Raw genomic sequence first — 69,028 nt, forward strand, 5'->3', positions numbered from 1 at the left:
CTCCCAGGACGCGCATGTCCCTGTGTAAGGATGTGCCTGAGAACAGAATGTGTCGCGGGCAGGGGACAAAATAACAGCTGATCTGTCATCTCTGGCTCCTGCTGTCCCCTCCTCCGGCCTCCAGCCCCTGGGACCCCCTTTCCTTCCAGCCTCCCCTGGAGGGAGCCCTCATGCAGGTACTGGGCTGGGCAGGAGGGGCAGGGAGGCGAGGTGGGAGCGCAGGGGAGGCCTGTGGGGAGAGAGCCGTGGTGCAGCCACTCAGTTTGGGCACCAACGGTTACAACCGAGGCCCAGGTGGGTCCTCCTCTGGGCTAAAGGCTCCTGGAAGACACGGGGTGCCTGGGTTCTCCGGGACACCCCCCACCTCTAGCACAGCACTTGGCACGTGGGAGGCATGCTCAAGCCCTGACGACTGACCCTGGTCTTCTGGAACGTTCTGGATGGAGGGAAGAAAGCTTCAAGGACATCCGTCCCTCCAAAGCCGGGCCAGCCTCTGCGCCCTCGCCGTCCCGAGGCCTCTTCCTTTTTAATGCCTTGATGGCTGACGTGGCTTTGTCCCTCCCCCTCACTGGGAAGATGCTTCCAGAAAGAAGGGGGTCAAGACCCGGCAGGCTTCCCTGGCCGGGGGGTCGGGTTAGGGGCAGACTCAGCAGACAGGGACTGGACCCTGTTTCGGGGAGGCTCCCTGCCTGGAGCTCGCTGCACCGCCTTCCTGGGGCTTGGACAGAAGGCTTTCTTCAGAAAGGAGAGTGGAACTCGGGAGAGTTGGCTTGGCGTGTGTCGGGCCTTACACAACTGCATTTCCAGGGCTTTCTGGGAAGGGTAGAGCGAGGCCCCGGGGCACCTGCGGCAGCCGATCTCCCTCCCCACCCCCCGGCCCCAGCGTTGCAGCGCTGGTGAGCGAGCAGGGAAAGCACGGAGCCCTGAGCGTGGTCTAAGCGGACGCCCCAGACCCCAGGGCAGAGGGCAGATGGGGGAGGGGGTAGGTGCAGGGAACACCACTGAGCCAGGGAGGAGGGGTCGGGGCGGGGGGCCGCTGGCTCTTCTGGCCCCTCATCCTGAGGAGGCGGGGGGCCCAACGAGACGAGAGAGGCCGGAGGGCACCACTCCAGACAGACGGATGGACAGACAGGGGCCACACTCAGCACCCCCAGCACTCACGGGGATGTGTCCTCCCATCTCGATGTGACTCCAGATACCTCTGCACCCCTTGCAGGGCAGAGATGGGGTCAGCCACGGGGGCACACGTGTCCCTCAGTGGGAGTCGGGGGCCACGAAAGCGACGGAGGGGTGCCGAGGATGAGCGGCGAAAACAGGTAGGCGGGGCACCAGCCCTCCGGCCCGAGGGCCTCGGGGGGCTCCTGCAAGCAGTCTTGCCCGCCCGTGTGGGCAGTGTCGAGGGGGGCCTTTCTTCAGAGCCAGGATCTTGCTGCCGTGATGACGCCCTATCAGCCTTCACCGCGTGGGAGACCAGTGGTGCAGACCGGGGCGCATCCGGCCCTGCCCCCGGGGACGCCAGAGTGTGGGCCCGGCCGCAGGGACGTGACCCCTCAAACGGCCATCTGGAGGCCGTGCACCGGAGCTCTCACGGAGGGGAACCTGAAACCGGCCCTGGGTGACGTGGACGGGGCACTTTGACCCCATCGTCAGGACTGAGTCCCCCCGGCTCCTAGAAGAGGGCCTACTCTCCATTTCCCTTAAGCCCCTGGGCACCCGGGGGCATCCTGGCCAAGCATAGGCCCCCTGTAGCTCGGGGACCTCCCTGCTGGGATGGGACCTCCTGACGGCCAGCCGGGACTGGGAGCTCGTCCCGCGTCACCGCTGCTCCCCCAGGAGACTTGGAGGCGGTCTGTCTGCCCCTGCAACGCGGGGAGGGTGGCATCCCCGGAGGGGTTCGGTGATTCGCCACCCCAACCGGACACTTGAGAGAGAAGGGGGCTGTGGACCCCGAGACCAGGACCGAAGACAGAGCAGTCTCGGGCGCACGGTCACCGTCTTCACAGCTGTCCCCTGGCCCCACGGCGCCACGGGCCTTCCCTGCTGTGGCTCACGGCTGCTTCCCGGGAGGTGGGGCTGCTTGGGACCCCCCCCTCCCAGACTGGCCGCACCTGCCTCTGCGCTGCCTGGAACCCTTGAGATTAATCACCTCTTTCCAATTAGACTCTTCCTTGATTTCAGAAGTGTGTTTTCTTTAGCGGGGAGTGGAGGTGACTTTTTAAGAGGAAGGGGGAGCTCATCGGGTGTGGATTGCTAAAGCCAGCTGTGCGGTCTGGCCCCGGGTGCAGGGGTGTTCTCGGAGCCAAGTGCAGCCGGGTGCCCAGGCTCTCAGTGCTCAGAGGAGGCGGCTTCCTTCCGGGCCCGCTTGTGTGGGACGGTGTGGGCCGCCCGCGGGTCTGGCCGGAGTGACCCTTCCCACCTGGAGACATCTCCTGGGGGACAGCAGAATGTGGCAGGTGATTGAACACAGAGCAGAGCCACGATCGGGCCTCGTTTGGCCATTTAAGGAGCCCCAGGCTGCCTGGAAAGCCCGGAATTAGAAAGGCATCCAGACCCGTGTGGCAGATAAGCCGCCTTCCTCCGGCGGAAGCTGACCTACACACAGCAGCGAGGGTCCCAGCTCGTGGGGACCCTGTTATCAGCACGCAGACAGTGAGGGCTTGCGGCTTGGTCTGGGCTGTTAGCAGAAAAACCCACACGGTTCTGCTAAATGCCAGGCTTTGCTGGCTCGCCTGGTGGCGGGTGAGCCGGTGTCGGGAAGGCATCGCTCCTCACCTCTTTATAAAGTAGGCGCGGCGGTGACCTCCGGGCGCCACGCAAGTGCTTGCCACATGCATAGCTTCATTGTCATTACAACTCAGAGGCGGGGCTCACGGCTTCCCCAATTTCACAGGAGGGGAAACTGAGTCCAAGAGCCCAGGATCCGTGCTGGGTTCCCATTTGGTGAGGACACAGCAGGGCTTCTGGCTGGACCGGGCTCACGACTGGGAGAGGGCACGTCCGTGGGTGTGGAGGCTTCCCACGTGGCCCTGTCTCTCCCATCACCCCTCGAGCACCCCGTGGCTTCTGTCACCTAGCTCACGTGGCCTGTCCCGTTCTCCTTCCCAGGCAGAAGGGTCACCTGAGTCCACATCCTTGGCCAATCTGGCAGCACGGTCGCTGTCCCCGGGGGCTGCAGGTGCGTCAGGTTCCTGGAGCCCAGAGCCACCAACACCACCTGTACAGCCACACACGCAGCCCAGCTCAGCCCTGCTGGGCTGCAGCCCGCGAGGGAGGCCAGGGAAGGAGGTGCCGGGCCGCGGTCCCCCGCCGGCCTCCCGCTGCAGCTACCTGGGTGGCTGGGCCTCCCTCCCCCGCCGGGGGACCCCTGGGCCTCCCTGGCAGGCCCTGGACAGTCTGCTTACCAGCGTCACATCAGCGTCTTCCAGGAAGTTTTGGCTTCTGGAAAAGGAGCACACTCCCAGAATGACTTGTAAGAACGTGTTTGAAGCTGAGCGTGTGACTCAGGCACCGTGAAAGGCGCACGTCCTGTGTCCCGCTCGTTACGCGTTCACCCGTCTACGCCCGTGAGACCCCACCTCTGTAATGGGATCCACACGGAGCCCCCAGCACCTCTGAGAGCCCCTCGTGCCCCGTGCCCCCTCCCAGTCACTCTCCCAGGGTAACGTCTCCTCTGACCTCTGACCTCCGTCACCTCCATCGTCAGCTCTCCACGTCACGTAAACCGAAACTTCCCTCCCTTGGCGCCAGGAATGTTCACGCCGTGAGCTCCCTCCCAAGGCTCTAGGGGAGTGCCTTCCTGCCCTCTCCAGCCTCTGGGGGCTCCGGGGGCTCCTTGGCTTGTTGATGTGGCCTCGCCGCCATGTTGGAATTTCCCTCTTCTTGGAAGGACTCCGGTCATCAGATCGGGGCCCACCCTGCTCCACCGTGACGGAGACTTAACTTGATTACATCTGCAAAGACCCTATTTCCAAATAGGGTCCCATTGTGAGTTGACATGAGTCTGGGCAGGGGATGGGGACATTGCTCAACCTACTGTCGTATGTGATCCAAGAGTTCAACGAGAAAAGCGACAGGCCTCAAACAGCATGTCAGCTCAGAGTCAAGCAAAATGAAACACTCTTTTTTTAAAAAATTGTTTAATCTTCATTTATTTTTGAGAGAGAGACAGACAGAGAGTGAGAGGGGGAGGGGCAGAGAAAGAGGGAGAGACACAGACTAGGAAGCAGCCTCCAGGTTCTGAGCTGTCAGCACAGTGCCCGTCGCGGGGTTCGAACTCACCAACTGCAAGGTCATGACCTGAGCCAATCGGACGCTTAGCTGACCGCGCCCCCCAGGCGCCCCAGAACACTCTATCTGACACAAGGTGCACTGCGTTTTATACACACGGTAAGTAAGTGTGTGGTGAACGATACCTCAGGAGAGGCTGCGGGGGGACAGGAGGAAGCTGGGGCAGTGGAGGGACAGCGTGCCGGGTGGGGCCTGGGTGGCCTGGCCAGGGTGAGGGGTCTGTGGCTGCACGGCTCCCAGAGTTGCCACCCGCGGGAGCCCGAGTCGACAGCCAAACCCAGAACCGTCGACCCCACGTGACCAGGCTGTCGGCCCAGAGGCCCCCACAGCCACAGGGGTCGGGGTCTGCGGGGGCGTGGGGGTAGGGGTGGGGAGGGGGGCGGGCACCTCTGCTCGGAAGGGCACAGGTGCTCCCTGTCTCCTGCAGGATCACCCCCCCCACCCAGAGCAAGAGCCCGGCAGCAGGTGGAGAGGCTCTGACAGGCTGGTGTGCGGCTTCCCCCTGGGGTCACCTATTTCCTGACGCTCCTGGGGCTCCGGGTTCGGGTGCTGGGGACTCAGACCAGAAAGGGAGCTGCCACCATTTTGAGGTCGTATCTGCTGATCCCGAGCCACCCCTCGCCTTTCTGCAGAGCCCGGCAAGTTGTGTCCTGCCGGGAAGTCCCAGGAGACACCAACGGGGCGAAGTCTGGTTTGCGCGGGCCGGCTTCCAGCGCCGCCGCTTCGGATGTCCGTTTGCTCCGACATCGACCATCCCCTGGGCCGGAGGGGGGTGACCTCGTCTGCGCTGGGGTCAGGAGTCCGCCGTGCCAGCTTCGTGACCGATCACGACGCCAGCTCAGAGTCTCGACCCCTCCTGCCTGAGCGCTCCGCTCTTTGCTCTTGAGGACTGTGGAACAGCCTCAGGGCCGGGCATCTCCCGAGCTGTGCTTCTGGAGGAGAGAGTCCCATGCTTGTCCTGCCCCTGGCGAGACCCGGGCTGTGGGTGCACGTCTCCCCCTGGAGCGGCCTCGCTCGGGCGAGCAGACGCTTGGGTCTCCTGTCCCTTCTCTCTGTCACTGCTGCCTTCCTGTTCTGGCACATTCGGGAAATGGTCCCTGAGAGCCAAGTGGGCAATGTGGTGGGGAGGGGGCGGGTTGGGGCTGACTTCTCAGACCCCGGGGGTTCCTGGGGCATCTTGCACTCGGGAGGGCAGGGACAGTCTGAGTGACGGGGAATGTGAAGACGCAGGGGCTGGCTTCCAGCACCGGCAGAGAGCCCAGCCGCTCGCCGCTCTCCGGAGGACAGAGCTTTGCGGATCAGGGATGCTGAGTCACGGCCGGCAGCGGGGGTGGAGGAGGCAGGACGGGATGGCAGGTGAGGACGCCTCTGGGGGGGGCGGCCGGCCTGCTTGGTCGGCGTGGAGGAGGGGAATGTGAGGGATTGTTACGGGATCCTGGGCCGCGGAAGCGTTGGCTGTGTGGCTCCGGCAGCCGCTCTACCAGAATGTGCTGGAACAGAAGCAGAGGGGTGATGCCACGTTGGACGGAGGATGGAAACGAGAAATACAAGGGCCCCAAGCCAGACTGAGGCTCCAGCAGCGAGCACGAAGGGGCCAGGCTGGCCCAGACGATGCTGCCCATCTCACTGGTCCCGGGGTCCATCTTGGGACAGGGGTCCCCTTCGCGGGGACCCAGGGGTGCTCAGATAGTGGCTCCAGGGTGTGGGCGGACCCCAGGGGTACGTACGAAACAGCCCTGCCCCGTGGCCCGCTCCCCTTTGTGGACCCTCACGGTGGCTGACCCTGTCCAGGATGAGAAAGGGACGTGGGCAGTAGGGCCCAGGGGTGGGGCACCGGCAAGGGCACAGCTCCCACCGGGTGCCATGGAGACCACACTCCCCCACTGCAGAGGCCTCCGGGGCCTGGAGCTCACACCTCGGTGTCCGTCAGGGCCAAGGGGACCCGAGCGATTACACCCCAGAACACGCTGGTCAACGCAGAACGCTATTCCAAGGTGGGAAATTTCCAGGCCAGGCCTGACTGCTCGCTGTGCACGCAGTAGTTTAAAATCTAGCTTTGTGGGCACCTGGGTGGCTCAGACGGTTAAGCGTCTGACTCTCGATTTGGACTCAGGTCGTGATCTCAAGCCCTGCGTCAGGCTCTGCGCTGACAGCACGGAGCCTGCTTGGGATTCGCCCTCTCTCCCCCTCTCGCTGCCCCTCCTCGGCTCTGTGTGAACCCTGGCTTCACCTTCCCACCGGCGGCCTACAGAGTCCCGGGCCTCCGAACCTCCGTTTCCTCCCGTGTAAAGTGGACATGGGCAGCGAGGGCTCTTGGCGGGCGAACGAGGGGACGATGCTGTGAAGTGTTTGGTGTAGAGCTGGACGGCGGGTGTGGACAAACACCCACCCACGGGTCTCCCTCAGTCCACACGCCTCACAAGTGGGGAGGGCGGGGAGCCGAGGCTGCGGGGCTCACGGGGCCCTCTCTGATCCAAGGCCAAAGCAGAGCCTGAGACTGCCCCACGTGGAGGGAGGGAGGGCAGCCCCAGCCTGCAGGAGGGCCAGCCTCTGAGCCAAGGCCACCTGGGGCCACCTCGGGCCTCCCTGGGCCACAGTGGACTCCTCTAGGCCACTCAGAGCCACCCTGGCCACACTGGGGCATCCTGGGCCACCCTGGGCCACGCCAGGCCACCCTGGGTCACACTAGGCTACTCCAGACCACGCTGGGCCACCCTGGCCACATTGGCTTACTCTAGGACACGTTGGACCACCGTGGGGCACCCCTGGGCTGCTCCCCAATGCCACGCCTGCTGATTTTGGTGGGGTCCAGGCCCGGAGGCCTTGGGCTTCTGCAGTCGGGCTACAGGAGGGCTATGTTGAAAAGGACATTTTGTGCCAAACCCAGGCCTGATTTTTGCCTAGGTCATTTTTTGGGGTTTGGTGGGAGGAAACAGCACAGGCAGAAGTGGTCAACTGAATTCCTTCCCCTGGAGCTGAGGGCCTTGCTGACATCAGCCCCCGACTCGTTGGTAATCAATGAGAAACCTGATACAATCAGAGCGAATCCCCAGGGTTTCCAGATCACTCTGCACTTGGAAAGAACTTTCTGGAAATGCAGCACACCCCCTGCCCCCACGCTCTTGCTCTGCGTCCCTGCAAGGTGGGGCTTGGGGGCGCTTCCTCACCGCTGTGTGGGGAGGAGGTGAGCGGGGATGGCTCAGGGGGGAGCTGGGAGCCGGCAGTCCTCCAGGACCCGCCGCGGGGCTGGGGAGCACGGGACAGCCAGGGCTCCGTCCTCCCCTCCGCCTGGCTCCAGCCACGGCCTGGTCACCGCTGGCCTCACGGCGGCTGGCAAGGCCTGTGCTGGCATCTCTTCTGTTGATACGCCGGCTCCTTCACATTAGTTTTTTTTTAAAGCCATTGCAGAAAGAGTAACTCTTAAAACAGAGACACAGGCTTCCTGTTGGAAGAGCCCGGCATCCCTGGGGGCCTTCCCGGGAGGCTGGTGGAGGGGGCTGGGGACTCCCTGCCCGGCCCAAACACGCTCAGGGGCACCGAAGGAGCTCCCCCTTCCACAAGGGTCTGGCAGGGACCCCCAAGCAGGGCTGCTGGTGCGTAGGGGCTGCGGCTCAATTTATTCTTCACTGGATGTGGAGACAAGGAGCAGGATCGGCTCCACTCGGGCCGCAGACTGGCCTGGCGGGGTATTTGCACTGGGGGACGCGGCTGTCACAGCAGGCCTTTCTAAGAAAGCGGGAGCACGGCCCCGCGGCTGGGCTGGGCTGGGCCGGGCCTGGGGTGCAGGCTGCGTGCTCCTGCGGGGGATCCAGCCCCAGCCCCAGGGGTCTGCCCCTCCTCCCCTCAGCAGCCACAGGCCCTGGGGGGGGGGGGGTGGCGACACAGCGGAGGGGCTGAGAAGTCCCCGTTTGCCCACTGTCTTCTTCCCGTGCTCCCCGAAGCCCCCGACTCCAAGCAGAGATGTTGATTTTCTTCCCCTTCACTTCAAACAAGACACAACACAGTCATCCAGTAGGCACGAGAGCCAGTTCCCAGCCGCTGTCCTACAGAAGTCCCCACCGCTCAGGCTGTCATCACAGGCCGCGTGTCCCTCCCGGATGCGTGTGTGGAAGCCCAGGCCCCCGGCACCTCAGAGCGGGACTGCATTCGGAGATGGGGTCTTTCTAGCAGTGATGGGGCTAAAATACGACCGTTGGGGTGGGCCTGGCCCCATATGACTGTGTCCTCTGAGAGGGGAGACCGCAGGAGGACACTGGGCAGACGGCGTCCACACGCCCAGGGGAGAGGCCTCGGGAGGAGCTGGATCCCAGTCTCCGGCCCCGGGGGAACTGGGAAAGCGGGTGCCGTCGCAGCTGCCCGGTCGGCTGTGCTGTGTTTCGGCCGCCCAGACACAGATGCATCCGCGTGGCACAGATTACAGAGAATTTCGCTCCTGGGAGGTGACCCCCCCAGCACTCCAGTGGGGTGCGGCAGGCTGGCACGTCACCCCCACAACGAGGGGCTCTGGTCCCACTGCGGGGGGGTGGGGGGAGGAAATCGCCCTTTGACCTTCCTTCGAGGGGCATCACTGTGGGGCCAGGCCGGGGAGGCTGGTGGCCTTGGTGAGGCAGAGTCCTCCCCACCTGTGCTCCCGGCTCAGCTCTGCCGCCGCTCCCCACCCACCGCGGGCCTGACGCACTCCCCTCCCGAGGTCCACGTGATTACTTCGGGGAGCCCTGCTCTGTGCTGACAGTGCTGTGTTGCCCCGGCCTCGGCAGATTGTCCACAACAAGGAAGCATCTAGAAGCGACGGTCCCTCTGCGCCTTGTGATTTGTCCTCAGAGTGTCCAATGGGCCTGTCACTGCCTAGAGCCCCATGCTTTGGCCTTCAATGCAACACGTGCCACTCTGGGACCATCCCAGCCCCCTTCGTCTCCACGGGCACCTAGCATGTTGCTGGATGCCTGATCTGCAGTGACTTATGTCCAGGAAAGCTGCATTTAAAAGAGAATTCAAGGAGCGTCTGGGTGACTCAGTCGGTTAAGCGTCCGACTTCAGCTTGGGTCATGATCTCACGGTTCGTGGGTTCCAGCCCCGTGTCGGGCTCTGTGCTGACAGCTGGGAGCCTGGAGCCTGCTTGGGATTCTGTGTCTCCCTCTCTCTCTGTCCCTCCTCCACTCATGCTCTCTCTCTCTCTCTCTCTCAAAACTGAATGAACATTAAAAAAAATTTTTTTTTAAAGAGTATTCAATGGTCAGGTCATGTTTAAGGGAATCCTTTTGGGAAGCATTATGCAAAGAAAATAAACCCTCAGTAACTTGCATTTCATTTAAATTTGTATTTGAGGGGAGCCTGGGTGGCTCAGTCGGCTCAGGCCATGCATGACCTCATGGTTTGTGAGTTCGAGCCCCATGTCGGGCCCTGCCCTGATAGCACGGAGCCTGCTGGGGATTCTCTCCTTCCCCCTCTCCTCCTCCCCTACTCATGTTCTCTTTCTGTCTCTCTCTCTTTCAAAATAAATAAATAAACATAGATTTGAATTTGAAAATGTCCGGTTCCCTGAAGGTGGATTCCCCAGGAAGCTCCCGGACGGTCACAGCAGGGAAGGGGGAGGCGTGCTGCTGGGATTTTCCCAGGGTTCCCAGCTCCCCGCCTCCCTGCGGAGGCTCAGGTGGGGACGGCCCACACTGAGTTCCCACAAGGTCGCAGCTGTGGCTAAGAGCCCTTTTCAAGGGCAGGCGGGTAACATCATCACCAGCAGCGTTCTAAGAAATTCCACACTTCTCTCCTGATTAAATCAGCCGAGGGCTGCAGCTGAAGTTATTTCCAACCAAATCTAAATAAGGTGGGGATTCTTGGGCTCCGTGCCGAGAGGGGGAAGGAGCCCACGGAGGGCCACCTCCCGGGGGCCGGGAGCCTTCCCTACGGTATGGCTGAACCCGACCCAGGCCGAGGCCGGGGCTGAGGGACCCGCCTCCCTCTCCCCTTCTCGGAGGCGTTTCTTTACTGTGGCTGAGCCAACACACGCCTGGCGACGTCCCTGGCTCCGAACCCGAACCCGCTGGCCCTGGGAGGAGACGGAGTGGCCTGGGCATCGGGCCCCTTTGCTGGGGGCAAAGTCAAGGGCTCTCGGTTTGGGGTCCCCGAAAGGCAGACCTGAGGCCAGGATTCGGGTGGGAGTGGTTCATCTGGAGGCAATCCCAGGGATCCCAGGGAGCAGGGGGCGCGGTGCCTGAGGGGGTATGGCCGTGCGGGCACAGGCTGCCGGCCGGTGTGCAGACCGCACCTCCACACGGTGCCTCTGCGGCCCAGCCCCCTCGGCGGAACTGTCCTCCTGGAGCTCAGACAGACCGAGCACGCCCTCAGGCAGGGCGGAAGGACAAGGGTCGGAGACGGTGACCTCACTGCCCCCCACAGGGGCATGGCAGCGGCCCGCCTGGTGTTCAGGAGGGCGCGCTGAGCACCTCCAGAACTGGGCCGTGGCCAGAGACAGGCCCATCCCTGAGCTAGACGCCCCTTCGGCAGCAGCGGCCGGAGCCTGTCGGTGGCAGGTGGCAGGGTGGGGGGGGACGCAACCTCATTCCGGGGAGAGGGGGGGTCTGGGAACCTGGACACAGGGCAGCGGGGACCCACCGGGCTTCCGCGTCCCCGTCTAGGCAGACACTCCCGTTGGCCCCGTGTGGCGGCGCCTGGCTCTCCCGGGATTTTTACAGTCAGTCTGGAAGAAACTGGGGCTTCTGAGCGGCCCGCGCCTCAGGGGGCCCGGGACTGAGGTTGAGGCTCTTTCTCAGGGGCCTTCAGAGGGGTCTCTTTCCGGGGAGAGGCCTGGAGGAAACCCCGGCCCCTCCTTGCCGGCTCTCACCCAGCCTCCGGCGCCAGCCCCCTCCCACCTCCGCCTGGGCCCCGCTCCCTGGGCTCGGCCCTCCTGTCAAGGCTGCCCAGCCTCTCCCTCCTGGACGCTCACATCCCTCGGCTGATGGTGTTGAGGATGCCTCTGGGCCTGGGCCTGTCTGCCCTGCTCCTCGGCGAGCCTTCTGGCCCTGCGAGGCCAAGACCCCAACCGTGAGGGTGGCCAGGCCCAGCCCCAGCCCGGGGACCTCCCTGCGGCCAGGGGACCGAGCCGGCAGGCCCATCCTAACAGGCCTCAGGCCCCTCCCCCAGTCCCTGCAGTCACTTCCCTGGGCTGTTTTGTCAGCCCTGAAGACCCTCCTTCCCGGGCAGAAGGCTGGGAAAGGGGCACCCCCCTGCACCCCCTAGCAGAGCTGGCCCGCACCCTGAGGGGCTGGCTCTCCAGGGACGCGTCCTTCCGGGCAGCAAGGTGGGCCACAAGTGCCCCATGAGCCTGCCCCACGCCCCGCTGCTCTCCCTGCCGCAGGCCCGGCCCCAGGGCACTCCTTCCCTGCGGCCGTGCAGAAGCCCCTTATCAAGAGCCCCGGCCGCGCTCTGTTACCCTTGAATTTAAGCTCACGTCAAGGACGACGTGGCCTGGGAGCCTGGGAGCCTGATGGTGGGGGTGGGGAAGCACAGTGTCCACCGGGCCGTCCTCCCTGGCGCTTTAGAATCTACCCCTTGGAGAGGTTGGAAAGGAGCAGAGGGAGGGCGTGGGGGAGGGGAGGGCAGGGGGCCGGCTGGGGGCAGGGTGCCTTGGAGCTGGACCTCCGGACCCCTGGGCCCAGGGCCTGCCTGGGATTTGCCTGTGGGGGGGTCAGGCCGCCCGTTCTATCTGCCTGTAGTCCACAGCCCGGTCACGAGGTTAACGAGCTCCAAGTACGCTCCTTATCGCGTCGCCGAGAGCGAGCGAGGGCCCAGAGCCCTGCACCTGCACCGTCCGTCCTCGGCGCCCTTTCTTTTACTGCGTGACCTCAGTAACGGTTACAGGTGCGGCCACGCTTTTATTAGGTGAGTGACGGTTCCTTCCCTCGAGCCTTCGCCCGTGACGTCTGTGCCCAGATAAGCTTTTAAATGCTTAGTCGTTCACGGAAGTACTAGCCACGCTTTTTTTTCTCCTTTTCTGTTGGATGGCATCATTTACACCCAGGGAATGTGGCCTAACCAACCCCCCTCACGTAATGTCATCACACAAGGACACTGTAGGGCAAGGGCGCCCGAGCAGTGACACAGCCCAAAAGGCAGCACTGGCCTCCAGGAAGAGACTCACAAAGACGAGCTTGAGAAAAATATGTGGAGCAAAGATGCAAAGGATTAACATCCTCAATATGTAAAGAGTTCTCAGAATAAATAAGGAGCATTTACCTTACTCGGGGACTTGCTTTGATTTCCTCCCCCGAAGGCATCCGTGGCTCCTTCCTCGGGTAACACCTCAGGAACCACCCCTCTCTCACCTTTAGCCCGTGAGACTCAGTGGGCTGGCCTACCCTTCCCCTCCAGAGGTCAGACGTGTGGCCCAGTCCGGGCCGATGAAGGGGGACCCTGGGCTGCAAGCCAGAACCGCAGAGCAGGAGGCAGGCGCTCCCATGGTGTTGGCCATCACTGCTACAAGACGGAATGTGCTGATGGAAAACAAGAAGGGCCACACAGGGCAGCTGAGCTGGGAGACGGAGTTGGCAAGATGTAAGAGAACAGAGAAACTTCTTACGAGCGCCTGGATCTAACTCAGCCTGAAGCCTAACCTGACAGCACAAACTTTCCTTTTTAGCTTAAAGCCATTTGGGTTGCATTTCTGTTTTTCGCAACCAAGGGAGTCTGGGCTGAAACCCACCGATAGAAAACAGGGCAGGAAAGAAGGCCTGATAGTCACGAGGAATACGAATGGCCCATAAACATAAAAGCAAGAACCTATCTTAGTAAGGATATTGAAAATCACACATTAAATTGCACGCACACTGTTATGGACACCTACACCACAGCCCTTCAAGCCACACACACCCACACACACCTGTCCACATAGCTCGTGTCCAGATGCTGTGGTCCCGAGAAGAGCGTGTTATCCAGGGTGGAGGGAAGGGTCTCGGTCCATCTGTGCTATTTGAGACTTGCACAGGACCAGGGTGAGCCAAAGCCCCGCATCCAGCCTGGCCGCCTCCCGTACATGGAGGTCCTTCAGCAGGTGCGCTGGGACCCAGCCTCCGTCTGCTCAGCAGGGCCTGCCTCCCTGGTTCTGGGCCCTTCCAGCCTCAACGCGGGGTCGCCGGAGCAGGACACAGGCGACGGGGGAGAGGTAGCAGGGGACAGCAGTGGCTCCCGCTGTAGGAACGGTGTGGCTCTGGGGAGACTCACTCTGGATGGGTAAGGGTAAGGAGGGAAGGGTACGGTGGAGAAGACCAAGGCGCAGTGTCCCCCAGCTGCTCTGGGCTCCTGGGAACAGCACTTGCGGGCGTCAGCTCAGAGTGGCAGGCGGGGTCTGAGGCACACCTCCCTGGTGGCTGGCACGAGCCTGAGCGCACACGTTCTGGGCCTGCCTCGGCACCACAGGTGGCCTCTGGTCTGTAAGGAAGGGGGTGGAGGGCCGTTGGGTGGTCCTGTGGTGCTTTAGGGTCTTGCTGGACCCTTGGACGTGGCTTTTTTCTTAGTTGTTTTTTTTTTGTGATAAAAGATACATAAAATTTACCACCTTAACCATTTTTAAGTGCGCAGTTCAGTTGCATTAAGTAATTCCCAATGCCGGGGCGCCTGGGTGGCTCAGTCGGTTGAACGTCCGACTTCGGCTCAGGTCATGATCTCTCAGTCCGTGAGTTCGGTCCCCATGTCGGGCTCTGTGCCGACAGCTCAGAGCCCGGAGCCTGCTTCGGATTCCATGTCTCCCCCTCTCTCTCTCCCCTCCCCCGCTCGAGCTCTGTCTCTCTCTCTCTCCCTCTCTCTCTCTCAAAAATAAATAAACATTAGAAATTTTTCAAAAAACAATCATTCACATTGCTTGGCAACCTTCAGCGCCATCCATCTCCAGAACTTTCCATCTTCCCAAACAGAAACTCTGTCCCCGTGAAACACCGACTCCCAGGCCCCCTGCAACCACTGTGCTCCTTTCTGCCTCTACGAATCTGACCACATGGAATCGGTACAATATTTGCCCTCTGGTGACTGGTCCGTGTCACTCAGCATGACTTCCTCGAAGAAAGAAAGCTTACTCTGTGCAGGTGTAGAAATCTTTAGACACCTGTTCTAGCCTCACCCCTATACGTGAGGGGTATGTATGTAAATGAGCCAGTACAGAAACAACTCAAGGTTGAGGCCCAGCCCTCTGTTGCCCCGGGAAGCTGGCTTTCAGTGCGCGGAGGGTCCACGCTCTTCAGAGGTGAGGTCAGCAGGCTTAGAGGTTGTCGCCTTTGACCCAAGGGCTAAGGACACCAGCCAGGAGAGTCAACCCCCTTCAGACTAGGACTGAGTGTCAGCTGGGACCAGAGAGGGGCTCCTGGAATGGAGGCCTGAGACGGAGCACATCCAGGGGACCCTGCCCCAGGCAGGCACCCTCAGACACGCTGGACAGGTGGGGTGGGGTAGAGTGAGCTGCGTCGGCCTGAATGACCCAGCTTCACCATCAACATTTCAAAACACGGGCTATGGGGCGTGTGGCACAGCCTCCTGAATCACCAGGAGGAAGGGGGTCCTGAGAGCCGCTAAAGCCCATCCTGCAGCCCATAGGAATCTAGCCAAGGACTTCTGTTTCTAGAACCTGAATGTCTGCCTGCTCACCCTTCCTCCCCTTCCCGCATCTGGTTTGGGGGCAGAGGGTGAGAGAGCGTCCGTCCTAGATGCCTTGCAACGGCTGGGGCTGGGGGTGCTGTGGAGCGTCCCCGGGGACCACTCTGGGAGGATGCCGGCTCAGGCCTGGGAGGGGCAGGGTCCCAGCACCGACCCTGGGGCCCAGGAGCTTGGGGGAGCACCCCGGAGGGGTGGAGGGACTGGCAAGGGGGAGGGGAGGGGAGGCAGCCGCTGTCCGGGTTCTCTCTCTGAGTGGCTCAGCTTTAGGTGGGGGGACCCGGAGCAGGGCACTCCCAGAGGAGAGAGACGGGGAGCAGTCAAGGTCGGGGTAAATTCAGGTCAGGGGCCGGAGGCCACGGAAAAACGAGACCCGTCACTGCACACTCCTGTTTCTGGCTCACGGCCCCCTGCCCAGCTGCCTCACAGTCCTTGTGTCTGCCCTGCTCAGCTGCGCCTCCCCCAGCCATACGCTCTGTCTGTCCCTCACCACACGCCCCCCCCCCCGGCCCCACTATCCCGCTAGCCCACAGCCCCCACAGTCCTATGGCCCCAAGATCAGGTGTCCCTTGCTGCCAGCTTCTCTGGAATATCCCACTACTGAGCTTGCCCTATTATTTTAAAGCTGTCCTTCTTGGGCCTTTCCTGCACCTGGGGCTCTCCAAAGCCTCTCAGGTACCCTTCACATCGACTCGAGGGCCCTGGGACCACACACCATCGAGGGGGGACAGCGGGAGCTGGGCTGCGGGCCGGCCCCGGAGCGGACGGGCCAGCTTCCTCCCGCTGCTCAGCTGCCACTAACCAGTCCCCAGCCCCGGGATCGGGTTGGACCTTCTTCCCGGTCTGGCTGGTCCCGAGGGGCTCTGCCCACCTGCAAACTCTCTGTGTTCTGAGTAGCTGTGGCCTGAGCTGTCTCGTTTTCTCCCCGACCAAATTTTTGTCCTTTCTGGTCTCTCAGGGACCACCACGGAGACGTGAGCAGGACCGCGGGGTGCCAACGCCCCAGACTTTGTCCCGCTCCGTTCCACGTCCCGTCTCTGCACGGCTCATTAGCTGTCCCGCCGTACCGGGGAGACGTCGCTGCGGGTGCGTGGTCTGGGGACTAGCTTTCGGTCATTTTTATTAGCTGATGGCTGTGACGTCTCTGCCTCCTCGTGACGTAAGTCTGTGTGTTTTCTTTTTAAACAAACAACGCAACAACAATACCAGAAACCATGGAAACCAGGTCAGAGGGGATGGAAACACCTTCGCAGGCTACGAAAAGGCCCGATGCAGAGCCGGCCTCCTCCTGGGCAATCAGAGGCCTCCGTGTCACCTTGGCAATGGGGGGACGAGGTGCTCCTGAGCTCTGCTGCGGTGGCCTGTGCCTGCGGGTCCCCAGGTGTGTCTGCAGGCCCTGAGGCTCCCGAAATTCTGCCCTTGGCCTCCAGGGACCACCCCCCACCCCCGGGCTGCGCCGTCCTGAGGTGTCTGGGCCAGGTGTCCAGCCTTGACCCTGGATGCCTCTCCAACAGCCACATCACCCCCAAGCCAGCCTCCCGGGGAATGTCAGAGGAAAGCCTCATAGCAGAGGAACCACGATGTCCGCGTGGAGGGGAGGACAACAAGGGGTTAAATCGGGGACGACACGGCCACTTCCATAGCGGAATTCCGGGCAGACGCTAAAACCACCACTCCGATGGCTCCGTAACGCCTGGCAGGACGCTTCCCGGCTGCGGCTGGTGAAGAAGGCTGGCGGAACAGGGTCTCCGCACGGTTTTCATCAAAAGACTGGATGGAAAAAGATCACACTGCCGGTAGCATGGCCAGGGTTTTCTGTTTTCATCTTTCCGGACTTGCGCATTTTCTAAATTTCCTATCGATTGTGTGCCCAGTAGACACCGCCAAACGTGCTGGGATCCATCCCGAGGCCGCACAGGGACCCAGTGTCCAGGCCTCTGTGTCACTGCCTGTCCCTCCTCCCACGGCTCACACCTGGAATGGGGGAGTCCTCTGCCACCGCCCCAGGGTCTGGGCTGGGCAAACGACTTACACTTCCTGTGCTGCCCAGCGGACCCCTGCTGCCCTCACCCCCTCCTTCCCCCGTGGGGAAGCCACACCCAGGAAGGGTCTGCTCCACGCAAACATCCCAACCTCCTCTCCCCTCATCCTGGCTGCTTTCCCTGCCGTCACTCCTCGCCTGGCAATGCCCCAACCCTGGTTGAGCCCAGATACCCACTTATGCCACAACGGTCCTCACCCGAGCACCTCCAGGGAAAAGTCACAAGGCCACCTGTGCAATAATTTGCAGACGGACATTTGACGATGCTGAGCGTGTCCACCCACGTTTGCCTCTCCAGCCTCGGAGCTGGCCTGGATCCCCCTCTCCGGCTTCTCCTCAGCTGCCTCCGCCGGCCTCCTGCTCTGTGTCCCCACCTTCTCTCGGGAAGACGGAAGGAGCCCCCCGTGGGATGCCTGCCAAACCCCTCTGCCCATCACCTTATCGCCTTATCCTGTTGCCTGTCTTCTTAACGAGGCGTCTGCCCTGGAGAGAAGGCACCTTGTCTGTCCCCTTCCTGCTGTGCTCACGTGCCCAATATGCGTGGCACACGGCAGGTGCTCCGTGACTCTGGGTGGACGCCTGAGGGGGGACCCCCCAGGCATCGCACGCCTCGCCACCTCCCCTCCCTCTCAGACCTGCCCCCCGCCACCCACTCGGTCGCTGCCAGCGCATCCGTCACTGTCCATGGCACCGGGGCACACCCCTGCACAGTTCTGACCAAGAGTAGAAACTCACATCGCTTCTGAATGAGTGAACAGCCATAAAGAAGACAGTATAGCGTGCTCGATGACAGTCACATGAGAATCACTGCTTAGAAGTCCAACATCTCCCAGCAGGGGTCCGGGAGCTCTGTGCAGCCCCTGCGGAAAGCCCAGAATGAGGGGTGTGGCCACACTGTGGCTCCTGGGCCCTGTGCCTGGTCTGCACGAGGTTAGGGCACCCCAGACTCCCCACTTGCTTGGGACTGCCAGTAAGACAGCGGGAACTGAGGCATTTACAGGTGCGGCTTCCTTCCACCTGAGGACAGCTGGTTTATTCTGGGAATGCGACCAGGACATGTGACCACCCCCCACCAGGTTTCTAGATGTTGCTTTTCTTAAACGAGCCCGCGATAGGTGCATTTCAGGTCCTTGCTGCTCCCTTGCCCAGTCCTGCGTCCCCTCCCACCCCAGTCTCCTTAAGACAGCTGTCTACAGAACGCCCATCAGGAGACAGACATCCAAAGGCCTGCTGGGTCCTCGGGTGTGGCACCAACCACAGCCTTGCTTTCTATCAGGCAGCCCCATTAGCCCCATTAGCCCCATTAGCCCCATTATCAGTGAGGACTCACTGGTGGGAGACAGAAATGGGAACCAGAGTCCTAGAACATTGGATTCAAGAGCTGGTCTGCTAATAGGAAGTTTTTGCTGGTGTGTGTGTATGTGTGTAAGCCCAGTGTGTTAGAATTCTGCCCTGCCTGTCCCATGGCTCCCTCTCTGGGACCTCTCGGGACACATATCCCAGTCCGAGAGTCCCCAGGACCCAGGATTCCTCCTCTCCCAGCCTGTGGAGGGCCTCACCTGAGCACCAACGAGGCAGTCACGGACCCAGAGGAACCGTGGCGTAGGAGGTGATACCTTTGGAGCCGAGGTGTCCACGGAGGAGGGTGAGTGCTTTCTTCCCACCTGCTGAGCCCAAGGCCAGGGGCACTGATTCCCTGAGGCAGTGAGGACGTGTCTATTCCTGTGTCCATGTCAAGTTCTGCAAATGTAACAGACGGCAGAAGGGACCGGGGCCAACCCTGAGGCCCGAGGATGCTGCTGGCAGCCAATCTTATTTTTTGATACGTGAAATCATTGGCCTGACACCTTAAATAAACCACATAAAACCAAACAAGACAGCCGGGAGGACAGAGAAGGACCTTGAGTATCTAGGAGGAGAGTGTCCAGGAAGAAAATCACCTCGCCTTCCTATGGTGACAAGGGGAAAGCCACCTTACAAGGGGCGCTGCTGTCCCCACTGCTTTTAATCTGGAGGGAACGGGTTTAGAACACCAGCCCGGAAAGCGTGAATATCAAAGGGACCCACTTGCTGCCGACGGGGTCTCCTGTCTCAAGACCTGAGGAGAGGAAGGTGAACTCCAGAAAGACTGCCATGAGAAGACAGGCTTAAGAAATTCCAAATGGAAAAGAAAACCGACTTCCTGATTCTCCCGAATCTGCGAAGATCTACAAAACAGACACTATCCTTGCAGACGCTGAGAGCGTTTCTTCCGTTATGGGGAGTGGGGGAGTCCTCCCATTGTTTGCTTACCTCTCCTGGAGCACACACTGTGTATCCCCCCCCCCCTCATGACGCACACAGAGCATGCAAGACGAGAAATCTGAAAAGAAGTCAAGGATTCTGGAAGGAATTATGGCCTCTGTGTGCCAAGGATGCAAAGAATAATCGAAGATACTTGGAAGCAGAGACGCGTCAACGGCAAGTCCCAGGGGTGCCAGCCAGAGTCCCACTGGGAGAGGTGGCAGCCGTTCTGGGGTCAGACTTTGCCTCTGCCCTGCCTGCATTATCTGCAGAGCAGACTTTCTACCCAAGGGTTGGGGCGGAGGGGTGGCCACGGCCCACACGGGGCTGTTCAGAAGGCTGGAAGCTCAGGAAGGACTAGGTCTAAGGGACAAGTGCGCCTGGGTCCAGGGACCTTCTCTGGGAAGGCAGCTTTGGCTCTTTTGGCTGCAGGTTTTTATTCAGCGATGACACAATGTTTCCAAACAGCCAGCCAGGTGTTTGCAAACACCTATGACCTTTGAAAAGACTTGGCTAGACCTGGGACGGGAGGGGGTGGAGGGGCCCCGGTTTGCTGGGCGTCCCTTTGGATGAGCCTGAGGAAAGTTCTGGGGTCACAGAACGAGGGGCCGCAGGGGAGTGCATTCAGATCCCCGGTTTCTTATCTCTGCATCTTGCTCTCCTAGGAGATTAGTGGGACCCCCAGAAGGGAAGAAAAGCAGTTGTGAACTATTCAGCTGGAAGAAAGTAAAAATACTCCTCCAAATTCTCGGCGGATATAGCTGGGACAGATCATCGGGGCACTTCTGAAAGACTAAGGAAAATTCTGGAATCGTTGGTGTCCCCGAAAGGCCTTTCAAAACAAACTGACCCACGAAGAACCGCCCAGGGAGGGGTGATTGGGAAATATTCGGTCTGGCTGGTGGCTGTGCATCAGAAGCACATCCGAGTCCTACATGGTGCCCTCACCAGTCCAGCCACCTCTCCAGGCCACGCCTGGAAGCCTCTGGAAGAAGGCTTCTAAGTTCTGCATCCATTTTAAGTTTTGCTCCCCACCCCCTCCTATGAAATAGTGTTTTCATTTAACACAAGGGAAAATGATTCTAGGCTAGACGTAAAATTCAAATCCCAAACCACTGCCTTCCTAATGCCTAATGTTCAAAAAATGTCATTCACCCATAGCCTCTGTCTTCCCTAGAGAACGTGTTATTTTCTGATGAGGCATAAGGGGACATGAAGTGAACAGCAATACCAACGGCAATTGTCACCCACTGCCGTTGTCATCCTGTCCGGCCTCCTCTCTAACAGGGAATAGGCTGCCGGGCACCAATCTGGGGGCGGGGGGGGGGGGGGCACAGGACTGTCCCCAGCAGCTCTGGGGAAACAGGCAGCAGAGGAAAGTAACTAAGTCCACAGGACCTGCCCTGTCCACTGCCACCAAGGAGGAAGTCCTGGCCTGAGCTGACCCCACCTGTTGCCCCCCCACCCCTCCACCGCCCCAGGAGCAGAGTCCTCCCCTTGTCTGAATGCAGAGCATCGGGGACTTGTCGGAGAACCATCACCTCACTGAAGGTGTTGCTAACTGGGCTCCCCATAGCCGGTCCCAAGAGCTTGAAGACCTCAGTGGGCAGAACCCATTCCCACCGACACCTCTGGCCCTCCGAGAAACCGGCCTTCTGGGCCTTTCCACCTCTCTCCATCCCCCTGGGTGGGTGCCTTCGTCAAAGCAGAGCCCGTGGATTCCCTTACAAAGGTCCCCAAGCCTCCTCTGGTCTGTCACCAGCTGCTGACCCGCAGATCTGAGGGAGAACGGGCGGGCTGAACCACGCCACTGGCGCGCCTTGCGGGGGCGGAGGGCAAAACCAGGACGAGAACCCGACCCATCCCAGCCGGGGCTCCCCGTGCCAGAAGATGCTGCCCAGGTTTCCTGTGTTTAAGTTTCTCACTCGCTAAACAATAGATTTGTGCAGAACAAAGGTAACAGGAGTTGGGCTGCCCCCAGGTCTTGCGTGTCTGCAGCTGCCGAGCCCCAGAGGGTCCCTGGGGGTGCTGGCGCTTCTCTGGGATGCGGGGGGGGGGGGGGGGGGGGAAGCAATTCGGGGAGTGGGAGCTGGCGGGCTGGCACCTGGCATCCCGTGTGGCCCTATTCTGCGAGTCTGCGAGCTTTCCCGAGCCCCACCTGCTACTTCTCCTAATAGAGGTGCCAAGTCCGAGGACTTTCGACAGAAATTGCGGCCGTGTACCCCGATAACGGGGACCCCGGACTACGGGTCCAAAGAGGACGCAGCAACCGCGGTGCTACACTTCCGGGGGGTTGGGAAATGCCCCAGAACCAAGCCTTTGGGAAGAGCGCGAGAAGTGGGGGCGCCGCGCCAGGGCGGCTGCGCGCGCTAGCAGACGGAGAACTGCACCCCGGGACTGGAGGCCGAGCCGCCTGCAGCGCCCGAGGCGCCCGGTAGGGGGCGCGCGCCGGCGGGAACGCGAGCGCGGGCGGGACGGCGGGCCTCGGCGGGCCTCGGGCGGCCGGCGCCCCTGACGTCACCGCCCCGCGGTCGCCAGGGCGACGGCCCCATCAGCGCGCGCGTCAGAGCCGCCAGTCTCTTGGCAACCGCCCGATCTCCCGCTCTCCCTTCGCCTGGCGCTCGGCCGCGCGTCGCTCTGGCGTCAAAGCGACGTCAATGGGGATGTATCAATCCGGCGGCGGCGGCGGCGGGGGCGGGGCCGGCGGGGCGGGGCGGGGCCGACGCGGCAGGGCCGGGGGCGGGCCGGAGGCGGGGCCGGGGCGGGGCCGGGGCGGAGCCCGCGGCGGGCGGCGCGTGCGGCCCGAGCGCGCCGCGCGGCCTCAGAGCTGACATGCGGCGCGGCCCGGGCGGCGGCGGCGGCGGCGGCCCGAGAAACAGGCGCTCGAGAAGCAGGCGCCCGAGCAGCGCGAGCGACCGAGCGGGCGGCGGGGGCCGCGGGGAGAGCGGCGGCCCGGCCTCGGCACTCGGAGGGCGGCGGAGGTGAGGCGGCGGCGAGGCCGGGGTGGCCGCCGCCGGGCTCGCGGCGGCCGGGCCGGGGCTCCGGAGCTCCGGGGCTCTGGTTTCCGACCGCCGCTCCGGGCTCCGGGGCCCGAAGGCGCGCGCGTGGGGGTCTCGGAGCGGGGCGCCGCTCGCCCCGCCGCCGCCGGGCTCCCCTTTGTTGTGGGGCGGGCGGCGTGGGAGCGGGTCCACCGGCCCCACGGAACTGGGGCTCCGGGGGTTGGGATGGAGCGGACCGCGGGCGGCGGGGTGGGAGCGCGTCCCGGCGCCCTGCGGGGCTGGGGGTCCGGGGATCGGCATGCAGCCGGCCGCAGGCGGCGTGGGAGCGGGTTACACACCCTGCCGGACTGGGGGCCCGGGGTCGGTGTAGAGCGGATCCCGGGCGGCGGGGTGGGAGCCGGGCCCCGCGCCCCGCTGGGCTGCAGGTCGGGGGTCGGGATGGAGCGGGCGGCGGGGGAACGGGTTATACACCCCGCGGGGCTGAAGGGATCTGGGGGTCGGGATGGAGTGTCCCCAGGGCGGCGGGTGGGAGCGGGTCCAGGCGCCCTGCGGGGCTGGGGGGTCGGGGGTCGGGATGGAGAAAGACCGCGGGCGGCGGGTGGGAGCGGGTCCAGGCGCCCTACGGGGCTGGGGGGTCGGGGGTCGGGATGGAGCAGAGGACCGGCAGGGGGCGGTGAGGGTGGGAGCGGGCCCACGCGCCCCGGGGGGCTGGGGGGTCGGGATGGAGTCGACCGCGGATCGCAGGGTGAAGGGGTCCACACGCCCGAAGGGCTGGGGGTCTTGGGAGCCGGAGTGTCGGGAGCGGGCGTGGGAGCGGGCGTGGGAGCGGGCAAGCGCCCGGCGAGGTGAGGTGTTTAGAAAGGAGCAGAGTGAGGGGGCGGCGGGGAGAGGGAGCCGCCCCCCCCCCCCCCCCCCCCCGTCGGGTCAGGCAGGTCCGGTGTTGAGTGCGCTCCCGGGTGGCCCGCAGGTGCGCCCCGGAGCCATGGTGATCATGTCGGAGTTGAGTGCGGCCCCCGCGGGCTCCGGCCAGAGCCAGCAGAAGCCCCTCCGGGTGGGCTTCTACGACGTCGAGAGGACTCTGGGCAAGGGCAATTTCGCCGTCGTGAAGCTGGCCCGGCATCGAGTCACAAAAACCCAGGTGTGTGCCAGACCTGGCCTGTGAGGACCCTCCCTGGGGGCGGCTGGGTGGTTTCCCTGTCCTCAGGGTTCATCGTGCAATGTCTCAGTGCTGACAGTTCTCAGTTCCACGAGGAGAAAATGCTTTATGTTATGATTCTGAATAATTTCGACAAATCTTAGGGGACAGCAGAGAGAGTAATGACCCAGGAGTGTGGGGCTCTGGGATCCAGGCCGAGGCCCTGTAAAGGGAGCTAGAAGACATTTAAGATACTTCCTTAACTTTAAGTACCATTAATGGTGACTTGTTTTTTTTTTTCCCCCAACTTTTTGTGACCTTTGGGGACATAAAGTGTTACAGAAATTAAGCTGCAAAAAACCAAATGTGTCAATGAAAGGCGTTTGTTTGGGGACAAAAATATCCTTTCTTTTAAACTGTAGGTTGCAATAAAAATAATCGATAAAACTCGATTAGACTCCAGTAATTTGGAGAAAATATATCGTGAGGTTCAGATCATGAAGCTTCTGAATCATCCTCACATCATAAAGCTTTATCAGGTAAGGACTCAAGTTTGCCTTTTGCTGTGACTTCTGGCAAGTGTGTTACCTTTTATTTTTAACAATAAGCCTGCGATTCTGAATTTTGCCCCTCTCTTTGGGTGTGTGTGGGAGGCAGGGGGTTGGCCGTGTAAGGTAAATAGATTGATTTTTGTAAGCTCTTCAGATGCGTTTTCAACTATTTTCTTGCTTTTGGATCATAACTGAGATTTGCCTCATTAAAATTTTATTTCGTATTGTCATTCGCTCCAGTTTTAAATGCGTAGAGGTCGGTTGTTAGATTCGCTTTCCTAAGAAAACAAACAACCAGACGTAGGTATTGTCTCATGTCAAGCATTTAGCATAGGACAGATTTTAGTGGAAGGAGACGCTTCCCCCTTTGCAGATGATTATTCAACTTTAAAACCGGCTGCGTTTACCAGTTTCCGTGAACTCTTTGCAAAGGCAGCAGTAAAAGCATTTGTCTTCCCGTTTCAACTCTTCCGTCAAAAACGGAGAGATGAAAATACTTTTGCCATGGTGAGAACAGAGAACTTGTCATTGAATCCGCGTTAAGAACATGCCTCGCCCTATCCGTCTGTCGGTTTGTTTGGTGACTTGATTGTTGTTACCGTGTTTTAACTAATAAATCATATCTCTGGAATATTACAAGCGCTGATTTAATGAGCGCAGTAAAGCAACTCTTAGCCGACCGCTTCTGCAGATGAGATGCCGGCTGCTACGTTTTTTGCAAATGCTCGGTATTTCATCCAGCTGTGCCGGGTGTTAAGTTCCTTCTGGGGATTCTCGTGAAGCCTCCTGAATCTGAGAGGAACACGGGACGGCGCGGGTGTGTGTGTGCCCATGGCGAGGCTCGGCGGGCAGTGTGGCAGGAGAGGGCGTTAGAAGAGAAGACTGTCCCACGGAAGTAGTGTCACCGGGCTTGTGTTCCCCTGAATGACAGTTCACTTAGAGTCACTGAGTGCGGTCATCAGCCCTCCACCATACGCTCGGGTTTGTGTTTTGTTTCTGTGTCATTTTTAGTTGTGCTGCTTTGATAAGAAGTTTCCTCCGTGGCCGCTGATGTCAGTGCCTGAGAAATGTGCCTGGCCTGTTTCCGCAGGAGTGGCCCGAGCCCTGTTTTTGACTTTGCTGGAGGGATGAGCCAGAGTGTACCTTCCTGGTCTTCCTGTCCCTCTCCTGGCCCATTGTGTGGAGCAGCCCAGTTAGACAGCACATCGCCCCCAGCATCAGAGTGAGAGGTCCTTTCGCGGAGTGAAACCTCTCGGTGCTGTCTGGGTCGCTTTAACTGTTCGGACGGGATAGGGACAGCAATGCGTATCATTCCTCGGGGTTTTACACTGGTGTCTAACTCTCATCCAGCTGGCCCAGGCCCCAGAACCTTGCCGAGACACTACACTCTTGCCTGGAGGTTTCCCAACACCCCAAACACGTTTACTCTTAATTCTTTCTCCGGCTCTCTTTTGAACTGAGGAGAGGGACGAACCTCGGCCTTCCTGCTCAGGCCTCTACCGCACACGTGGAGGGCCAGGACACTTCAGGACACTGGAGATTCTTGGTCAAACATACTGTGTTTGCTGTCTTGTTAGATTTACGGCCTAAACCAGTTGCCTTTGAAGTGTCTTTTTTACGGAAAAACTGTATTTCGAACCCTAAAGAAATCTGTTCCTGTGAGCACGTATTGTCTCTGTGTCTCCCTTTGAAATCTTGTAAAACACCTGGGAAGGAGTTGGATTTCCTTCTTTTAGGACCAAAGATGTGAAATGCACCTTGTTTCTTAGCTAGCTGTATTTTCAACTCTTTTTTAAAATTGTTTGCACAGTGAAGTAAAATTCTCGACCCGTAAGGGAGCCTGCAGGGTGTGTTTGACCTCGGCTGTTGCTGCTGACACATGCTGAGGGGTTTGCCGTATAAAGAGCAGTCTGTCGTAGCTTAGCCTGGCAGAACCCGCTTCTCAGCGCCCAATTTATCATGTCAATAGCGCAAGGGGGAAGGGGTGTTCGTTATCTATTATTCAGCTTGCGCTGGCCTGAATCATCTGTTGCCTGCTAGGCTTCTAGAAGAAAGCCCTAGCGGTGCATGCTGCGGGTGTCAGACCTCTGAGGCCTCACAGAGCCGGCGGGTGGGTGAGGCAGTTGCGTTGACACGGTGATACGGGAAGGTTCTAGTGCATTCGGATAGACAGGTTAGTGAGGAATTCACCTCTGATGTTTTAAATTCTTTTCCTGAATAGGAACCCCCGTATCTGTTTCTTTAACACAGAAGTGTTTATTTTCTTTCCTTTTGAAAGATAACGGATACACTCATCCTTGGGGAAGTTAAAAATTTACTGGGGTTCGAGTAGATTATTTATACCGTTGGCATGTTCTGTTCCCGTGTGGTTAAACGTTAGGTCTTTGTGTTTTTAGGTTATGGAGACAAAGGATATGCTTTACATTGTCACCGAATTCGCGAAAAATGGAGAAATGTTTGGTGAGTCACGCCTGTCTGTAACATCTGTTGAAAGCAGAGGGTAGAACTGGTCAGGAATCCGCCCCCCAGCATTTGGGTCTGCCCGTCTTTAAGTCGTACGGCTTTCCTCACTCGCGCTCCAGACGACGGCCAGGCCTCTGGACGTTAGGGCTGGAGCTTCGGCTTGTCACTCCTCAGATTATCTGACCTCCAACGGGCACCTCAGCGAGAACGAAGCACGGAAGAAATTCTGGCAGATTCTGTCCGCCGTGGAGTACTGCCACAGCCACCACATCGTCCACCGGGACCTGAAGACCGAGAACCTGCTGCTGGACGGCAGCATGGACATCAAGCTGGCAGGCAAGGGGCCCCCCGGGGCTGGGGGGCGGGGGGCGGTCCCCGGGCCGGGAAGCGCCGTCTCCTAAGGGCCCACGAGGCCCCCCGCTGTGGGCGCGCGCACCTTTCTGTCCGTGGCCCTGCCGTTGCCGCTGTGACCTCACCGTCCGTTTTCCTGTCCCTCAGATTTTGGATTTGGGAATTTCTACAAGTCAGGAGAGCCCCTGTCCACGTGGTGTGGGAGCCCCCCGTACGCGGCCCCAGAAGTCTTTGAGGGGAAGGAGTACGAAGGCCCCCAGCTGGACATCTGGGTAGGAGCCCGCGTGGGCGGCGCGCGTCAGACGCCAGGGCCCCGGCCGCGGGCGTGCGGGCGCTGACCCCAGGCCGTGTGGTCTTTGCAGAGCCTCGGCGTCGTGCTGTACGTGCTGGTGTGCGGGTCGCTCCCCTTCGACGGACCCAACCTGCCGGCGCTGCGGCAGCGGGTGCTGGAGGGCCGCTTCCGTATCCCGTTCTTTATGTCTCAAGGTGGGCGACGCGGGACGAGGGGCTTGCAGAGGGGGCGGGGGGTTAGTTCCCGAAACGCCTGCCCGACGGTGTCTGGGTGTGCCGTCAGGTCCGTGAGTCAGCCCCGCGTTACCGCGGGCTGTTTCCCTGCCGCCTGCGACACAAGCCCCGCCCACTGGGTGTTTCCTCAGTGCCCTACTTGTGGGGCGGGGCCTCGGCTCTGCGGTCCCCCACCCCCCCCCCCCCCACCCCCCAGAGGGCCTAGTCTCTGGGATGCCGGCCGGCCTGGTCCTCGTCGGGGGCAGGTCGGCAGGACCCCGTCCCCTCGATTGCTGGCTCTCCTGGCGGTGGGTCCTGAGTGGCAGCCCGGGGCCACTGCCCCCGGTCTCAGCGTCCTTTAGGACGGTCACTCGTGTGTCGCGCGCAGGAGGGGAGCCTGGTCCCCAGCGGGGCCGCTGCGGGAGCCAGCTGGGCGGTGGTGGGAGCACGCAGGGGGGCCGCCGGGCTCAGCGGGCCTCCCTCACCCCCAGACTGTGAGACGCTGATCCGCCGCATGCTGGTGGTGGACCCCAGCAAGCGCATCACCATCGCCCAGATCCGGCAGCACAGGTGGATGCAGGCCGAGCCCCCGGTGCCGCGGCAGGCCTGCACGGCCTTCTCTGCGCTCAGCTACAACGCCAGCCTGGGCCGCTACGACGAGCAGGTGTTGGGGATCATGCACACCCTGGGCATCGACCGGCAGAGGACCGTGGAGGTGAGGGCCACCGCCTGGCCTCGCGCGGGCTTGGACGGGAGAGGCGCTCACTCCGAGGAAAAGCAGGCACTCGCCAGTCGAGTTGAAACGGGAACGTGGGCTAATTTAAGGGCCAGCTGTCCACTCCTCTAAAGGATATTCTCGGCCACCCAGGAATAACCCTGGGAACAGGCCTGTCAGGGAGCCTCAGCCGCTCGGGAAGCGTCGGAGGCACCGCCCGCCGCGGAGCCCTGTCGCCCCGCTCTTCCCCGTGCCGGCCCCGCTCTGACCCCGCTTCCCTCTGCCTCCTGCAGTCACTGCAGAACAGCAGCTACAACCACTTTGCCGCCATTTATTACCTCCTCCTCGAGCGGCTGAAGGAGCATCGGCACACACAGCCGTCGGCGCGGCCCGGCCCGGCCCGGCAGCAGAGGCCGCGCAGCTCGGATCTCGGCGGCTTTGAGGTGGGGGGGAGCCTCCTTCCCGAGCTCTGCCCAGACTGTGCACCCCCACGCCCGCCAGTTACGGTCCCTCACCCAGACGGGCCCGGGACTGAGATGCCTGCTGAGCCCGCCGGCCCCCGGGTCCCGTCTCCTGCCCGTGCGGCATGGGGGTTGGGGGGGGGGGGCGGGGTTCCTGTGGGAGCCACGAACCAGAGGCTACACGGAGGAGAGGGGTGCCGGCCGCTCCGCTGCGGGTCAGGCACTACCCTGCAGCCACTTGTTCCTTAACTGTCCCCGGTCTGGCCTCCTGACACCTTCCCCTGGTCACCCTGGGCGGCATGGCCTTGGAGAGGAAGGTGCATGTGTCCTGAGCCCAGGCAGCTGGTGACTGACCTGTCAGCCCCGTGGCAAAGCCAGTGGGGCCTTCCTAGTGACGCTGTCTGCGGTTGTCCCCAAAGCTACCTCCCTGCTGACGTCTGTCCTCTGCCTGCCCGCAGGTGCCTCAGGAAGGCCTGTCTGGTGACTCTTTCCAGCCCTCCCTGCTGTGCCCACAGCCCCAGGCCTTCGGGCAGTCTGTCTTGCAGGTGGACGCGGACTGTGACCCCCTCAGCTCACTCCAGGTGTGTGATCTACACTGGGCAGCCGTCGCGTGGGAGGGGCTCTCCCAGCCGCGTCCCATGGAGCCCCAGGAGTTACGGGTCTGTGTCTGTCCCCCCAGCCCTTGCTCTTCCCCCTGGACGCCAACTGCAACGGAGTGTTCCGGAATCGCCCCATCTCCCCGAGCGGCCTGCTAGACGCGAGCATCAGTGAGGAGGTCAGGCAGGGCCAGGGCCTGGAGGAGGAGCGGGAGCCGCAGGAGCCCCTGTCCGGAGGCACAGGCCGGAGGCACACGCTGGCCGAGGTCTCCACCTGCTTCTCCCCGAGTGCCCCTCCGTGTAAGTGCCCGGTGGGGCAGGAACGCGGCCCGGGGCACCGGCCAGGGGGCGGGCGTGCGGTGGAGACTCTGACCGGCCGATGGAGAGTGCACCTTATTGGCTGGTGGGCGTCTGATTGCCCTTGTCCGGATTTGCCTTTTGCTCTAACCCCGAGGCCACGCAGATCCTACTTCGAGACTGCACGTGGTCCTTCGGTGGCAGGACAGCTTGGGGTTTAGCTGCCCCCGGGGGCCGGAAGGGCCGGTCCGCAGCCCAGGCCCCCGTGTGTCTTTGTCTGAGCCCCACCGGTCAGCTACGGCGGCAGCCGCACCGTCAAGGTGGCCGGCCACCATCATGGCTCCCAGACGCCTCTGACAGCCTCTGGCCGTCATAGACTCCTGCCCCATGTTGAGGGCAGGCACAGGGAGGCCAGTACCGCCGTCTGCCCCTGTCAGCTGGCCCCACGGGCTGTCCCAAGACCCAGGGGCCGTGCACCAGGCACGGAGAAAGTGTCCGTGCCCGTTCTTTCCTCTGACTTCCGGTGAAAACTTGGGTGCTGTGGGTTGCTCCTGGCCTTGGGGAGCGTCAGGCCCCTCAAGAGCGCGTGCTTCTTCTGCAGGTATCGTCGTCTCCTCCTCCGCCGCGAGCCCTTCGGAGGGCACCAGTTCCGACAGCTGCTTGACCTTCTCGGCCGGCGACGGCCCAGCGGGGCTCAGTGGACGCCTGGCCGCCCAGGGGCTGGTGGGCACCTGTTCCCCTCTCAGACTGGCCTCACCGCTCCTGGGGGCCCAGTCTGCCACCCCAGTGCTGCAGGCTCAGGGGGCCCCAGGAGGGGTCACTCTGCTCCCCATCAGCTTCCAGGAAGGCCGGAGGGCATCGGACACCTCGCTCACTCAAGGTGACTAACCTTTCCTGCTCCCCTTCCACCTGTCCCAGAAGGTGCTGTGTGTGCCCCTGGGAGGGTGTCACCCTGTCCCGGTGCAGATGGCGTGCCCCGAGTCTCTGGCCGGGCCTGGACGGAGCAGCAGAGCTCCCAGGCTCTAGGTGTCCCTGTCTTCTGGGACGAACTCACAGGGTCTCCTAGTGGCCGGTCCTAAAAGCCCAGGAGACACTTGGATGCCAGGCCGCAGCGCCTCACCTGGAGGAGGGGACAGGTCAGGGAGGGACCCTCCACAGAGGCAGCCCCCACCTGCCTGCCTGGGCTCCCTCCCTCAGCCCACCGCCCCGCTCGTGCCTCCGTCCCCAGAGGACCCCCTGCCCAGACTCGTTCGGGGTTGGAGCTGCTGCCCCAAACCAAACTCTGAAGAAAAGAGGACTTAGCCCCGGGAGAGGTCATCCGATCGGATGACCAGAGAGTGCCCTCAACCCCCACGGGAAAGCAATCCGTTCATGCCTTCACGTTTGCATGGGGTCCCTCCCTGCTCACGCCGGCCCGGGGTCTGCGGGCCACCCACGGACCGGCTTGATTTTGCACCCCCCCAGGGCTGAAAGCCTTCCGGCAGCAGCTGAGGAAGAGCACGAGGGCCAAAGGGCTCCTGGGCCTGAACAAGATCAAGGGGCTGGCTCGCCAGGTGTGCCCGCCCTCCTCCTCCAGCCGGGCCACGAGGGGCGGCCTGAGCGCCTTCCAGCTGCCCGCGCCGAGCCCGGGCCCGCACGGCGGCGGGGCCGGCAGCCGGGAGGGCCGGAGCCTGCTGGAAGAGGTCCTACACCAGCAGAGGTACGCCCCCCGCCTCGCTCCCGTGACCGCCCCCCGGGGAGGGCTCGAGGACGTCTGGGTTTCTGGAGTAACCTTATCTCGGGAGCTCCTCGCCCTCTCCGTGGAATCAGACGCGTGCACCTGCCGGCCCCTAGTGGGGGGGGATCCGCCGGTGGGGCCTCGTTCCGGCGGACGGGGGCGGAGGGGGGGGAGCAGTCGGCCTTCCTCACTTTGAAGCCCGCCCGTGAGTGGGGGGCGGGGGGGGGGGGGGCAGCGAATAAGAACGTCGCGTCTGGTTGGCATCTCTGAGCTGCCGCAGAAGCAAGACGGAGAATGGAAATGTCAGGAATTGCTCAGGGATTAGTCACGCACAGCCTCGCGTGTGGGGAGCAGCCCCAGCCGGCGGCTGACCCGCCCCCTCCCTCCCTCCAGGTTGCTCCAGCTCCAGCACCACCCGGCGGGCCCGCCCGGCTGCCAGCAGGCCCCCCAGCCGCCCCCGGCCCCGCTGGTCCTCGCCCCGTGCGACGGCACGCTCCTTGTGTCGGGACTCCAGAAGGAGCTGGGGCTGGCGCCCAGCCCGCTGCTGCCGCCCCACTTCCTGCAGGCGGGGGGCTCCCCGGTGGCGGCGGCGGCCCAGCTGCTGGACACCCACCTGCACATCGGCAGCGCCACAGCCCCGCTGCCCGCCGCCACGCTGCCCCCGAGCTTTGTGGCCGCGGGGCTGCCGCAGGCGGACTGTGAGATAGAGGACCTGACCTCGGGCCGGCTGGGCACCTTCGTGCTGGTGCAGTGAGGACCCCGCCCGCGGCTCGGGCCGGCCGGCCCTTCGAAGCAATAATTTCAGAGTATGTGAAGACGTTTCCGGACTCGAAGCCAATAAGTTTCTAGAAGCGAAACAAGCAATACGTCTGGTGTTCTGGCTTTTTACTTTCTTCTCGGTTTTACTTTTTCCCTCGCACTGAGCAAATGCAACTCTGAGCAGGGCCTGGAAACTTTCTGAAGAAAAATAATAATTGAGGGGCGTGCCAGGGTGGGTGGACGGGAAGGGGAAGGAGGGCGGCGGGGTGAGAGGCGACAGGGCTTGGCTGGACTGGCCAGCGCCACTGCGGTCGGGGCGGCGGGAGGGGGCCACGGGGGCCACGCGGGGCTTGCCTCGGGAGAGACCGTGGCGTGGGCCGCGTGTCCATCCGCGTGCGTGCGCGTGTGTTTAGTAGCCTTTTTTGTTTGTTTTGGTTAACGATTCTCCACTCCCCGAAACATTTACGCTTCAAAACGAGGACTGTGAACTTTCTACTTTATGTATCAGTTTTTTTAAAAAGGCTCTGTTGGCCGGCCCAGGAGAAAATAATCTACAAATTCCTGGAATTCTCTACCCTGAAATCAGAACCCCAAGGACGGTGTTTTCTTATTTTAGATGAGAACTTTTGTCAACTGCTCGAGGTCGGTTTCCAGGATCCTTCAGAGGAGCCGTAGGAAGAGACTAGAAGCCGTGGGTGACTGAGGTTGGGGCTCCGGCCCGGATCACGTGGCTTCAGACCCCCACGTGCCTCGGAGGGCCCCGGAGAGGTTTCTTCCTGCCGCCCATCTTATTTCCGCTGCTAATTTAAGTTTTTATGCATTTCATTATCAGGGTCCAAATGAACAACTGACCAGGGCGGGGGGGTGTGCAATACGGCCAGGTGTGGCCGTCGGGCAGGGGCAGGCGGAAAGCGGGGGCGCGGGTGCGCGGCCCCGCCCGCCTGCCGCCACCGGGCCGTGGCCCGTGGTAGCCCTGCCTCATCCGGGCCGCACACGTCAGGCTTTCGTTTGAGAATACCGCAATGAGAGGTCAGATCAGTGTTGTTCAAGCTTTGTTCCTTTTTTAAAGCAGATATTGTCCATGTATATAAATAGACAAACAGACACTACTTATTTTTTATATTTTTTACTACACTTCTGTGTTCCTGGTGTCACTTTTGCTCTCTGGTAACGTTAGCAAGCACCGGCACCAGGTCGGCGCGGAGGGGGGAGACGAGGTGCGTCCTCACCTGGCGGGTGAACTCGGGTCGGAAGCCACCCGAGCGGGCGGGCGGCAGGCCTCACCCCCTCTGCACCAGTCAGTACCCGTCCCTTGACCCGACCCAGGTGCCTTCAGCTCACTTTGGCTCTTACAACCTACAGTATTAACAGGGGAGAGGAGGGCGCTGGGAGAAGCCGAGGACACCCCCCCCCCGCCCCGGGCTCCTAGAGGGCAGGGGGCCGGCCGCATGCACGGGGGGCCGCAGCCCGCGTGTCCGCATCTGCCAGGCTTCCTGCTACCGGCCACCGGCCCTGCCACGGCCGCTGCTGCTACCTCCCCGTGGCTGTCGCCGGAGAGTCGGGGAAGGCACCGTCCTCGCGCCTGGCCACAGAGAAATCACCAAAGCCTCCTGCTGACTTGTAACGAGGGCCCCGGGGGCGTCCGGGCCTCCGGACCCACAGAGGCGGCGCGGCCGACTCCCCCCGAGACCGGGGTCCCCTCGCTAGACTCCTTGCTGTCGTGACGCCACAGATCAAAGGCCTCAGAGCCGTGACAAGCACTTTACTTTCACGGAGGTTTTCTTTCTGGCTGTGAGTCGTGTCTCTGCGTCGTGTGTTTAGGTGTGTGCGACGTGCGTCCTGTACTTTCTCCGCAGCGCCGGTGCGCAGACTGGCGGCCGTAGCCTGTGCGAAGGCACCACGGCGCCCGATTAAGGTGTACAAAGTTTGGTTTGTTTGGTTTTTTTTTTTTTACCGCAACGGAATTAATTATTTTATTTCTTATGTTAACATGAGAAATGTATGCCAAATGATTAGCGGGTGTATGTTTTTTTAATTTAATATTTAAATAAAATATTTGGGGGAAGAACCTTGCCTTTTCCCCGTGCTCGTCTCTGTGGGAGTGCGTCCTTCCCAGCCGCTTCCTCCCGTCGCCCTCCGGTTGCAGATCTGAGAGAGGGGGCGGTGGCACCAGCTCCCCCGCCAGCCTGGCCGCCAGGAGCCGCCCTCCCCCGGAAGTAGCGACCCACCGGGCGCTGGGCGCTCAGGGCAGGGCGCGGGAAGGGGTGGCCTGGGGCTGAGCGCGCCCCGGCCCTGCCGGTCCCCCTTCCCCGGGTGGCATCTCCAGCCCGGCCTGTTTCCAGTGGGTTCCTCCCCTCCCAGGGTGCCATACACTCCTTCCTCCTCCCTCCCTCCCCAGTAACGCTCAGCGAATCCACTCGTGAACCAAACATTTGGAAGACCCTCACGGCCAGACTCTCCCAGTCTCTTCATTTACGAACTTCTAGCAATAAGAGAGACATGGCTGCTCACAGAGCACAGGGGTCCCTTCATTTTGATTCCCTGGCAAATGCCTTTGGGTTAAAGAAAGTTTGTCATTCTCTTTACACCCATTAGGATGGTCATCGCCAAAAACAAAAACATGTGAGGTTGCCATCAGCACCCGCGTGCGCTGCTCGCGGGAGAGGGTGGCGCGGTCTGGCGGAGCCCCACCAAGTGAGAGCCACCGTGTCCTTCCGCTGGTGGGCGTGGGCCCTGACCTCTGGCAGAGACCCCACTGGCGCCTCTGTTCATTACGGCGACTCAGCGACCGAGGGACGGAAGCAGCCACACACCCGTTGACAAGGCGATGGACGTGACGTCCGGTGGCACGTGAAGAGTAGCCATAGAAAGGACAGGAACCGACGCCTGCTGTAACACGATGAGTCTGAGGACGTTACACCAGGGACACTTACGCGGGGACCTCAAGCAGCAGAACCGTAGACACAGAAGGGGGATGGGTGGGAGCCAGGGGCTGGGGGAGGGGGAGGGAGAATCCGTGCTCTCTGGGGACAGACTTCAGTTTGGGGAAGGTAGAAGTTTCTGGAGATGGATGGAAGTGACGGTTGTATGGCAACGTGAATGGACCGAAGGCCACAGAACTGGGCACTTGAAAATGGTTAACGTGGTAACTTTGACGTTAACCACGTTTCACCATAATGAGAGGGAAATAGATTCTCTCGGGGAGAGGCCCGACGTGGACAAGAAGCTTCCCCGTGGCGGAACAGCAGGACACGGGACAGAGGACAGCAGGCTGGGACCCGCAGGGGTCCCCGGAAGAGTCGGGGTCCGTCAGCCGGCGTGGGGATGACCCCTCGGGCCCGGCCACTCAAGCCCGGGGTGGCACTCGCTCTGTGGGCAGGAGGCCGGGCTGGCAGCGGCAGTGGGGTGGTTATGCTGCTTGCGTGGGAACGGCTACAACGCCCGGAACCGAGCCGCGGCTCTGGGTGTTGGGGGGCCCCTGACGTGTGTGGGGGCTCGGCCTCGCCATGTGCGCCCCCGAGTGGGCTCTGCGACCCCCGGCAGTGGGGGGTCCCCGAGGGGGACACCAGCTTCGGAAGAGACTAACGGGTGTGCAACCGACACGCGCGGCCCACGGCTCCCCGGCTGGGCTCCTTACGGGCCGGCCGCATCCCGTCCCACGCCTAGGACACCTCGAGCAGCCAGACCGCCGCCCGCTGAGATCCCAAGTTCACACTGGGTTGTTTCTGTGGGGCACTCCCGTCGTCGTCGTCATGAAGTGGCGCTTCTGGAACTCCCAGGTTGGAAGTCGGAGCCCCCCGCCTGGGGAGCCCCGCGGATGTCTCGTGGGGCTACCATCCGGCCGGGCTGGGCGATCCGCTCGGGAGTCATTCCGGCCCCTCGGAGAGAGGGCCAGGGCGGCCATGGGCCTGGCCCAGGCCCGCCAGCCTGTTGGGGACCCTCGCCCGGCCCCGCTGCCTGCATCTTGCTCTGTGCCACGAGGGCCTCGCCCGCTCGGGCGCTGCCCCGTTGGGGTGTGGCCAGGCTCACCTGTGCTTTGGCGCACCCGAGTGCCGGGCACGCTGGGGGTTCAGAGTTTCCGCCTCCTGGTCGCTCTGGCGGGGGTCCGGGTACTGCCCGGGGCCGTGACCGCGGCAGACCCAGGGGCAGCTGAGCCCAGCGCGCGGAGGAGCACGGGGGCCCCAGAAGGCGGCCTCTGCTGTCGGATGCGCCCGGATGTGATCCGCGCGGCAGTCTTCCAGGCCTGTGGCGGCGGACAGGGCCGAGCCATGCCCGGCTTTCTGCTGTCAAGACGGCGTGCGTGACCACACGGTGTACTTCTCGGGGTTGAGCGAACACCGCCTACTGCGAGAACCGCTTCGCACAGCGCCCGGCACACGGCGGGCGCTCCGCGAGCACAGCGTCGCCTGCGACGTCGCCACAGCCGGGAGCGGCGGGGCGCCCGGGAGGGAGGCAGCGTCGGTGGACCCAGCTGGCTGGAGGCACCGCCGTTCCTCTCAAAGGTGTCGGAAACGTGGACCCGGGCGTCTTCCTGCCTTCACCAAGGGTGTCCACTTCCGGCCACGAGGGCTCAAGGAAAGCGGGGGGCTCGTAGGTCCCACTGGACCACGGATCGAAGACTGTGGGGAGCACGGGGCGGGAGCCTCCCACAGAACGGCACGTCCCCAGAACAAGCCAGCTCTGCTGAGCTGCAGGGGACACACAGCGGGACTCACCCATCCGGACTGAGCGTGTGGCTCGAGGAGCTCTGCCAGCCGCCGCCGCCAAACCCAGCCCGCCCGTCACTGCCGCCTCCCAGAAAGCCCCTGGGTCCTTTGCGGGGGCCCTTCCCGTTCCCCGGGCCTCAGGCGGCCGAGGCCTGGTCTCCGTCACCGTGGACTAGTTCTGCACTTTCTAGAATTTCCTGCAGACGGTCCATGCCGCGTGCGCCTCCGATCGTCGTGTGGCGGCTCGTGCAGGCGTCGCCCGCTGGGGCCTCAGCCTCTCTCGCTGCGGAGCCGCGCTCGCTGGGCCAGCGTCTGTGGTCCCTCCGCAGTCGGCGGACAGCCGGGCCGTTTCCGGTGCGAGCTGCCGCGGGTGCCACGGCTGGGAATCTTCGCGTCCAAGCGTTTGTGTGCGCGTCCTTTTCTCTCGGGTAGTGGGGACACAGGCACAGCGGCCGTGTCCCGTGGCACGATGGCTGTCAACATCGTAAAAGCTGCCGAGCTGTGACGCGAGTCCCTCCTGCAGCGGGAGAGCACGCTGGCTGCCCCTCGTCCTCACCAGCACTCACAGGGCCCGGTTAGCTATCCTGATAGGCCTGCAGGGGTCCCTTATTGTTTTATTTTGCGTTTTCCTGATGGCCAGTGATGGCCAACACCTTTTCACGTGCTTATGGGTCGTTCCAGGTTTCAAGTTTACTTCTTTGCCAGTTTAAAAAAAAAAAAAAAGTTTATTTATTTATTGGGGGCGGGGGGCGCGGGCAGAGAGAGAGAGGGAAAGAGAGAATCCCAAGCAGGCTCTGCGTTGTCAGCACAGAGCGCAATACGGGGCTCGATCCCATGAACCTTGAGACCATGACCTGAGCCGAAATCAAGAGTCAGACGCTTAACTGACTGCGCCACCCGGGCGCCCGTGTCTTTGCCAATTTTTAATTGGTTGTTTGAATTCTTAGTATTGAGTTGTAGGAATCCCTTATATATTTTGATATGAGTTTCTTCGTCGTGTGTGTGTATATACACATACATGTATACGTATCTGCACACATGTATACATACAGATCTACCCATGTGCACGTGCACATATGCACATTTGTGCACACACGCAGAATATTTCTCCCACCTGTGGCCTGTGTTTCGTTGGAAGAGAGGAGTTCAAAGTTTTAAATTTTATGAGGTCCAACACACCTTCTCTTTTCTGGTGCTTCCTCTGTCCTAAGCGATCTCCACCCCCGCTCCTAGTGTGGAGGGACTCTCCTGTGCTCCCTTCTGGAAGCTTCTCACACTTTTAGCTTTTGGTCCACATCTGCAACCCACCTTGGGATGAATGTTGCCTGCTTTGGGACAACGGTCGAGGCTTATTTTTCCTCTGTGGATATCCAGTTGTCCCAGCACCATTTATTGCCAAGACGCTCCCTTGCCCTGCTGGATTAATTTGAAACATTCGTCAGAAATCAAGTGATTTCTGAAGTCTTGATGAGTCGGGTAGTGTAAGTCTTGTCATTTTGTTCTTGTTTCTCTAAGAGTTTCGCTTTTCTGGGTCCTTTGCATTTCCATATAAATTTTCGAGTCAGCCTGTCATTCTCTACAAGTTGTATGGAGTCTGTATATTTGTGTAGAGTCGGAATTCTCTCTCTGCTAAGCGTTGGGTGGAATTCGTCAGTGAGAGCGCTTGGGGCCGGAGCCACGTTGGGGGGTGGGGGGGGCTGTAAATCACACATGCGATCTCATTACTGCGTTTAGAGCGACGCACATTCCCCGTTCCACTTTCGAGCGAGCTTCGGAAGCTTGTGTTTTCCAAGGCGTTTGCGCATTTCTCCTGGGCTGTCGGATTTAGTTCTCCAAGGTCCGTCGTATTCTCTCGGGCCCCTCTTATCGTCTGCGGGATCTGCAGCCGTGTCCTCTGTGTCACGGAGGCTTGTTCTGCGGGCGGGGCGCGAGGTTCGCTGGGTGACCCTCCGGTGCGCTGCTGTTTATGCTCTGTAAGCATAACCACCAGGGAAGTCGAGCTGGGGGAGACCGATGTTTGTGTTCTGCACATCCTCCTGATTTTGTCTTCCTTTTTTATTTGTTTTTGAGGGACGGGTGTGGACACGACCAGTTACACCTGCGAGTTCATTTCTTCCGCCCTGTCCGTCTTAGCCGCGCGCACTCTGAAGCTCTCCCTTACCCGCTGCCTACTTTTTAGGACTGCCGTGCCTCCTGGACGAGCTGACCGTGCTTCCGTTGCGGGCGATTCCTGGCCGTGGATCCCCCTTGTTCCGAGGTCTGTCCTGGTGTTTCCACCGCTGTCCGGCTTCCGTACGGTCAGCGCCGTGTGGGCGCGATGTTTTATCTACCGCTTGCACACGTGCGGCCTGTCTTTCTATTTCCGGTGGGTTTCCCGTAGATGGTCCAACCTGGGGTCTCGGATGGGAGCCCAGTCCGCCACCTCTGCTCTTTACACGGTGTGTTTGCCCTTTTAACCGCGCACATAACTAACGTGTCGGGTCCCATCGGCCGTCTTGCTCCGCATTTCCGGGCTGTCTCTCCTTTGTGGCTTGTCATGTCTTCCGCGGGGCTGCGTTTTGATTGCTCCCTTTTGTCTCCGCAAGGAGAAGGGGTGCGGCACACCTCCACCCTGCCCACCTTCCGCGGGTCACACTGTGGACACACGGCCACGCCTCGCGTCCGGGAGGCTGTGGGCTCCCACGAAGCTGCCCAGTTTCATTGTGTTTTGCAGAACAGTGTTCGTATAGCATTTATTTCTATGATAACAACGACAGGAGTGTGAAAAGCACAACTTCTTTACCCGGTGGGTACGGAGATAAAGTGTTCGCGAGGACAGGAGAGTCCGCTTTTCCATAAGCTCCACGCCTGGCACGAAAGTCGGGCCCTGTCTGTCCGTAGGACTTCCCTTGTTCTGACGGGACTGTGGAGCCAGTATCTCCCTGCTGTGCGGCTGTGCCCGTGGCCTCTCCTTCCACCTGCCCCTCGGCCAACAGCAGCACGTGCCCCAGGCCCTCAGAGGACACAGAGGACACCGGGCCAACGTGAGCTGCTGTGATTCGTCCCTGGGAAGCTTCTTCCTCACGTCTGCAGCCTGGCTGCCGAGGTCTCAGCTCCCGCTGGGCAGGGAGGGTGGGGCCAGGGCCCCGAGGCCTTGAGGCTGGGGTTTCAGCCCCAGGTCAGCGGAGCCTGGCTTCCGGCCCTGGTCCCTTGGTGCCCCGGCTGTCTGTCTCCTCTCACTGGGCTATCAGAAGACCCCAAAGAGCGAGTGGGGGAAAGAAAAGGCTTCTGCGGTGGGTCCAACCACCCAAGCGGGCATTGGGCAGCCTTCCAAGCTCGGGCCATCGCTGGCCTCGAGGTGCAGGGCCACACAAGGGCACAACAGGGCCAGTCAGTTTCTCCGGTCAGCCCCGGCCGGGACCCCTCCTGACAGCAGGGTGGGACTCCCTGGGTGGAAGATGATAGATAGATGGAGGGGATAGGAGCCCAGCTGGAGGGGCTGGAGTCCCACTGGCCAGCACCCGGAAGCCCTCCAGACCTCGAGCTCCTAGGGACCCTGCCCACCTCCCTTGGGCCCCAAGTTGCAGGCAGGTGGTGCTGCAGCATTCTGGGCCCGTGCATTTAAGACACTTACTGGGCAAGTTCCCTCTCCGTATGGGTCTCCGTATGGGGTCCAGTTAATTTTCCTGAACAGGCACGGCGGCCAAGTCGTCTGCCTGTCTGAGTTGGGCGGTGATTATCGCCTCCCGCAGGTGTGCCGTGGCCTCGGCCACCGGGGAGCCCCGAGTGCTCGCAGCGCCCTGGACCTGCTGGGTGGTGCAGGGGAGAGCCAGGGGTCAGGGAGGTACTGCCCGCCACAGCCACCCCACCCAGAGGCCACGGGGCCAAGAGTACGTGGCAGGTCACGCGGGCTCGTGGCCAGAGTGTGTTGGGGGCGGTAAAGCTTGGGCGGGGCAGCGGAAATGCCTCTGGATGGGGTGCACAGCCAGGTCCTGCGGTGGGAGAAGGGGTGCACCCAACACGCACCCTACCGACGCCAGTCCCATCGAGAGAAGGCCCCTGGGGTCTGGTGATGTCGAGGCTGGTCATCGCCCTGGGCTGCCGTGGTCAGTGGCGAGGGGTCAGAGCAGGACAGGGGAGGGGTGCTGGGGCACAGCTGTCATCTGAGGCTCTCTGGTGTTGCGGGGTCACTGCTCCCCTCGCCTGGGTTGGGGGCAGCTGGTGGGAGAGCGGCCGGTGGGTGGGGGCCGGGCTGCTGTTTCTCAGGCTGCGACCCCTTCAGAGCCGGGCCCCCCTTCTCCCTCCCATTCCTGAGGCTTCTCCTGCAGCTCAGAGGGCCAGAGCCTCATCCTTGTGCACAGGGCAGGCTGGAAGCACAGAGACTTTGTCCCCACAGGGTCACAGGTCCCTCCTCCCGGGCCAGCAGTGGTGATGGGCACATCAGCTTACCTGACAGCCAGACCCCAGAGCCACACGGTGATGGTGATGTGATGGGACTCTCCGGGCCCTCCCCAAGAGAGACTCCCCATTTTCTTTGCTCTCACAGCCCTGTGGACACCCTCCCCACCACCAAGAGACCCTGCCTGGAGGCAGGACCCAATGGCTAGGGCCCCAGGCCAGAGGCAAGTCCCTATTTGTGATGCTTTCCATTCTTCCCTCCCTTTTAAGAAGAGGGTGTTGCGGGTTGCATTGTGTCCCCCAGGATATGTTGATGTCCCAACCCCCAACCTGTGGATGGGACCTTATTTGGAAACGGGGTCTTTGCAGGTGTAATCAAGTTGAGCTGGGCCATAAGCTCCTGTCCTACCTGATAGGACTGGTGTCATAGAGGAGGGGAGTTTGGGCACATATGGAGGGACAGGTGGACACAGGTGTGGCCACAAGCCAAGGAACACGGGGGCCAGCAGATGCTACCAGAGCTGGCCGAGGCAGGAGGGACCCTTCCCAGAGCCTCTGGAGCTGGTTCAGCTCTGCTGACACCTTGATCTTGGACCTCCAGCCTCCAGACCTGTGAGAGAATAAACTGTGGAGTTAAATCCCCCTGGTCTGTGGCCTGTGATCCAGTGGCCCCGGGAAATTGACACGGAGGACGAAACAGGCAAGTGCCCACCTCCAAAGGGCAGAGGCCCTGGCATTAATTCCCAGGGACTCCTGGGCAGGCAGCCACTCTGTGCCCTCAGTTCCCGCCCTCTCCATGCTGCGGGACCGTGCCATCTACAAGTATTGATGCACCTTCCTGATGGAACGACTCCCTCCTCCTCCCCTGTGCAGGGAACAGAGGCATCTTTAGAGAGGCACCGCAGCCCCCATTCCCTGCGGACCCCTCCTCCTCCCTCCAGCCTGACAGTCGGGCCTGATAGTCCCGTGCTTTCCCGTGGGAGGGTCAAGGTGTACCCGAGCTTGGGGTTGGAAGGCTGAACCCCAGCAGGGGACGTGGGGCGCCCCTCCCTGCCGGGCCAGCCAACACTGTCCATTCTTGTGGAGCTGTTGGGTAAACAGAGGCCCGGGCTTTATCTGTGGAATGGCTCTGGGGGTCTCCCCCTGGGCTTTGCAGGACCTCAGCCACTGGCCGCCTTGCCCCCAGGCCCCGGGGCTGAGGGGCTGAGGGAGCCGCCAGCTAGGCAGGCTCAGGCTCGGCGGGGTGGGTGCAGGTGTTCCAGGCCGGCACGTGGAGGGGTCACAGGAGGCCAGAGCTTGGAGAGCTGGCCACGCAGGGCCAGCCCGGGAGGAGTGGAGACCGCAGCCACAGAAGGGGCCTGGCAAGGAGGTGGGGGGTGGGCAACCTGCGTTGGGGCCAGCACGGTCCCCAGTGGCTACAGAGAGCCCCGTGTGGGGCCAGCAAGCAGGGGCTGGGCGGGAGCTCAGCCAGCAGACCGGCCACCCACCCAGGGCCACCTCCCGACCTCAGTGGGGGCCTGAGGTGGGGGTGTCTGCCCTGGTCTGCAGTGGGACCCCACGGCTGTGCTGGGGTGACCTGGGGGCGGTGAGGGGTGGGGAGTCTCCTGGTGCAGGGGTGGTAGGAAGGCTACGGAGGGGGGAGGCTGCCCCACGCCTCCCGCCTGCCCTGCTCCAGGGCTGTGGGACCCTTGCAGCCAGACTCAATGGGCGCTTCCTGGCTCTGAGTCCCTTCCTCTGTGAGGGAAGGTGACAGCTCGCCCGACTTGTGGGTAAGGACCCTGAGTCCCAAAAGCTCCCTGCTGGCCCTGGGTACCAGGCCCCCTCGGAGCCGAGCACACCAGGCCTGGGGATGCAGCTGCCCTTGCTGAGGGCTTGCGCTGGGCCAAGGGCAGGTGGTCTCCCTTCCTTGGGAAAAAGGGAAATGAAAACAGGAGAAGGAAGTGGTTTCCCTGAGCGGCAGAAGGTCACAAGTGCCCAGCGCAGGGACGGTGGCAGTGGAGGCAGTGGGCCCTGTGCTGCTGTTGCCTCGGGACCCTGGGGAGGAGCAGCGGGCCCCCAGCCCACGGGCAGCCAGATCCCTGGACACACACGGAGACCCCCCCCCCCCCCCTCTGCCGAGGAGAGCTGTCAGGGAGCCTCGGGGCAACACCCCCTCATCACATCACACCCCGGCGTCCAGGCGGCCCTGGCCCCAGGAAGACTGTTCATCTGTGGTTCACCCGCGGTGGGAGTTGGGGCAGAGGTGACAGGGGTGCCCAGAGAAGTGACATGAGGAGGGGGGCGCCGTCGGCTCCTGGGAGCACACTCGTTATTGTCACTCCAAAAGGAAAGCCTTCTTCCGGGACTTCCCTGAGCCCAGGGTGGCCGGAGACAGCTCTCAGGAGGTGCCCACAGGTCAGGACAGCAGGAGATTCCCCGGGAAAGGCCTAGGGAGCTGCAGGGAAACTGAGGTCGGCAAAGCCCCCACCAGCCAGGGTCAGCAGCCCCAGTGACTGGGGTGGGGGGGGGGCAAGACCCCCGTGCTCTCTCCCCCAGATGCCCTCTGGTGATATGCTGGCTGTCACAGTTGGTGACTCACCCTCACACCCACTCGGTGGCAGGCATCATGTCTCCGGTGCCCGGATGAGGAAGCTGAACCCCAGGACTCAGCCTGCAGGAAGCACGAGAGAGGGCACCGGTGCTGTGCCTGCACCCCAAGCCCTCCCCGAGGCCCCGGCACCCCCCTCCTGCTGCTTCACCCCAAGTGGGATGCACATTCTCGAGAGGGGCCAGGGGACAGGAGGGGCTGGCCCGGAGGCTGGGCAGAATTTAAGCTGGAAGAGGCTGCTCAGTGACGTGTTTGCACATGCGCGCACGTGGGCCGGGGTGCAGAAAACCATCGCCCCGCTTGTTCGGACTGGGTCACCACCACAGGCTTAAAAAGCAAAGGTTTTGTCCCCAAGCTGCCAAGGAGGAAGCCTGAGAGAGTCGGTGACTCAGGACGTCCAGCTCATCAGCTGGTGTTGGCCTGTGTGACTCCTGGTCAGGTGCCCGCGAGCCTGGGGACAGCGCTGTTGACCAATAGGGCCAAGTGGGTGAGCTCATGGCAGGAGAAGGGTGTCTCCTGTCGGTGGATGGGACCACAGCGGGAGAGGTGACCACGGGGAGGTGACTTCCCCCCTGCAGTGCAGGATGAGGGAGCGAGCTGGCCTTCATCAGAGGAAGAGGAGGGCACTTACCCTGTGCCCCGTGTTCGGGGAGGACCAGGGACAGCAGGTCTTTGTCCCCTCTGGGGCTGCAGGATGGCCTGGGCTGACCGGATTCCGTAGCTCACGGTCCCTAGTGCCTTGGGCGCTCTGTCGCTAGGACAGGCTCTCGCCCTCAGCAGGGCCTTCCGCCCCCTGGGGCCCCGTCTGTGCCTGATCATCAGGCCGCTGTGTTCCAGGGATCCTGGAGCTCGCGAGAGCCAAGCCGAAGGCGTCAGCACAGGCCGGGTGTGCAGGCTGGGTGTGCACCAAGCGTGCACCGGGTGTGTGGGCTAGGTGTGCAGGCCGGTGTGCTGAGCTGTGCTAGCCCTGCCGTGAGGGAGTGCCGGCGTGTGCAGGGCTCAGCCTGCGCGTGTGTGCGTGTGCATGTGCACATGCGTGTGCGTTCCCGAGCCCGAGACCTCCTTTGCCACAGGGAAAAATGTGCCGTGGTCGCCACCGTGCAAGTTGTCCCGAAGGAGGCCAGAGGCCGAGGGTCTGTGCGGAGCGAGACCCGAGGAGGCCAGGGGTGGGGGTGGGGGGGGGGGGGGGGGGTGAAGCCGGAAGTCATTTCTGCTCCAGAAACCAGACGCACGCGGGTTTTCCTTCCTGGGCCGGCAGAATCCTGCTCATCCAGGCAGGAGGAAGTGAGAGTTTACTGTAAACAGGGCTCCCCGTAGCCTTCGTTTATGGCCAAATATCACAAAGACCTGCCGGAGACCAGGGCCTGTGGGGAGAGGTGCCCGCTGGCAGGCGCACCTGCAGCTGACGTGGAGGGCGGCTCTGCCCCGGCTCCGGGCTCCGGGCTCCTCTAAGGCCGAGGGGCTGGGCCCCCAGCTCCCTGCGTGAGCTCCTGGGCCCGCGGGGACAGCTCTGTGGCCGTGGGGCTCCGTGCAGAGTCGCGGCCTTCCCGGCACGAGCCCGGCTGACTCCGCAGGGACGTTACGCTGCATTTTCGCGTAAACAGGAGTCCTTTCAGGTGGCAATTCATCCTTGACTTTGAGACTCAGGTGACTTTCTCTCTGGGGGATAGAGTCCTGCAGGCTGGACTCCAAGTTCCCGAGGACCGGCCAGGATCCTCCTGGGCACCGTGCCCGGGGAAGCTCCGCCTGGCGGGAGGCCTCCTCCCCACGAGGACGCGCCCACCCTCCCCCCCGGCCCCTGCTCGGCTCCGTCGCTGGGCTCCATTCTGGCTCCGGCTTCCGGGCCCATCGGGGAACAGCTCTGGTGAGACCGGACACCGGAGTCGACCTCAGACAACGGGGATCGCACCCCCCGGCCTTCTCTCCTGAGGACCTGACCCTGGTGGGGAGGGACGGAGGGCGGGAGGGAGGCACCTCCACCCCGGGCAGACGCTCTCAGGGTGACTCATCCGGGTGCGGAGGCACGACAGGCTTCGTTGCTCACCCTGGCTGCACTTGGTTCGGGAAGGCGCGGAGACCAGTGACTTCTCGCGACCCGGGGTTGAGGCACCCGTGAGCTTGCCCAGGCAGGGCCCACGCTGGGCATCGAATCCACGCTACGCGGAGGCCGGAGTGGCTTTCGGGAGTCCCGACAGGCCCCCTGCCTGGCTCTGTGCTGCCAGGAGCCCTCCGCAGCCTACCCCGGGCTCCGGGGCTCGACTCTCCCCCATCCCAGGGTGCCAACTGGCCCCTGGAAACAGGTGGGGCCTGGGGTTCCCAGGCTGGAGGCTGGGGGTGCTGCTCAGAGTTTTGATGGACCCACGAATCGGACAGAGGAGGTGGAGACACAGAGAGATGGGAGGAGAGGGGAAGAGAGGTCCACCTCGTGGCTAGGTGGGGAGACTGGGACAGGAAGGTGGGGTCAGCGCGTGGGAGGGGTGCAGGGATTCTAGGCAGAGACACCGTGGTCGGTCAATTCCATCACGCTGCTGGCAGACAATGCAGGCCAGGGATTGATTTGCCGATTATGTTTGGTCCCCATGAGTGTGTACCTGCATATTTGACCACCCGGCGCTCCGGGGTGGCGAGAGGCGGGACCGTCCGCACAATGCCCACCTCACTGCTTTGCCGCACGTGGCCTCCACCCCGCCACCCGCTGCTCGTCGCCCTCAGCCCTTCCTGCGTCGGCCCCCCCCCCCCCCCCGACCAGCCTCTCTGAGAGCCTTTGCCTGGGTAGCTGCACACATCCTCCGAGACCCCGCCTGCCCTTCCTCTAGTTTCCACGGTACCTCTGCACCCCCCTGCCTGAGCGCCTAGGTATGGACCTGGCATTCCCGCATGAGTGTTGGTCTCTTTATATTGCTAGAACTCTCTTGGCTCAGAATCTCCATTCAAGTGAACTTAAGTAAATAGGAAATTTATTGGCTTACATTAACTACATCTCCCAGGAGCAGCTTCAGGCTTGGCTGGATCCAGGAGCCCCGGTCATGGCCTCGAGTCTCGGCCTCTCTCTCCCTGTCTTGGTTCTGCTTGTCTTTTATTGACTTCATTCTGGGTGCCAGCTCTCTCCCCGCGGGGTGGAGGTGGCCTCTGACAATCCCACAGTTGCCTCCTACCAAGTGAGCCCCGATTTTCCGGTCGCTCTGGGAACAAGTCCCAGAGGGGGTTCTCATGTTGTGATTTGGGTCACGTGAGCATCGCAGAACCAACCGCTGTGGCTGGCGGACGAGGTACATGTCTGTCCCTATACTAGGGAAGGGCAGCCCCGCAGGAAGGAGAGGTTTGCGGCCTGGCCAAGGGGAGAGGGAGGCTGGGCAGTCTCCCCAGCGGGCCGGGTGAGTTCCTCACGAGAAGGCTGTGCATTTTAAGTGTCTCTGTACCCGTGGCCCCCTGCACAATGCCTGGCACATGGATGGGTACGATCTTTCTTGACTAGCAACTGCCCCTCTCCCACGTAGGGGCTTCTTGGCTTTAGAGAGTGGGGCACGTGGGCTCTGGGGAAATTATAAAGTGACAAAGGTCATCTTTGGGAAACCTCTCAGCTGCCCAGGTCCGGCTCTTCCTCCTCTGATGGCCTCAAGATGAAGGATTAAGCTGCAGCAGAACGGACAGGGGGCAGGGGTGGGCGGGCTTTCCTGGCCCCTGAGGCCCTTCCCACAATTATCACAGTGTTCAGCTCCAAATCAAAACCCACGGCCTACAGTGGGGTGGAAAATGCCACATAGATGCTGGAGGCTGTCTGCTGTGGTCATCCCAGACACCCAACGCCAGCCTTGGCAGAGAATCAGAGCCTCGAGGCCATGATGTGGGGTCCTGGATCTAGCCATGCCTGAAGCTGCCCCGGGCGATGCAGTATGTAAGCTGACAGATTTTCTTCTTACGTTCGTCTGAATCAGTTTCCCAAATTACCGTGTCCCCGACTCTGGAAGAAGGGGCTTAGGTCTTTGTGAGGATGTGTATTAAAATGGCTCCCACTGCGTGCCCCCGTTGTCAACGGAAACTCCCTGCTTTCAGGGGCGGGCAAGGAGTTGGTGGATTCGGTTCTGGACGAGCCGTGTGTCTCCTCAGCGTCCCCCAACACTCCCCGCCGCCATCGCTGGGGCTGGCTGCTTCCAAGGCTCTCCCTCTGCTGAGCCCACCCCCAGGGCGGGGATGCATCGGGTCCTGACGTCCTCTGATCCCGGGGAGCCTGGAACCTCCGTGCGTGACATTCACGCAGGTCTGCAGCTCTCTCTGCCCTCAGCCTCTCCTTTCCTTCCCCAGGCTAAAAACGCAGACAAGTGCACCCCCACCCACTGTAACGGGTTCTCTGGAGTCTCGAGGGTGAGGAACGCCACCGCAGAAAAGGCGGCGAGGCCACAGCGCACGTGTTCTCTCTCTGCAGGACGGGTCTCAGAGCCCCAGCTCGGGGTGAACACAGAGCAGTTTTGTTGGGGCCAACAGCCCCTCCTGATCATGCTTTGCGGCCTCCTCCCCTGCGCGGGCCCCGCCACACCCGGTCACTTTGGGTGGTCGGGGTGCCGTCCTCTGTCTAAAGCAGCTTCTCATCCCGCCCACGGCCCCCCTGGCCGGAGCCGGGCTGTGTCACACGGGGCTCCGGCTGCCCCCGGCCCAGGCGCCACCAGGTCTGATGCCCCCAGCCTCGTGGCCTGCCCTCGTGAGTCATCACGCATAAAGCCCTGCAGGGAGGTTTCCGTCCCCGGAGGGCCTCTCAGGATCGGAGTGGGGTGCAGGGGAGTGGGGGTGTCAGGGGCTTCTTAGCTCCACTGCCATTTACAACCTCAGTCACCGACTCCGGGGCTCTGGTAAGCACCTCCCTCTCAATCCCGTTCTCACCGTGCCCTCGCTAGGTCCCCAGATGCCACCCCGCGGTCCCCGGCTCCTGGTGTCCGTGCCCTTGTGGAGTCTGGGCTGCTCTGTGCCAAGGTGAGTGGCAGCCGGGACGAGGTCACAGGTGACATTGTGGTTTCCACCTTACCCCCTTTCGGATCACTGACCCTGGTGGACCCCGGCCGCCATGCTGTGAGGACGTCCGCGTGGCTCTTCGGAGATGCCAAGTGGCCGGGCACCGAGGGCCCTGCCAACGGCCGTGTGAACTCACCTTCTCGAAAACAGACCCTCCGGCCCCGGTGACACCCGCACGTGATGCCACCCTGTCTGACATCTTAGCTGCAGCCTCGTGATAAACCCTGAGTCAGACCCCCCCAATCCCGGAGCCACAGAAACCACAAGGTAATAAACGCTTGTTGCTTAAAACGGCTAGTTTTGGGGTAGTTGTTACAGAGCCCCGGGTAACTCCTCTCCCCTGCGTGCGCCCACACATACTGGTTCTTGCTGTGGGAAACAGAGGCAAAGAAACAAATCAAATTTCCTTACAACGTACAGCCCATTGACAAGTCCTTGGGACAGGCAGGGTGACCTTCCCCGGGAGCTCAGCGGCCTGGATGAGGACACTTTGCTCGGGGCAAAAGTCGATCTTAGCCTGACACTGTCCCCCTCTCCAGGGTCCTGTGAGTCTCCTTTAGCAAATAAAGATTCCTTTGGAAACTTCCTTTGTCTCAACACCCCCCACCCCAAGATACATGCTGGCAATCATCCTCCAAGCATGTGGCCCCCTGATCTCCATCTGAAGGGTCTCATGACGGGGTTTTGACTAAACAGTAATAAATGACCTTTTCCCAACAACAGCAAGCCCCTCCGGGTCCTGGAAGCCTTGTTTCCAAAACTCCCGGGAGGCCTGTGCTGTCCTGAACCCCTCCCAACCTGAACCCCTCCTCGCAACCCCAGCGCAGCTCTTTCTGCGCACGGGTCCGTCCCCCTGCTTTAATAAAATCACCTCTTTCTTTGCACGGAAGACGTCTCGGGAATTCCTCCTTGGCTGTTCGCTCCGAACCCCACGTTTCCACGTCAGTTCTGTTCTCCTGGAGAGCCCTGACCGTCCCAGCACACACTCAGGCCACCCACCCCCCAGCCCCCAATCCCCGCCTTGCTTCTTAAGGTCTGTCTACACTCCTGCCCACGGTTCCTTGGTTAAACGCTTCTCAAATGAGCCGGTTTGCACGCAACAGCCATTTCTTGTCAGGCCCACGCTTGGCAAAGCCACCCCACCCCCACCCCAAGTCAAGACCCAACCAACTGCCACTGGAAGGGACTTTCCGGGCCTTTCCCAGCTGGAGAAATCTGGAAGCAACTTTGACCTTTTCCTCAGATCTACCCGCAGCAGCAGCAGTGACGGCTGAGGACCCGTAATAAAGAGAATGCAATCGGATGCTCTGGAATGACGTTCTGCTTTCTCATTGCTAACCGTCAACCTCCGCAGGTAATTGTGCAAAGGGGGCAGCATGTGAGAAGACACTACTTGGTTCCACCGTCACCCGCTTCGCCTCCTCTGTGTGTGTGGGCAGCATGGCCTCCGGGGCCCCGGGAGCCGCCTTCCACCAGGGAGAGAGGGCGGAGGGCTCCGTCCCCGTGCCCCTGTCCCCGTGCCACCTGCGGAGGCCGACTTGCCCAGGCTCTTCGGGAAAGTCCCGGGAGGAGGGACTTCCTCACCGCATCCCTGGAATGTTGTTTTCCCTCCGGAGGAAGCCTGGGCGCAGGAGTCTCTTCCTGCCAGGGATTCCCCTCCGGTGCCCCCACCCCTGAGACGCCGCTGCCCACAGGTCGTGGGCTGGTGGCCGGGCGGCCGCGGGAGGGGCGGGTCCAGAGCCACGAGGGGCAGCACCAGCCCCGGGGACCCCGCCTGTGTTTAGGCGTTTGATGTTTCGTTCATCAGGAATTTTGAATGAATTCTGGCTTCGAAGAGGGTTGGGCTAAAATGGTGCTCGTCTTGATCAGTGGGTTTTTAGCAACTCCCACTTGGATTTCGCACCAAGACAAGCATCTCCCTCGCTGTGCCCTGAGGTCTGGTTTCTGCCCTCGAGGGACGGGACACACATCACACACTGGGTGTGCGTGGTCATCTGCACAGGGCGTCCCCCGCGGAGCCTGAACCCCACGCAGCCACGGGCCAGCACCTGGCAGACGCCGACAGAAGCCCGATAAACACCAGTACACGGAAGGGGCCTGACCCTCCCGGGCCAGGACCCCGCACGGACGGTGGCAGGGCCCCCGGCACAGCAGGAGGGCAGTCCTGAGGGACACAGAGCGGCCACTGCCCGTCTGCCGGCCCCACGCTGGCCTCCGCCCCGGGGCAGTGACCGGGCAGTGCTGTGGATGCCCGGCGGCTTCTGAGGGACCAAAGGGTTGGTGTGGGTCTTCACAGAAGGGGTCTGGGGGTCCCGGCGCTGCAGCAGTGGCCACAGTGGCCCCTCATCCCAGATGGATGAGGCCGCCCGCCGCCCGGCCCTGGGCCCAGACTCCCCGGGATCACACCAGCCCTGCCTGGTTTAGACGCTCCCTCCCCGGCTCTCAGCGCGACTCCGCCCCATTCTCCCGCCGATGTTTCTCTGAACCCCTCTTGGAACATCAACCTGAACACCGCGTTTCAGACGCACCGTGAACAGACACAGGCCTGTGAACAGCACGATCCCAGACATGCAGAGTGCAGGGCCCCTCCCCCGTCTCCTCTGCCAGGTCCCCCAGCCCGGGGGCCCCTGTCACTCCGTCTGATACATGGAAGGGGCAGCGAATGCTCCTTGACCTGGTGCTGTGCTGGGGGCTTCATGCCGTGGGCCACCCCCACCCCCCGGGTCCCTGTTGTGTGGTTGGGGCTCAGCGTGTTAAGTGACCTGTGTGGGGTTGCCCAGCGCCTGCCCCCTGGGGTACCCTGGAGCGTGGGGCTCCCCAGTCTGCTGAGATCGAGTCCCCTGGAAAGGGAAGCAGGGGTGGGCCGCACGTGGGGTCGGCGCGTCCCTGCGCGTGCCGCGACTTCTGAAGCTTCTCCGTCGGCCTGGTCCAGGGCCCTGCAGCTGAGCCCTGGGACGGTCCAGGCAGCCAACAGAAGGGAAGGGGGCAGGCGAGGTGGGCCGAAATAACAACTGTCTCAGCTGCCCTGCAGGACCCCTCCGAGCCGTCCACTGTCTGTCTGTCCTGCACCCGCCCGACTAGGCTCAGGGCCAGCCAGAGAGCACCCACCCCGCCCGGCAGCAGGCAGCCCGGTGGGGCCCGAGGGCCAGCAGCCAGGGAGCTGGGAGGAGCCCCATCCTGACGACAGAAGCCCTCTCCTGCCTGCCCGGTTTCTGCAGCGAGCACACCCTCTCAGAGAAGGAGCTGGAAGCCCAGAAAGCCGCTGGCAGGGCTGAGAGAAGGAAGGGAGTTGGGAAGACAGGTCTGTGTGCAGGTAGAGCCTGTGTGCACGTGTGTTACATACACACGTGACACGCATACCATGGACACGCCCCCACATGCCCTTCACACACCAACACACACAGAACTAGGCTTTCCTCTTGCACAACAAGCACAAAGTCCTGGGTCTCCAATCAGCCAGAGCTGTGTTTCTGGCTCTCACTCTGTGCCGCATCCAATCTACTCCGTTTCCCACAAGGCCTACCCACCTCGGCACAGGTGAGCCTCACCTGCCTCACTGCCTGACCAGGGCTGTCCCGGGAGGTGTGGGCCAGTGACCAGACCTGCTTGCTTTCCTGATGGGGTCAAGTGCTGTTGGGCAGAGAGAGCCACCGGGGCACCATTCCAGCCAGGGGAAGTACCCCCGTACTTGGCTGAGGAAACCAAAGCCCAGAGAGACCACGGCTCGCCCAAGGTCACACAGCACAGCTAGGCTCCTTCCTGCATGTAGCCTGGGGGTGGAGGGACTCAGCTGTGAATCAGCTTGGTGCCCACATCCAGTTTTCCACCTGGTCCTGGCCCCCAGCCCTCTGCTGATAATGGGTACCAGGAAGTATTTACAGAGGGGCTATTGGATCGTGTCCTGGCACCCTCCCTCCTTATTCCCATTTATGCCCACAGATGAAGGACCCCGTGGACCACCTACCTCACTCTCCCAGAAAACAGCTTCGGCATGTACTTTGTTAATGAGACCGCAGTCTGCTGACCCATTCTCTGCCTTCAGCCACACTTCCTCGCCTGCTGGTCATTCTCTGTGTCTCTCTCTCACTCCTTTCTAAGCCTCCCTCTTCCCTGGGACTCTGAGCCACATCACTCATTCTGTCTTTGGTCTGCAAAATGCCCACATCTGTAAACATCTCTGCAAACATCCTGAGCTCTTCCACTCCCTCACCTTCTTGATGAGCCAACACCTTGTTTATGTAGAAACTTCAGGTGATGCTCTTGTCCTGAAGTCAACTTGTCTGATAATATAGTCTCATCCACTTTCTTTTTTTCATTTTTTTAATGTTTATTTATTTTGAAGGAGACAGAATATGAGCAGGGGAGGGGCAGAGAGAGAGGGAGACACAGAATCCCAAGCAGGATCCAGGCTCCGAGCTGTCAGCACAGGGCCCGACGCGGGGCTCGAACTCATGGACCATGAGATTACGACCTGAGCGAAGTTGGACACTTAACTGACTGAGCCACCCAGGCGCCCCTCACCACTTTCTGTGGTTAGAGTGTGACACTGTGCGTTTCCCTACCCGATATTTTCAATCTCTTTGTGTTCTGATATTTAAACTGTGTCTCTTGGCAATAGCATACAGTTGAGTCTTGATGTTCTTATGCAATCTGATAAGCTCGGTCTTTCCACTGGAGTGTTTAGTCCATTTACATTTAATGTAATTAGTGATATGGCCGGGTTCAGACCTTCAGTCTTGCTATTGCCACCTTCTCTTTCCTCCTTTGTTCTTCCTTTCCAGACTTTGCTGGTGCTCTGTCTTTGCCTTTCTACAGACTTAGGCTCACATCTGGGATCACTTTCCTCTGGTATTATTTCTGTTCTGTAGGTCTGCTGCTGATAAATTCTTCCAGCTTTTATTTGTCTGAAAATAACCTCGTTTTCATATTCATTTTCGAAGGATGTTTGCACTGGGTATGGAATTCTAGGTTGAAAGTTCTTTCCATCAGCATTTTGAAGGTGTATTAAGTTGCCTCTGGCTTTCATTGTTTTTTTTTTTTTTTAATTTTTTTAACGTTTATTTGTTATTGAGAGACAGAGAGACAGAGAAGAGACAGAGACAGAGGGGCAGAGAGAGGGGGAAACACAGAATCTGAAGCAGGCTCCAGGCTCTGAGCTGTCAGCACAGAGCCCACCATGGGGCTCAAACTCATGAAAGTCACGAACCGCGAGATCATGACCTGAGCCAAAGTCAGACGCTTAACCGACAGAGCCACCCAGGCACCCCTCATTGTTCTTCATTGGAAGATGCTCATCATTCTCGTTGCTGTTCCCTGGACGGCAAAGTATCATTTTCTCTGGAAGCTTCCAAGATTTTGTCCCTATCTTTAGTTCTTAGCAGTTTCACTCTAATGTGCCTGGGTGTGGCTTCCTTTGCCTTTAACTTCTTAGGGATTTACGAGGCCTCTTACATCTGTAGAGTGATGTCTTTTATCAATTCTGTGAAATCTACATCTCTTCAAATATTTCTTCTGCCCCCTTCTCGATCTCTTCTCTTTCTGGGATGCCAGTTACACGAAAGCGTATATGATAGACTATTTGCGGTGATCTCATATGCCCCTAAATTCTGTCCCTTTTGCCCCTATTTCTTTTCTCCCCATGCCTCACCCTGGATAATTTCTATTGGCTTGCGTTTGCCCAAACTATATTGTCAGCCCCCACAAACTAAACGCATATACGGTGTGATGTCCCATGTGCACAGCCAGCCCCTCACACTCAAGCTCATCCTGGAATGCATCTCACTCTTCCCTCTGCTGCCGTTTTGCCCACACGACAAATCCTGGGGTGCAAACACCGAGCTTCCAGACATATGGCGCATTCTCTCAGAGATTCCATGTCTCTGTTGAAACTCTCCTTCCTTTAACTCATTCTATATGTTTCTCCAAATTCTTTAGCATCTTTGTCATAGTTATTCTCAAGTCCTCGTTCAATGACTCTAACATCTGGGTCACTTGTGAGTCGGCCTCTCATGCCAAATTTTCCCTCCTGATTCAGGGTCACATTTTCCTACTTCTCGTGCCTCATAACCTTTTACTGTCTTCTGGGCATCATGGTTAAAGAAAGACAGCCAGGGGGTGAGTATCACTTCCCCCCACCCAGAGGCAGGCACTCTTTCCTCTGTTAGGCGGCTAAATGGGGGGGCTGATCACTTTGGCCCACTCAGGAGGTAGGGGCTTTCTTTTTCCTGGAAACAATAAGGCAACTTCAACAACAGAAGAGGAAACCCTCAAATCTCTCCAGCTGGCCTCCCTTCTGCTGCTTGACTCCCACGTTCTCTGCCTTCTGCCCACTCAGATCCTTCTCCATTTCCGAACCTGGGGTCTCGGTCCTCAGCCCCGGCTGTGCCTGTCGGGGCCCGAGGGTCCCCAGCTCTGACCGGCCTCCTTGGGGTCGGTCCACTCAGGGCCCCTCGCCTGAGTGTCCCAAACCGACGGGGGTTGTGTCCGCCCACACTCCACAGCCCCGGGAGCGGTTCGCACAAATCTCCCACTCTCTGTCCCCTCCTGTCACAGTGACTCATCTAGCCAATGGGAGTGAGCCGGGCGACATGTGGGCTTCGGGAGGGTCCCTCGTGATGGGCATGTCCCACGAGTGACAGATACATCTGGGGCCTAAGCCTTGGGGGACTTGGGGTTACTTGTTACCTTAGCATGACTTTACCTGTTGTGACTGCCGAGGGCCCTGCTTCCCATTTCCCAGCCTGCTGTTCTAGAAGCAGAGGCAGAACCTGGGGCGCCTGGGTGGCTCAGTCGGTTAAGCATCTGACTCCTGATTTCGGCTCAGGTCATGATCTCACGGTTCGTGAGTTGGAGCCCTGTGTCCGGCTGTGCACTGAGTGCGGAGCCTGCTTGGGATTCTCTCTGTCTCCCTTTCTCTCTGTCCCTCCCCTGCTCACTCTCTCTCTCTCTCTCTCTCTAAAAATAAACACAATTAAAAAATAAACTTAAAAACTCAAAATAATAGAAGCAGAGGCACATCCGGACCCCTCCCTCGTCCCTACCCTGCACCCAGGACGGACCAAGTCACACGCATGGGACTGTGTGCCCTCCGCTGCCCCACCGACACCCGGCCAGGCCTTCGTCATCCTCCCCTGGGCCTCTGGGCGCTCTCTCAGCTGGGGCGCCCAGGACGGCACTCCCTGACTTCTGAGCACATCTGCAGAGCAGCTCTGCCGGCATCCTGAAGGGCGGTCAGAGCGTACGGACGGGGACGGCTGCCCACCACACTTGTGGTAAAGCCCCTCTCGGCCCCGCCCGATGGGCTTCTCTCTGCCCGCCGGCCACCGGCCTCTCCGCTCCTGACAAACCCTTCCCCCCACCCAACCACAGGGCCTTTGCCAGTGCTGGCTCCCCTTCCTTCACCCTCGGCCTCCGCCACACCTCCAACCTTCTAGCTCCCATCCTGAGATCTCAGGTGTCAGTCGCCGGGAAGATGTGACTAATCCCCCCCACCCAACACCCGGCCCGTCTTCGCCCTGGAGCGGCCATGCATTCCAGCTGCCAACGACGTGTTCCTGTGCGTGTGAGCGGCCGCGGGGGTCGGCATCTGCTCTGTGACGACGGGCTCTCCGAGGCGGGCTGTCTGCTCTGCCCACCGCCTCGCCACCAGTGCCCGTGCAGGAGATTCACACGGGAGTGTTTGTTGATTGACTACGCAAGAGGATGCCCTAAACGGCACGTGTTCATTCTGCCGAGTGGCTGAGAGAACCGAGCCTACGCGACCCGTACGCGCTGTATGGGGCGGCGGGGACAGAGGGTGGGGCCGTCACCTGCTCGGGACCCGCCTTTGCAGCAGGCGGTGTCCACAGAGCGAGGCCCCAGCGTGGATGTGGGGGAGGGGGGCGGCTCTCGCTGACAGGGCTGGGGCGGGAAGGGAGGGAACCACGGGTCCTCTCACGCGGGCACCATGCCTGCCCTCATGACCTGCCTCGCTGCGTCTCAACCAGAGTGCCGGCCGGTCCTGCCTTCCTACCCGCCACAGGGAGCCCGCCTCGGCCCTCCCTTCCCGGCTCAGACGCTGTCCCTGGGCCTGGGGGGACAGGCCCGTGAAGCTCCCGCCCGAGTTTTCTCTCTGCACAGTGCGTGCTCCCATCCCCCCCACCCCGACTCACCCTAGGGACCAGTAACATTTTGCTGCTGGGGAGGGGCGGGGGACACAGCTCTCGGGGGCAGGGAGCAGCTTCTCACGCTCTGTGTGGGTGACTGTCACCCTTGTTCAAGGGGTGTCAGCAGGGAACAAGAGTGGCCCTTCCCGAGGGCGTCCTGGGGTGACCAGTGTTGTCACGACCACACTTGGGCTGGGGCTCCAGACACACCCACGACGTGCGACCCGCAGACCCGGGCTGGGGTTTCCTTGAAGAGCCAGGAGCAAAGTCCCCTAGACCCCTGTCCCTTGCAGACAGCCTCGGATTGGCCTGTCCCCACACCCCGGGAACTCTCCCTAGCTGCACATTTCTGGGTGACCCTCCTCTAGCATGTGGGGTTCAGACCCCCCAGGGGGCAGGGGCCTCTGGCAGGGGGAGCACGGGCTCTGGGCCCCTCCCCACCCCAGGCATGTCCCCTCTGGGGACTTGCAAGAGCCACAGGCATTGGGAGGCATAGAGTCGGGGCCACGTCTAGCTCGGGTGGAGTGGATGTCTATTCTGATGGTTCACGGCCACCTCTGGGCGGCATACCTGGGTCGTGGGCATCTGGAAACTCCTGCCCTCTGCCACCCTGGCCTCAGGGCCAGAGGTCAGGTCGGGTCAGGACACCAGCACGTCCGGTGAGTCCTGGTCCTGGAATCGTGAGAGCTTGGGAATGCGGCCAGGGGAAGTCTGTGGAACGTTCTCCAAACCTGACAGCTCGTATAAATACCAAGCAGAACACCTCGGCAGAGGGTTCCCTAAATTTGATTATCCTGAAAATATGCTCAACATCATCAGTAAAGAAACTTTCCTACAAATAATTAGAAGCAAATTTTGATCAACAGTGCAACAGAAAAGCCTGAATTACCTTTTTATTCTCTTCATAGGAAATGTTATGACATCACGGCCACATGAAGAGACAATCAGAGTATCCAGCTGAACTGTAGAAAAAAAGGGAATTATCGGGGCACCTGGGGAGCTCAGGCGGTTAAGCATCTGACTTCGGCTCAGGTCAAGACCTCACGGTTCATGAGTTCAAGCCCCACATCGGGCTGTGTGCTGACAGCTTGGAACCTGGAACCTGCTTCAGATTCTGTGTCTCCCTCTCTCTCTGCCCCTCCCCCACTCGCACTCTGTCTCTCTCTCTCAAAATAAACTTTAAAAAAAGAAAAAAGGCAAAAGGGAATTACACAGGTATGTCAAGTGATCGATAATTTTCCTTGACTTTATCATGCACACGAAATTTAAAATATGATCCTTTCGCTATGGTTTCTTTTCTGGTTCCAAATAGTCACGTTTGCACCTACACCTTGTGGTTATAATTCTGTATTCTTTTTCTTGGAGTGATGCCCCAAAGTGTAAGCTTTAGGCCCACAAAACCTGGGTCTGCGGCTGCCCAGGCCCTGAGTGATAGAGCAGTCAGGGAAGCTTCCAGAAGGATGGGAGGTAGCATGAGAAAAGAGTGTATTGGGAAATCTCCAGGAGGCCCAGCCAGGTGGGGGTTCGGGGGCGGGGGGAGGGGACCTCGTGCTTGTTCCTCTCCCCAAACAGAATGAGGACAAATCACACACTACAGGGACGTTGCAAAAATTTAAAGATTAAAATAAATATACAGGATTTTAATAGTGAACATGCATTTGAGTTTTTAGGGAAAGATGCATTTTGATGGGCTCTCAGGCATACGCTTTAAAAAACAAAACCAAACCGACTTTATTCTTTAGAGCTGCATTAAGTCCCCAGCAGACTGAGCACAGGACAGATGTCCCGTTTCCCGGTCCCCACACCCCACAGCGCCCCCCCCCCCCACGCTGGCCGAGCAGCGTATCCGCCGTGATGGAGACGGATGGGCCCACACTGACGTCATCACCGCGCACAGGCCAGGAAGGCTCTTGCCGGTGTGAGTCCTGCGGGTTCAGGCGAAAGGCTGGTGACCTGTGTCCACTGTCACAGTGTCACGCAGACCGGTTTCACTGCCCTCCAGGCCTTCTGCACTCTGCCCGCTCACCGGCCCCCCCCACCCGCCAGCCCGCCACTGACCCCTCTGCTCCCTGCAGAGCTCAGAGTGTGCTTTTAAATGAAGCTTTTGATTGGAAAGTAATGAAAGAAGGCAAGAACAAGGAAAATGAAGCCCAGCAGTCTCTGGAATGAATCCTGGGAGAGTGGGTGGGGTCTCTCTGCACACTGTGCAGCCCCGGGCCACCCCTGCCTGGCCCAGACACCCCGAGGCAGGGGTCTGGCACCTGTCACAGCCCCCACAGTGCCCAGAGCAGCGTCTTACTCGCTGGTCATGTAACCAGGCTTCGCTGAACAAGGACAGCATCCGATTCCGGAGTCACTGAACTGGGTCCCGGCCCCCCGCCGGCCATCGGAGAACGGCCCTCCTCCCCCACGGGGTCCAGAACAGCCTTGGTGGCCCCCACTCTTTACCAGCTACACCTTGGCCGGTGGCCATGAAGCTCCTCCAGTGCAGCAGCCCCCCGGACAGGTCAGACCCGGGCCCCCCCGGCCCCTGCTGTCCTGCTTGGACATTGTCCACGCTGTCCCCTCCTCCCTGCCCCCCCTGCCCCTCGGCTGTTACCGGGCCTTCAGCTGGCGGCCCTCATGAATCATTCACAGACCGAGAGGACTCTGCCAGCTTCCCGCAGCCCCCAGGTGATCTTTCCGGGGGTTTGCACCCGGTGCCCTTGAGCAGTCTCTCTCCGGTTGTGCCAAGAAGTGGGTCGGGGTCTGTGGGACCCGGGCGGGGTCTGCAGCCAGGGAGCAGGGCCCTGGGGTGTGTCCAGCGGCTGGGAGGCCTGGTGTCCCCACACTCAGGTGTCACAGACGGCCCCACCTCCCTGACCTGACCCACGGAGGCAGGCGTCCGTGTTTGACAACAGCCCTGAGCTCACAGTGTTTGCACAGCTCCAGGAGGATGTAAAGCACGACGAAGGAGAACATGTGACAGAGGCGGCCAGTGGCCCCAAACCCTCCATCAAGTAACGAGTGAAACGCCTTGCCCTTTATGGAGAAAAGATCCACTAGGCAGCTGCCCCTCCCCCGCGTGCCGGCTCCTTCCTCCCGGGACCTTCATCCTCCAAAGCCGGCAAAAGGGCAAAGCGTGCTCCTTTCTCCCAGGGGTTCTGGAAAAGTCCAGGGCGGGCCTGGGGCTCTGCTCAGCCAGGGCAGGTCACGTGGCCCGGAGCCCGGGAGCAGGACGGGCACCACCTGGCCTTCACTGCAGGGTTGAGGCCACTCCCAAGGGAGACTGGATGCGTCCCCAGGCGGGGGCCGGGGGCTGCAGGGCTGCACACCTCCCCCCTGCATGCTGTGCACCGCCCTCACCCCATGGGGTGCGAGCCACTTGAACCTGGCCCCTGGCTGTGCCTGCAGTGGCTCCCGACCCTGCGTAACAAGGCAGCAGGTGCTAGCGGGCACCTGACTTTCCTTCTCCAGGGCGGTGCTCGCTCGGTCAGCCGAGCAGGTCAGGCTGTAGGGACCCGCGGCAGACTCACGGTGCTTGACCACAGGAGCTTTCCTTCTTGCGCAAGGTGCCCGTCCATGCTGGGTCGGCTTCGGGACCCAAGATAAAGGTGCAGCCAGCTCTCGCCCAGGGCAGCCTCCTCAGGGTCACGGCCAAGGGGACAGAGCTCACTGGAGCTGGCAACGGCCCTTGAGGCCTCCGCTGGGGTGGGGACTCTTTGACTGTGTCCCTGTCACCAGCCAGAGCCTCCAGGTGGCTGCGCCTGCCCCCCAGCAGGCCGGAAGCCCAGTCCTCCCCCAGGGAAGGAGGAAGAGACTGGTCCCACCCACCTTACAAGAGGACCCCTCTTCCAGGGCGACCAGCCCTGCCAAGAATAGGGGCGAGGGGAGGGCAGACAAGGAACGTGGGGTTCCAGCAGGGGTATTATGACGTACTGGGCCCTCTGACCCTCCCTGGGACCAGCAGTGAGCTGGGGGCTGAAGCCCTTTGATCCCCCAGCCAGGCCCCCAGAAGTCTCCACAACCCTCGGAATGCAGGTGGGTTTGTCCTTGACCCAAACAGACCAGGTCTTTTGACCACGCGGAGTGTCTCCGTCCACCTGCGACACGCCCCCGGGCGGGCTGCTCGCTTCCCGGGTTCCTCTTGCAAGCAGGTCACAGGGAAGGGCTCCATCCGGCTGGGGGAAGCAGAGCTGGCCTGAGCCAACCGCCTGCCTCTCTCCTGCGGATGTGGGGGAGGAAGGAGGTGATTGATCACCAGTTTGCCTGCGTGCCGTGCCTTTGCTGACTCCTTCGTAACGGGCACCCCGTCCCCAGCCCTGCCACGGGGACCCCGGGCAGGCCGGCAGCCTCGGGGGGCTTTCTCGGGTGCAGCCACTAGAGGAGCCCAGATCCCTCTGTGGTCCCCGACCTGACGCGGAACAGGGACCCCCCCGGGCTCACCGCCGCCACTGTCCGGGCCCACCGCTGGGGATGCCCGTTCTTTTCCATTGCTGTCTGATGGAGAAGCTTCAACCCGAGCGGCGCGAGGGTGGGTGGGGGCAGGGAGTTGGGCTTGGATCGGTCATTTTAAGGCGGTGACCGTTCCTGCTTCTGCAGCCCCTGCCCAGGAAACAGTGCAGGGAGACCCCGCGCCTCACCTTTGCTGCGCTGGTGAGCTCCCAAAGCAGAAACGAGGTCCTGGCAGGTCCTGGGCCACGGCCAGAGGACAGGACTGCAGGCCCACAGGCCTGTGACCCCGGAAGTGCTTCTGGAAAATAGTGGCAAACACGGACCCCCAGGTCAGCACCACGCGTCGTGCTCAGGGTGACCGCGGAGGCCGGCAGCCGCTGCCCGCGTGCCTATTTCTGAGGTCCTCCTCTGTCCTGCTTTGTCCGGCTCCTGCTCTGTCATGAACACGGTCCCAAGGGGACGCGTCCTTTCAAGAGACCTAGCGTGCAAAATCCAGGAATTAGAAAGAGATGATTCGCTCTCCAAAGGACCTTTTTCTCCAGAAAAGAACACCCTGAATTTGCCAGAAGCACCGATAGCCACGTCCCCGAGTGCCTTTACTGTGTGGTCCGTTTTTTCAAACGGGGACGGAATTTTAGGAGCACATCCGGGGCCTCGATTGAAGGACCTCCGCCGCTCCAAAAGCTCCCGCGGGCGGTGCGGGTGGCTGGCTGGCAGCGAGGCGCAGAGGTGGCCGCCTGCGGGCCGCGGGCTCCCTCGGGTCAAGGAGCATCGGCCGTGAGGAAGCAGCAGGCGGGAGAGCCCGTGCCCTGGAGGGGAAGGTGGGGGCAGCGTTTGACGCTGGTAGAGTCTCACTGAGCAGCTGACGACGGGGTGGGGGGGGGGGGATGACGCCACGTGTGACGGCAGAGGGGGACACATGGTGAAAAGGCACACAAGAGGAAGGACCGGGGTCGTGAGAAAATACGCACTGAGAGAAATCCCCTTGGATGTTTTTTCCTTGAAAAACAAACCGACCTCTCTGAGCTGTGTCTGAGCCGTGATTCAGAATTCCACGCTGAGCCTAAATTAAGCAGTGGCACGCACTCACCGGGGTGGGTGACATCTGCTCGCCGTGCGTCTTTTGTGTCCCTCTCCCACCAGGTCCCTCGTGGCAGGGCTGGTGTCCCCCAGGGAAGACAGAGAGTGGTTTCGGAGACTCTGGAGCTCAGTGCCCAGGAACGGAGAGTCCTCCGCTCTCCCGGGAGGTCTGTCTGTCTGGACCGTCCTCCCTGCCTGTCTGGCGGGCTGGGTTTAAAACCTTCCATGCAATGCCAAACCAATCAGCACTGCCTTCTGGCGCGGCGAACCTTTTGGACCTTCCCTCCCGCTCCTCTCCCTGTTCTCCCTGACTCGTGTATATGTATACTGTCACCGGAATGCACGTGGGACTTACCCCAGGCCGTTATAAACAAAGAGGCTGCAGGGAACCGACCCTCGGGGCCAGACCGGGCTCCCAGCGTCCATCCTGGAACCTCACCCAGCGGGGGCCGGCTCTCCTGGGTGTGGACAGTGGAACTCAGGAGGGCCAGACCCTCCGCTGCCCCACACCGACGGGCAGGGCCACCGCCCAAGCCGCCATGACCAACAGCACCGCACCAGGTTAGGGACGTTCACTGAACACAGCGACCTGGGCAGCTGGGCTGGCACGGGCTCCTCGCGTGCCCTGTTTGCCCACGCGCGCCAGGCCTTTCCAAAGAGGCCACTTGGTAAAGATAAACCCTACGCTTCGTGTCTGCAAGGGGTGGTCTGGGCGTTGCGGGCAGACATCCCAAGCCCACGTGGCGGCTACGGTCCTGCTCCTGCTTTCTTCTTACGCAAAGGGACACGGAACCTCTCTCGCCTTCTGCCTTGGGCATGTGAAACCAAGGTGGAAGCCGTTCGTGTCATCAGAGCTCGGGTTTTGCTTGGGGGCCGCGTGGGCAGGACGTGTGCAGAGCAGGATCCCGAGGGCCGCAACAGGAGAAGGGACGCCAAGCCACCTCGACCGAGTCATTTTCTCGTCTGGGGTTCTGTCCCCGTCCCTGCAAGACGGGGAGGGTGGTGACGCTCACGGCTCCAGGGCCTTAGCCAACACAGCACGTGGCTCACAGCCTGGTGTGCAAGCAAGCGGGAGAGACCGAAGACGCCACAGGAGTGCGGGAGCTTTCCTTGTTGGTCGTGACCCGACCAGGAGCCTTGTCCACGTGGGGAGAGGACAGCTAGCTGGACACCACAGCTCTCACCGTCACCTTTGACACCTGGACCTACTCTGCACCCGCCGTGCCGCGTCTGACTCCCGGTGACAGAGAGCCACGGCGAGTGGTGGGTCCGGGGAGCCCAGGTGGTGGGTCCCCCGAGTGCTCGAGCCCCTGCGTGTGAAGAATGTGGACGGAGGTCAGCTGGCAGCCATCCGGGGCTCCCCACCGGGGTCGGGCAGAGAGTCCATTTAATCGTCATGGCAACTGGGCAGGCAGCAGGTGTCCCCATTTTATAGATGAGCAAACAGAGGTAGAAAGCGATGAATAGATCTGCACGATACCGAGTGGACGAGAGGGGGACCCGACGCAGGGAATGCCATCCGGGCACGGTGCCGGTTCGGTCGGACCCCCCTGCCCCAGCCCGCCACACGCATGTGCCCGTGTGTGTGCACATGCACCACAGCAGGTGAGCAGGGAGCAGGGCTGCTGCCGGGCTCCCTCGTGAGCATCTTTTCTTTCCTCTAGGTGGGAACTCAAGGGTTACGCGGCACCACCCGGCCCCGTGTCCTGCCATCATGGGGAAAAAGGCAAGTGATCTCACACGGCCTGCCAGCCAGCACCTACAGCGACCGCTTGTGGGGTCCCCAGATGTGCCTCAGTGGGCACGAGGAAGGGTGAGTGGACCCCTGCCAGCAGTGAGTGACGGGGAAGTTTTGGGGGACGGGGCACAGCCAGGTGCGCAACTCACTTCGGGGGCATTGGAAGGTCAGGAGGTGCGGGCAATGTGCAGTGAGGCCAGCGGGGCCTGGGCCGCGCCCCCGGGAGTGGCTTCCCCGGACCCCTTCCCGGAGGCCACAGTTCTAGATCCCCTGGGGCTGCCCTCTGCCCAAGCCGCGTGCAAAGGCTACCCAGCGCCCCGAGGTCCCACAAGGTCCTATGTGCTAAGGGCACTTTTCTTCCCTCACCGGTGGCTGTCCCTCTGGGCACCGGTGTCCGAATGCTAATCTCAACCCGCTCGGGGCGGCGATCAATGAGTTCCTGAGGCTCTCAGGCCGGCCGGAGCTCCCCGTGCGAGGCAGTGGGTGCTGTTGCTGTCCCACCCAACCCCTCTCTCCAGGCCTCGGCACCACCCCTGGCCGTGAGCTGCTAGGGGCCCAGAGGCTGCTGCGGCTCTGGAAGGGGTTCAGGGCTCTGGGGTACAGCTCAGGCCTGGAGCCCTCGCGGGACAGGTCCTCTGTGCACACAGCTCACACCCGAAGTCCCGCGGGCTGGGCCCTCCCTGCGGGACAGCTCAAAGTCTGGACCCCCGTGGGACAGGTTAATGTTCCTCTGCAGCCAACATCCTAGCTTAGCCACCTCCCTTGTCCCGTCTCCCTCTCCCCCATTCCCATGGGAATGAGTAAGGTTGCCACGAACAACCCAGACCAGGGGCTTAAACAACACAACACCTTTTCCACACGATCTAGAGGCTGAAGTCCGAGCTCGGGTGCTGATGGGATTGGCTTCTGAGAAGGCCTCCTCCTTGGCTCGTAGATGGCTGCCTTCCCTGTGTGTCCTCACACGGCCGTTTCTCTGGGCGTCCCAATCGTCTTCCTATAAGCACACTGGTCAGGTTGGAGTAGGGCCACCCTAATGTTTTCATTGTGCCCTAACCGCCTCTTTCAAGACCTTGTCTCCAGAGACGGTCACATCCCGAGGTCCTGGGATTTGAGACTTCAGCACGTGAGTTTGGGGAACGTAACTCACCTCCTAATGCTCGGTGATTCGCCTCCCCACCAATCACCTTCACAAACTCCGCCTCGGGCTGTGCTTCTGGGGAACCCAGCCTGAGACAGGACCCAGCCAGCGTCCCGCTCCTCCAAGTCAGAAGGTGGGACAGGCGTACCGTCCGCTCACGGGCGGCCTCACGCGGAACGGGCTGTCAGCCGCTGGCACCCCAGAGGCCGAGCTGCAACAGGCATGTGGGCCGCGGACGGGCCTGACCCATTCTTTTGACTATTTCAAAACGATCGTTGTCGTACGTAAACCAATTTGACGGTAAATTTCATGCAAGTAAATAAATAAAACATTAACAAAAATAACCTCTGTCCACAGCATGCCCACGTGTCCTTTTCTTAATTGGAGCGTCAGATTTTCTCAGATAATCGGGGCCATCTAACAAGAAACACGGTCTGCACGTACATTTGGCTGACAGGCACAGTTTCTTATTCCTGGGGACCCAGCGGAACAGAGTGATCATAAATTGCGAGAATGGAAAGAAACTGCTGTGCAGCTCTAACCCCAACCTCTTCTTCTGGCCGGCTAGGGGGCGGCTCTGCAGGGGGGTGGGGGTGGGGGGCTCTCCGGCTGTGTGCTGCTCAGCCAAGGTCGACGGGAGCGGGTCTCCGGGTGGCTCCCAGCCCAAAGCCGACGACACGTGGGGCAACAAATGGTTTAATTAACCTCACGGCTTTCCCATCTGTGAAGCAGAGCTCAGAACGCTCGCCACCGGAGGCCACGAAGACAGGTGCATCTGTGTTTGAAAACTCTCCGCGCCTGGGGTGGGAAATGCCAGTGCTCAGTCGTCATGCTGAGCGAGAAAGGAGACAGCTCAGGCCTGCAGGGGCAATCGGCATGTCTCCCCTTGTCCCTTGGGCCACGGCCCCGGTGGGAGGACGCACTGGATGGAAACCACGCGCCCGAGTGTTAGAGAGCCACATGCTGCTTCCCTACACGGAGCACAGACTCTGTGCGGGCGTCACCCCATCCCCAAAGCGATGGCTTAGACTCGTGTCCTGCTGTGTTTGTTGTCCTGTTTCTTTTTTTTTTATTATTTTTTTAAAGGAAACTTTATATTTTTTTAAATTTATTTTTGAGACAGAGAGAGACAGAGCATGAACGGGGGAGGGGCAGAGAGAGAGGGAGACACAGAATCGGAAGCAGGCTCCAGGCTCTGAGCTGTCAGCCCAGAGCCCGATTCGGGGCTCGAACTCATGGACCGCGAGATCGTGACCTGAGCCGAAGTCGGACGCTTAACCAACTGAGCCCCCCAGGCGCCCCTGTTGTCCTGCTTCTTTAGGGGCGTCTTCTTCTCAAAGGCAGGAGGGGCTCAGGTGGGATCCGGCTTTGCATCTAAGACCAAGCCACTGCTAATTTTTCTTAATTAAGGAATATTTGGGGGCGCCTGGGTGGCTCAGTCAGTTAAGCATCCGACTTCGGCTCAGGTCATGATCTCTCAGTTCTGGGTTCGAGCCCCACGTCAGGATCTGTGCTGACAGCTCAGAGCCCGGAGCCTGCTTCGGATTCTGTGTCTCCCTCTCTCTCTGCCCCTCCCCTGCCCATGCTGTCTCTCTCTCTTTCTCTTTCTCTCTCTCAAAAATAAATAAACATCAAATAAAAATAAATTAAGGAATCTTTGACAAATAAAAACTATATATAGTTAAGGCATACGATTTTATTTTGATAGTCATATACACTGTGAAATAAAAAATCACGGTTGAGCTAACGAACCGATCTGTCACCTCAAATAACTCTCCTTCTCTTCTTCCTTGTGAGAACACTGGAAACTTACCTCCTTAACAAATTTCAAGTATACAGCATTGTCCTCTGTAATCACGTTGTCATACATTATGTCTCCAGAACTCAGGGCACCGGGGGGTTAAGCGCCCAACTCTTGATTTCAGCTCAGGTCATGATCTCACAGTTCATGAGATCAAGCCCCACGTTGGGCTCTGCACTGATGGCACGGAGCCTGCTTGGGATCCTCTCTCTCTCCCCCTCCCTGCCCCTCCCCCGCTCGCATACACAAGCTATATCTCCCCCCTCCCTCAAAATATATAAATTAACATTTTTTAAAAAGTCTCCAGAACTCACTCATGTTGCCTAACTGAAACTCAGTACCCTTGGCCGACACCTGCTCGTATCTGCCTCCCCGCAGCCCAGCCCCGGGAGCCACCGTGGCGCTCTTTGCCATGCAGGGTCCACACGCATATTTGCCTGTCTGCACCTGCTCATCTCAGGGAGAACACTGACCTCGAGGTTCATCCACACTCTCAGAAATGGCAGGCTTTCCTTCCTCGCCAGGCTGGATGATACGCCAGCATATGCATAAACCATATCTTTATCCATTCATCCTTCAGTGAGCACTCAGGTTGTTTCCGGATCTCGGCTATTGTGAATAAAGCTGCAATAAATAAGGAGACGTAGATTGCTCTCTGAAGTCCTGATTTCACTGTCTTTTTTTTTTTTTTTTTAATGTTTATTCATTTTTGAGAGACACAGAGAGAGAGATCATGAGTGAGGGAGGGGCAGAGAGAGAGGGAGACACAGAATCGGAAGCAGGCTCCAGGCTCTGAGCTGTCAGCACAGAGCCCGACACGAGGCTCGAACTCACAAACCGCGAGATCATGACCCGAGCTGAAGTCGGATGTTTAACCGACTGAGCCACCCAGGTGCCCCATGGTTTCCTTTTCCTCTGGATATGTACCCAGCCGTGAGATGGCTGGATCATCAAGTTATTGTATTTTTAATTCTTTGAGGAACCTCCACGCTGGTTTCCAGAAGTTACATTCCCACCAGCAGCAAAGGCTTCTCTTTTCTCCAGGTCCTCGGCAACACTTGTTGTCTGTTGTCTTGCCGGTAATAGGCGTTCTAACCCGTGAGGAGTGATGCCCACGGGTGAGCAGGAGGGCGCTGAGTGAGGTGTGGTGGACCCAGCTCCGGCGGGTGGCGGGTCGCAGCGGGCTGTGGTCGTGGGGCAGCGTCTCTGTGCGGCCACGTCAGCCGAGGCTGCAGGCGTCCGCGGTGGAGGCGGGGGCGGTCCGGGCGCACAGTGCTGAAGGCCGCAGGGGTCCTGTACTCCTGTTACACGCGGACAGACGCGGTGGCCAGGGGGCCCCTCCGGCTGCACGCGGTGGCGGCAGGGCCCGAGTCTGAGGCGTGGGCGTGTGCAGGGTAGGGTGGCTCTGGAGCAGGGGTGGGGGCGTGGGTGGGGGCTCCGGCCCGGGGGGTGGCTCATTCCTTCCCCGCAGTGGGGCCGGGCCGGCAGCCCTGTGGCCCGGGTGCTGCACTGGCTGAGCCCGCGGGAGTCTGTGGGGTGACGAGGGCTGCCCTTCTTCCACGGGAGGTCATGCCAAGGGGATCCCTCTCGGGGCTGCGGTGCGCCGGGCTGGGGACGCGGGGGTGGAGGCGAAAGCTTGCTCCGCTACAGGCTGTCCCGGGCTCCTGTGCCCTCTGGGTTTCTGCAGCTTCTTGATGGCAGCCTGGGGCCTCCCAGAGCTGTTTCCGTCAGTCCCAAGTTGTTCACTCGCGGGGGCGGGGGGTGTTGCGGGGACAAGCCCCCCACCTGCCGGCCTGCGGTCGTCACCCTGCTCCTTCCCTTTGAGGCGGCTTCTTTCTTAAATGAGTAGCTTGTCTATGTGCTTAGCAGTGACTAGCTAGTGTGGCAACTCACTTATTTGGGGATAGACTCGAGACTGTGTGAGGGGCCCTGCTCCTGCCACTTGATTATTCAGGCCAGGAAAGACAGGTGCAGCTGAAGAAACTTCTGGAGGATGAATCTCAGGATTCAAGGCCCTCCGAAGCATGTGCCCGGGGGCGGGGGAGGAGTGGTCAGCACCCAAGGCCGGGCCTCTGGCGGCCAGAGTCCGCTGTAGGATCTGTCTGTGCCCACGGAGGAGGCCATCGACCAGCCGTCACAGAGGGCCTGGGAAGACGGGCTCCTGGCCGCTGTGCTGGCTGCAGGGGGCAGGGGCCAGCGGCAGGAACAGACCACTGAGGTCGGTG

At 61.1% G+C, this 69,028-nt stretch overlaps 1 protein-coding gene across 1 annotated transcript; it reads left to right on the top strand.

The window, feature by feature from the left end:
* Window positions 1-22,099: 22,099 nt before the first annotated feature.
* SIK1 (salt inducible kinase 1) lies at window positions 22,100-33,679 on the top strand. The gene is made up of 14 exons (XM_042902984.1): window positions 22,100-22,227; window positions 23,213-23,383; window positions 23,803-23,919; window positions 26,328-26,391; window positions 26,569-26,730; window positions 26,893-27,017; window positions 27,108-27,231; window positions 27,741-27,964; window positions 28,258-28,407; window positions 28,884-29,006; window positions 29,105-29,321; window positions 29,920-30,198; window positions 30,783-31,017; window positions 31,429-33,679. The coding sequence occupies exons 2-14, from the start codon at window positions 23,228-23,230 to the stop codon at window positions 31,787-31,789; spliced, it is 2,337 nt and encodes a 778-aa protein (XP_042758918.1). The 5' UTR covers window positions 22,100-22,227; window positions 23,213-23,227; the 3' UTR covers window positions 31,790-33,679.
* Window positions 33,680-69,028: the final 35,349 nt, after the last annotated feature.

Source organism: Panthera leo, chromosome C2 (assembly GCF_018350215.1).
Source record: "Panthera leo isolate Ple1 chromosome C2, P.leo_Ple1_pat1.1, whole genome shotgun sequence".
Lineage (NCBI taxonomy): Eukaryota > Metazoa > Chordata > Mammalia > Carnivora > Felidae > Panthera > Panthera leo.

What these genes read in the sequence shown, in the direction of transcription:
- SIK1 (XM_042902984.1), top strand. Translation starts at nt 23,228, where the DNA reads ATGGTGATCATGTCGGAGTTGAGTGCGGCCCCCGCGGGCTCCGGCCAG. An exon ending in CATGGACATCAAGCTGGCAG is followed by an intron (nt 26,731 to 26,892) that starts GCAAGGGGCCCC and finishes CCTGTCCCTCAG; the next exon opens with ATTTTGGATTTGGGAATTTC. An exon ending in GCCCCCAGCTGGACATCTGG is followed by an intron (nt 27,018 to 27,107) that starts GTAGGAGCCCGC and finishes TGGTCTTTGCAG; the next exon opens with AGCCTCGGCGTCGTGCTGTA.